At 37.1% G+C, this 72,089-nt stretch overlaps 1 protein-coding gene, 1 long non-coding RNA gene and 2 pseudogenes across 3 annotated transcripts; 2 read left to right on the top strand and 2 right to left on the bottom strand.

Annotated features, from left to right (window-relative positions):
* Nucleotides 1–29,503: 29,503 nt before the first annotated feature.
* LOC145073959 (threonine dehydratase 1 biosynthetic, chloroplastic-like) lies at nucleotides 29,504–31,090 on the bottom strand (annotated as a pseudogene).
* Nucleotides 31,091–31,094: 4 nt separating this feature from the next.
* LOC145075952 (mitogen-activated protein kinase 15-like) lies at nucleotides 31,095–32,927 on the bottom strand (annotated as a pseudogene).
* Nucleotides 32,928–45,477: 12,550 nt separating this feature from the next.
* LOC145073881 (uncharacterized) lies at nucleotides 45,478–46,409 on the top strand. The gene is made up of 2 exons (XR_013691585.1): nucleotides 45,478–45,568; nucleotides 45,648–46,409. It is a non-coding gene; the product is annotated as an uncharacterized LOC145073881 (long non-coding RNA).
* Nucleotides 46,410–50,331: 3,922 nt separating this feature from the next.
* LOC145075118 (uncharacterized) lies at nucleotides 50,332–52,829 on the top strand. Of its 2 annotated transcripts, XM_079021421.1 has the most exons (4): nucleotides 50,332–50,455; nucleotides 50,573–50,838; nucleotides 50,936–51,055; nucleotides 51,906–52,829. In XM_079021421.1, the coding sequence occupies exons 1-4, from the start codon at nucleotides 50,451–50,453 to the stop codon at nucleotides 52,601–52,603; spliced, it is 1,089 nt and encodes a 362-aa protein (XP_078877547.1). In that variant the 5' UTR covers nucleotides 50,332–50,450; the 3' UTR covers nucleotides 52,604–52,829. The 2 variants fall into 2 exon arrangements, with proteins under 2 accessions (XP_078877547.1, XP_078877546.1); XM_079021420.1 differs by lacking the exon at nucleotides 50,332–50,455 and having other exon boundaries at nucleotides 50,478–50,838.
* The last annotated feature ends 19,260 nt before the right edge of the window (nucleotides 52,830–72,089 follow it).

Below are 72,089 nucleotides of genomic sequence, written 5' to 3'. Positions count from 1 at the left end.
TATAACGCGTATCGTTGTGCATGATTTAATGAGTAGTTAGTACAAGCATATAATGTCAAAGTTTATTTGTTCCCTTCTATCCTAAGAGGATTAAAAGCGATATCTTGGGCCCCTCGGTGATTCCATTTTGACTTCTGTGTCGGGCCCGGTCAGAACGAAATTGATGTGTTCAGTTATGTAACATCCCAATAATCAGGGGTAAAAATTTCATTTTTAATATAACTAAAACATTGATAACATTTAATTCAAACAATCAAATCATAGTCAATCAAATCGTTTATCAGAGTTTATCCCAAAATCATTCATTGCGGAAATCATAGGTGTGTGCACTGCGATCAACCCGAGCTCTTCCTTTCCAAAACGATGATACCTGAAACCATAAACAAACCTGTAAGCACGAAGCTTAGTGAGTTTCCCAGAGCATACCATTCACACAAACCACATATCACATATCCTGTAAGCTAAAAAAGCTACACACATATTATATATACTGTTAGCTATAAAAGCTACCATATATCACATAAGCCCTGCATACATAAAACCTGTAATAGTGCCATGGGCTACCCCACATGGTCTTTACCTAGGACTGCCATGGGCTCCCCCACATGGTCTTACATCCAATGCCATGGGCTACCCCACATGGTCTTTACCTAGGACTACCATGGGCTACCCCACATGGTCTTACATCCAATGTCACGGGCTTCCCCCGGGGTCTTCCCTGCAAATACCATATATAACCAAATAGCATATCATGCATCACATAAATATCTACACATAACACGTACATAAACCTGATGTCGTGGCTACCCCTAGGGTCTTATACCATTGTGCCATGGGCTACCCCACATGGTCTTCCATTCAAGTATCACAAAGACAACTAGCATATCACATAATTACCAACATACCACCTAGCATAAAGCTAACTATCATATCACACAACATAAGATGGGCTGGCCTTGGTGCCTTAGACCCATTGGTATGGTGAGAAGACTCACCTGCAACTGTCGGCTGAAGAAATAAGATCATGCTGCTCCAACCATGGACAAGAAACTCCTCCACTGGTCAGCACCAAATAACCGAACTCAATAAATACCAATAATTACCAAAATACCCCTAGAAGTTAACTGGTCAACTCTTGGTTAAAGTCAAAGTCCTTAGTCAAAGTCAAACTTCCTCACTGACTCTACTCGCCGAGTCAACCCGCTGACTTGTCGAGTCTAAGAATCTTCGATTCCCATCCCGCTCAACTCACCGAGTCGTCCCTTGACTCACCGATTCATGACTTAACCAGAAAAGGTTAGGGTTCCATGACCAGACTCGCCGAGTCCAAGAACAGACTCGCCGAGTCCAAGGCAATCTTCAACGGACTCGTCAAGTTGTTCTTCCAACTCGCCGAGTTCATGCACATATTCATACAACTCGTCGTGTACACTCATGTGACTCGCAGAGTATCTCCAGTTCTCAATCCATTAAGAGGCTTTTCAGGCCATGCAGGCGCTCTAATCCATAGATCTACCCTTCTACAAGCTATCCCTCACGTAAAGTTGCAAACTTTATATGATACCAAAGAGATATAAGCCCAAAACACACTAGGGCTTGGGTTTTAGACAAAGGGGCTTTACCAACAACCCAAGAACTGAAGCTTTATGACATTCCAAGCCATCATGAGTCTAGATCTGGAGCAGCAACCCCATATCTAAGTCCCAAACTCGAGATAGGTCTCAAAACAAGCTAAGAGACTCCCAAAACAACGACCAAGGATAAACCAAAAGGAAATAGCTTAAGAAAAGGCTCCTTACCTTAGAGATATGCCCAAAACTGATGTAGATCACAGATCTATACAAGCCCTGATGCTAACTTCCAATTTCTCAAGCTCCTTCCACCAATTTCCTCTTTTAAGCCCCCAAACTCCTCAACAATGAAGCCTCACACGAATTTTGGGGTTTCTGGAACTCAAAGGGAAGGTAAAGAGGGTGAATGAGGAACATAACATTCTTTATATATGGCACAACCCCGGGATTAGGGTTTTTCTCTCTTCAGCACCAACTCGTCGAGTCCAACTACCGAATCGACGGGTTGGTCACTTAACTCGCGACCAAAATTCCACTCCGACTCGGCGAGTCGGAATACCTACTCGTCGAGTCCCCTTCTTTATTTACACTTTACCCCTTAAACTCTTGATTCTGACTTGGGATGTTACATTTCCTTTCTTAGCCTTTCTGATTTCGGGTGTTACAACTCTCCCCCACTTAAACTAAACTTCGTCCTCGAAGTTCACTATGGCTAACTGACCTGCAATCCGCCTCCAACACCTTGCCTGGGAACACCCCCTGCTCATCTGGCAATCATTCCGGTACTCCCCGAGTACCTAGGCTAAACATTCTTGGGGTTTACTTCCTTTTCCTCATGCGTTTCTGGCCTCCCCAAGGCTGCCCTCTATAGCTATCCACTTCCTTTGTCAGTATGAGGAACGTACCCTTCACGATGACCATCACTCCAGCCACTCTCGGTGCCGATCACTATTGTCGGTAATACCGAACTACCTGAGACACTGAACTGCTATATGGTTGCTTCCCAAAATATCTCGAGACCTTCCTGGTCTCCATTAATCTGTCGGTTATCTGCAAAACCAAGTCCCAACTCAACTATGGAGCCCCAAGACTCCTCACTCAATCTTTCCCACGACTTCTGAACGAAATATTTCTCTAGAACTAGTTTCTAGTATTTATCTTGTCATTGTGGCTCTAATAACCTCCTGCTACTACGAAAATGCTTTTCTAAAGAACGACCGGGACCTCCCTGGTCCCGACTTGACTGTCAACTGTCCGAAGCACCGGACACCTTCCCGATTGTTGAGCCAGATACACATGCTCCACATTCCCACATGACCTCCGAAAGACACCTCGTCTGACAATAACCACCCTAGCGATATTTTTTCTCTCGGCTCCTTCACTCCCTTGATCCAACCGATCATGACAGGCTGACAACCTGTCGCTACTGAATCCGACACAAAAATGAATGCCACAAGAACAAATGTGGTCTTACATCATACCCGACCTCCCTCGACCTGTCTTTTCCTGGTTAAACATGTCATGGTCCCATTACTGATAGAACCAATACGAGTCACACTGTGATGGCTTGAGCTACCATCAACTACACCCATTCATTACCCTGGTATCCTACATTTGATGCCCTTGGCATCTTATGCTCCCAATCTCATCTTACTGAAACAAAATCCTATCCTGAACATGCACGAACCCTGATTCAGAATCCTTTCCAAAACAAGTCGACACCTCGCTACTACCTCGAGGTTCATAATACCCCATAACTTCCGACGTCCCCTTTGTGGCCGATAGACAATCACTCTTAGCCGATCCCCGAGACTACCAGTCTCTCGTCTAGTCCAATCACCAGGTTTCCAGGTGATCAAAAACCAAGACTATCTAGCCGTAGCTATACTGCATCACGTGCCACTTATCCACAAGATCCTACAACTCGAGATCCAACCCTTGAATCAACAGTCTCTACCATTTCCATTCTGAAATCCCATACCCATCTAGGCTCGCCCATGAATAATCCATCGAATAATCCCTCCGATCCTGATTCTACCTAAGTTGTGGCTTTCCCATGACTTTGTGAACTGATCTATCGTAAACCCAATCGCTCGAAGAACTCATGAATGCTACGACTACCCTGCAGTCTTACAACACTTCCCATGCCATCCGATTATTAGTGAATGCTACAGCCCCCTGTAGTATGACAACACTCCTACCCTGACTGTCCATTAGTGAACGCTACGGCTCCCCCGTAGTCTTACAACACTTTCACAGTGAATGCTTCGGCTCCCCCGTAGTCTTACAACACTCTTACAGTGAATGCTACGGCTCCCCCGTAGTCTTACAACACTTCCACAGTGAATGCTACGGCTCCCCCGTAGTCTTACAACACTCTCACAGTGAATGCTACGCCTCCCTCGTAGTCTTACAACACTTTCATACCACATGATCGTTGCCCATGGCCCTACTACTCACCCATCAATTAGAACCAAGGTTCTAAATGGCGTGAGGCATGGCGTGGCGGCAAGGTCAAGCCTCAAGGCGCTTTTCAAGGCGTGATGTAAGGCGGCGATTTTGTATTAATTTAAAATTATATTACCACATAAATATAAATTTATATTAAATATAACTACTTTTTAGAAGTGTTAGATCAATAACTAGTAACAAAAATTTAACAAAAACCACAATACTTGTATCTCCGATTAGAAAAGACATAACAAAGAGCAAAAAACCGTGTCTCAAACGAAAAAACATGCGCCATAACACGTCATAACGCTCCATGGCGCACCATATCATGCCTTACCACGCGCCACGCCTAATAGCAACATTATGAGGCTTTTCGTAACGGCGGAGCCACGCCTCACGCCATGGCGCGCCTTTTAGAACACTGATCCGAACGCATCTCACTGTTTAGCACCCACGTAGTCTATCCTACCAAACTGAACTCAATTACCGACTGGAACACTACCTAGTTCCCTTCCCCAAAGCCTGCAATATGACGACAGAAGGACGCGATCCAAATGCCGGGGAGTTTCCCAAACTCCCATCCCACGATATTCGATACTCAGCCGGCTCCTAAGGCCGCCTTTCCTCCCCAAAAGGAAAATGTGAGACGCATCTACGTCTCACACTCGCTTTTCTCCGAGATATCTTAATAATTCTCCCCCACTTAGATTCGACTAAGTCTGCTTGGCACATGAAAATTGAAGGATTCCCACATCCTCTCTCTCGTTCCAATGGTTAATTTGCTGACAGACGGCGCCTAACAAAGCTAGAACACCAAGAATGACCCTTCCCAAAACAACACAACTTCCGAAAACCCGCTAGCATCTCTGAATCCCAACCATATCAACGAATTTAGATGCTTTAAATATTGTTATACTCGGTTCTTGCTGACTGAAGGTCAGATGGTCTAAGCAAATCTTCTGCAACAATCCTCTCTTCCCTTGACAACCTCAGGAGCCTTTCCAACCATGATAGCTCAGGTTACTGGAACCTAGTCATAATTTCCCTCATATAAGCCCTGGAACCGATCCAGGCCATGCCTAAAATGACATGCGCGTACTGAAAATTCTTAGATAACTGGATTCGGTGCCCTCACTGCTCCTCGTTGATCGTCAAGTGGTTGACTTCCTTGTCCCCCATCTGCCTTTAACGACAATATGACAGACTTGCCCCTATGGGCATTCCTTGCTGACGTGGTCAAACCTGCTACACCTGTAGCTACCCAAATCACCAGATAGCCTCCGACAATGACTCAGAGCAATCCTAGTATGTGTGGAATCCACTCTGCAAGATACGTCCATCTGAAAGCTCCTTAAAGATTCCTCGGTGCGCTGGCTGGCACCTGATACTCTTGCTAACTTGAACAATAGCAGAAATCCAACCCGAGGTCTAACTATCACACTCGCCAAGTAATATAAATTACCGGTACTACCGGAAATGACCGAAGATAGTATATCCGCAAACATCTGGAGGACTCCTGACCATCTGCTCCTGAGTTACCTCGACCATCGGGAAAAGATGATGCAACACTTCATCCCGATCCCAATGGCAATCCATTCCCTTGTAACGAGCTCCATCGCATAGTTTTCGCAAGTGTTGCACCGAGTTCGGCCCTGATGGCCTCTCAAAAGCTGATCCAAACTCCTGGATCCCCCTCCCGAGATCCTCCACTATAGGCACCCAGGCTGGTCCCCTTTTCCAAAGGTGACCGTAATCAATCCCTGCTCTCGAACTCTAGAAATCATAACATTTAGGGTCTCGCACCCTGACACACTCACCTGCTCAAGCGTCCACGGTCAATCTGCAATAGATGGAGCAACCTATGCTCCCAACCAATTACAAACTATCCCCAAGACAAAGTCTTTAACTTTGAAAGTGCAATTGATCGCACCATCACTCCTTGCCGCCTGATGCAAGAGATCCAATGCGAACTCCCAATCCTGGCAGTCCTTCTGCTAACTGGCTCTCTATCGGAGCCAGGACCAAACCCTGGTCCTCCCCCTTGCGTGCTCATCCGCATTCTACACTGCAGCTATCCCCACAGTCCACTCGTAACCATGAATTCCTTTCCCACGTTTCTTGGATTCTTCGAGACTTTCCCCGATTCGAGTATCGATCCTGTGCTTTCAGTAGTACGGGCCCAATATTACCTTCCACACCTATCCATACATTCCTCCGGAATCATCCCAAATCCTCCAAGTCACCTACTTCCCTGATGTACTAAATGTCTGCTAGACAGCAGCATAATATCCACCTAAGCACCTCGTAGGTCTCCCCCTAGGCTCCCAATCACACCGAACCGCCTCACTGCTCACTGGAGCATATCCTAGGCTTTCCTAGGTTCCCGACCTCTCCATGCCGTCAGCTGCTGAGGAACTCCTCACGATGCCAATCATCTACTTCCTGGATATCGTCACATCCACTTAGTAGCTGACTCTCATCACTAAAGAGTTCCACAAAGCACAAAGCAAACAGCATTCGTGCAGACGCACTCCTGACACTAATCTCATCCTAGGCTCATCCTAGGGTAATCTCCGACCCACAAACGATCATAGAATATCCGGCCCACATACCACAGCCCAAGTTGTCTACATCCACCCTCGCTGACGGTTGCATTATGCATGCAAATAGTACACAAAACAGGAAACGAGCCACACCAATTATTCTATGGCCATGAGATCCTAACCGTATACAATTTTAAAACATACACGTAGCAGTTACCAATATCAATAATCATTCTCATTCTAGCATGGCATCCAACATCCCAAGGCTACTAACATCACATATCAGGCCAATCTATCGCTGTCTACTCAGCACTAGCATGCAAGTCTAAGAGCTCATATAGCATACAAAGGCATCCCTCCTAGCCCTAACTAGCATGCGATATTCAGATTCATAACCAAATCATAACAGATATCAGATGTGGGTATTCTGGGGAAACTTACTTGAGCTCGGCCGATTGCATGCACCACACCCTTTCTTTTCTTAGAAAACTTTTCCTTGAAAAAATTCTCCTTTTAAAAAAAACTTCCATATCCTCAGTCTGAGTTCAGACACACCTGAAAGTATGTCCGAATCCCTCAAACCAAGGCTCTGATACCAACTTGTAACGTCCCAAAAATCAGGTGTAAAAATTTCATTGTTAATATACCAAAACATTGATACCATTTAATTCAAACAATCCAATTATACTCAATCAAATCGTTTATCAGAGTTTATCCCAAAATCATTCATTGCGGAAATCATAGGTGTGTGCACTGCGATCAACCCGAGCTCTTCCTTTCCAAAATGATGATACCTGAAACCATAAACAATCTTGTAAGCACGAAGCTTAGTGAGTTTCCCAAAGCATATCATTCACACAAACCACATATCACATATCCTGTTAGCTATAAAAGCTACACACATATCATATATACGTGTGTGCACTGCGATCAACCCGAGCTCTTCCTTTCCAAAATGATGATACCTGAAACCATAAACAATCTTGTAAGCACGAAGCTTAGTGAGTTTCCCAAAGCATATCATTCACACAAACCACATATCACATATCCTGTTAGCTATAAAAGCTACACACATATCATATATACTGTTAGCTATAAAACCTACACACATATCATATATACTGTTAGCTATAAAAGCTACCATATATCACATAAGCCTCGCATACATAAAACCTGTAATAGTGCCATGGGCTACCCCACATGGTCTTTACCTAAGACTGCCATGCGCTTCCCCACATGGTCTTACATCCATTGTCATGGGCTATCCCACATGGTCTTTACCTAGGACTGCCATGGGCTACCCCACATGGTCTTACATCCAATGTCACCGGCTTCACCCCGGGTCTTCCCTGCAAATACCATATATAACCAAAAAGCATATCATGCATCACATAATTATCTACACATAACATGTACATAAACCCGTAAGGATGTCGTGGCTACCCCCAGGGTCTTATACCATTGTGTCATGGGCGACCCCACATGGTCTTTAACTAGGACTGCCATGGGCTACCCCACATGGTCTTACATCCAATGTCATGGGCTACCCCTCATGGTCTTCCATGCAAGTATCACAAAGACAAGTAGCATATCACATAATTACCAGCATACCACCTAGCATGAACCTAACTATCATATCACACAACATAAGATCGGCCGACCTTGGTGCCTTAGACCCATTGGTATGGTGAGAAGACTCACCTGCAACTGTCAGCTAAAGAAATAAGATCACGCTGCTCCAACCACTAACACGAACTCCTCCACTGGTCAACACCAAATTACTGAACTCAATAAATACCAATAATTACCAAAATACCCCTAGAAGTCAACTGGTCAACTCTTGGTCAAAGTCAAAGTCCTTAGTCAAATTCAAACTTCCTGACTGACTCTACTCGCCGAGTCAACCCGCTGACTCGTCGAGTCCAAGAATCTTTGAGTCCCATCGTGCTCAACTCACTGAGTCGTCCCTCGACTCATCGATTCACGACTTAACCAGAAAAGGTTAGGGTTCCATGACCAGACTCGCCGAGTCCATGAACAGACTCGCCGAGTCCAAGGCAATCTTCAACAGACTCACCGAGTTGTTCTTCCAACTCGCCGAGTTCATGCACATATTCATACAACTCGTCGAGTACACTCATGTGACTCGTCGAGTATCTTCAGTTCTCAATCCATTCAGAGGCTTTTCAAGCCATGCAGGGGCTCCAATCCATAGATCTACCCTTCTACAAGCTATCCCTATAAGCCCAAAACACACTAGGGCTTGGGTTTTAGACAAAGGGGCTTTACCAACAACCCAAGAACTAAAGCTTTATGACATTCCAAGCCATCATGAGTCTAGATCTGGAGCAGCAACCCCATATCTAACTCCCAAATCCGAGATAGGTCTCAAAACAAGCTAAGAGACTCCAAAAACAACCACCAAGGATAAACCAAAAGGAAATAGCTTAAGATAAGGCTCCTTACCTTAGAGATGTGCCCAAAACTGATGTAGATCATAGATCTATACAAGCCCTGATGCTAACTTCCAATTTCTCAAGCTCCTTCCACCAATTTCCTCTTCTAAGCCCCCAAACTCCTCAACAATGATGCCTCACACAAATTTTGGGGTTTCTGGAACTCAAAGGGAAGGTAAAGAGGCTGAATGAGGAACATAACATTCTTTATATAAGGCACAACCCCGGGATTAGGGGTTTTTCTCTCTTCAACACCAACTCGTCGAGTCCAACTACCGACTGGACGAGTTGGTCACTTAACTCGTGACCAAAATCCCGCTCCGACTCGGCGAGTCGAAATACCTACTCGTCGAGTCCCCTTCTTTATTTACACTTTACCCCCTGAATTCTTGATTCTGACTTGGGATGTTACATTTCCTTTCTTGGCCTTTCTAGTTTCGGGTGTTACACTGTATCTATCTGAAGATTCGGTATGTTGTTGATGGGTTGATTACTTTTCTTCAACAGCATGACTCTGTTACATGGCAAGGAAAATGAGTCCGTGAGCTATTATTGTCGGCCCTAGACATATTCTAATCATTCATGTAAATGTAAATTTTTCGTTTTGTTAAATTGTTCTCGATGGTTTGACCTACATCCCTATGATGTAGTCCTAGTACAATGGTAGAAGTAGGTTCATAGAATGGCCACAAGACGATTGTCATCCAAACTAGACTATCATGGTTTGGTGGATAACATGATCTAACTTTCGAAATGAATTGGAAGTGATCTACGATCTAAGTTACCATAGTTCAATAATTTGGCTAAGGTGAGATTTGGATAAAGTTTTAAAGATAGTAGAATGAAAGTATTTAGGCAAAGGTTCTTCGGGAACCAGCCGACTGTCAATATCTTTGGCATTTAAGATGTAATAAGTTCGGGAAAATTTGACCTTGGAGTAGTTCTTACATCTTATTAGGAGTAGGAAAACTTTGACAGAATAAATTCTAAGTGAAATAGTACTTACCGTACTGGAATAGTTTCATTGAAAAGTGCTACTTAGAGCATAGATAAGAAAACTATTCTTTTAATCAAACTAGAAAGGATCAGTAGAATATCTTCTACTGATGACGGGCATCATTCGGACAAACTCTAAGTTCAGCCAGCTGACGCTCCACCTTAAGCAAGTGTCTTTCGTACACCCTCTGGCGTACTCGGAGTTCTATGGCTTCAACTCTTGTTTCGGCTAGTGCTTGCATCAGTGTTTCATTGTCTCTTCTATGAGCAAGTTCTAGATTGCAAATTCTATCCGTATTGGAATTGGTGTCAGCTTCTAGCTCCATTTTCTGTTGAATGGCTACCACAATTAGATCGACATTTCGAGCTATTCAGCGAACCAAAATGGGAAGAACCCTGTCAACAGGTCCTCCTTCACTTACATTGTTGAAGCTTCGATCTCTGCCGTAGGGTAAGGGTTGACCTTTTTCATGGCTCCACCTACCCAAGTATTCAGCCCACATAGGCATCGGGCCTTGAACTATCAGACGAAGTTCACGATTTGGGGTTTGAGCTTCCCGAGGTAGATTCTCTTCTTCTGGCTCGGGATCGACATTCTCTGGGAGATCTTCTGCTAGGTTATCGTCTAAGGGGATTTATGGTTCTACTTATGATCCTGCATTTAGCCCTCCTCCATTCACTTGGTCCGAATAGTAAGGGTCGTCCGGGAAATGGAATCCAGTCATTTATATCTAAGCGAGAATAATGGTAAGAAGAAATTAGCAATTCTATATTAAAGCGATAAACAAATAAAAGGTTTCTATGAAAGAAACTTACTGCAATTCCTATTAAGTTCGTTCTTTGAATGAATAATGTCTAAGACACTCTTATAGTATTTTACTTTATGTTTTGTTCCATAGAATTCTTTGGACCTAGAATTTGGTAAGTTTTAGGTTTGTTGCAACACCCCAATCGCTCCTAAACACACGCTCACCATATCTTAAATGAATATAGTTGATCAGGCTATATGTTCTGAGATATGATTACATAACTACCCAAGTTTGACGGTTGTGTCGAACAATTAAATACTTTTGTTATGTTCCAGTATGACACTGTTCTATAGTAAGTATGTAGGTATGTAGATATGTATACTTTTAGTTTAAGTATTTTAGTACTTATAAAGTATAAACTCTTAGTCAGAGTATTTTTAGTCCCTATGTGTTTATAGTTTGTATATCTTTTATGGGTTGATATACCTCATTCACTATAAACAATGCTCTGATACCAATCTGTCACACCCCAAAACCAAGAACGGCGGAAACGTTCAGGGGCGGAGGACGTTATGTACAGTATCATAACAATGCAAAGTAGTAAACAAGCAACAACATCATCCATTGCATTAGTAGTATAATTTCATACATGTGTGTTCTTTAAATGTAATAAGACACCAAAACATAAATCAAAATAAAAGACGAGTCTTGAACGATCGGTCTTCTCAAAACCTGGTCATCGTACTTGTCTACTGGTGACCTGAGAATACAAGTTATTTTGAAAGCGTAGATCAGCATTTATGCTGGTGAGTTCATAAGTATTTAATGTCAATGTTTGTATAAATTTGAATGTAAATGTTTGTATAAGTTTAAATGAAAATGTTTGTAAATGTTCAATGTAAATGTTTGTATATGTTTGAAAACCCCTATAAAATCTCATATTTCCTACTAGTAAAAAAAGTAGTCTTCTACCAAGACCCGACTGTTTTGAATGTTTGTTTCTCTATAAAGGTGGTGTTTTTCCCTAGTTTATAACTATCTTAACTCGAAAATAGCTTGCATTAACTATCAAGTGGAACTGTCACTTATGAAAGTAATGGGAAATGTAAGTACTCAGGGGTCTTTTAAATTGACAACCTGATTTACTGATTACCTTAAAACATATCTGTTTTATTAAGGTCATGATGTGATGAATAGTCCCCATGCTATACGTTCTCCCTACAAGAGATTATAGGAACCAAACGTGACTTCAACAACCCAGTTGCTAGTCGTGTATTTCAAATTAAAGTAATATGATCATGTATATCCAATTTGTTTTCACCTTTTTTTTAGAACAATACGTTAGTAATCATTGGTATAATTAGATCCTAAAGTTTCCTTATGTCTAGTATTCTCTGTATGTAATTGTATATGATAGTATTCTCTATATGTACTTGTATATGATAGTATTCTTTGTATGTACTTGTATATGATAGTATTCTCTGTATGTAATTGTATATGATATTATTCTCTATTATAGTAATCTCCTAAACTATACCTATTATAGTTTACTAGTAACTTATGTATATAAATAGATGAAAGTATACCTTTGCTACCCAAAGGTACCGAACTGATTGAATATAACTTTTATGTCTACATAGGTATACATAATATATAACTAATATTTAGATGACATTCGGACAAATAACTGATACCCTAAGGCCACATCCAAACAAGGAAAAGGAAATAAAGCGAGTTATCAGTCCTAAGTCCTTTAAATATTACTTACATAACTATACATATATAGGCATGCATTGGACAATATATATAAGTTTGAAAGAAGTTTTGTAAAACATTTGAAGAGTTTAATAATAAATATTGATGACTTGATGTCAATTTGTAAAGCGATTAAAAGTAGTTTGTTTTGATAACATAGTTTAAATAATTGAAATCCTTTGTTTGAAACACAGTTTGAAGTATATGAAATCTTATTGTTTAAAACACAGTTATAAATCGGATGTGATTGATTATATAACTACATGTTTTCTACTTGTATCCCCCCCCCCATAAAAAAATTTAAAATCATTTAAAAGGATAGATTAAGGGGTATGAACTCACCTGAAGTGAGTGATGCGAATGTAAGATCGGTAAAGGATGCTAAGTGTCAAGTGAAGACTTGAGCACACACGGATCCTATTTAACATATAATGAAACATATATGATTACAATTATTTTAATTACAACTAATTATGTAATGGAACAACCTTAGGGACTAGGAAACACTTGTACTGAATTGTTAAACCACATAGGGTTGCATATAGGGGAGTAGGGCCTCACATTGGAGTTACGACCCATATGGTAATACGCACATGAGTTTACGGCCCATGGGCTTATGGCCCAATGAGTTTACGGCCATAAACTAACTAATACCATTTGGTGTTTAAGGTCCTATAGTTCACTAGGAAGTGTTCTAGACTTAGTTCCAAGGCTTAGGAAGGGGTTGTGACCATTTTGCACCCAAAAATTAGGTTTTACGGCCTTGGGAGATGTCTTGGCCGTAAAAACCTTTCACTTGTGATTTCTTGATGATTTCAAGGTGTTTTACATGTGATCCAAGCATATATATCAAGCTAAGGAAGGAGTACTTACAATATAGAAGCTTGAAAGGGTGATGAAGGTCCAAAAACACTAGTGTGTGTTCTTGGTGTTCTTGGTGTTCTTGAAGGTCTAACTCAAAATGATTGATTTCATGGATGAAATCAATGGATTGTACTAGATAATGAGATGCATCAACAAATCAAAGGACGAAATACTTACAATTTTGGAAGATTGAAATGAATATCTTATGATACTTGAGAGAGAAATGGAAAGTCTTGAACTTAGAATGAGAGAAATGAGGAACAAGGTTGTAAAGTCATGTATTAGGCATGAGTTTACAGCCAAGAGGGGAGTTTACAGCCCAAACTCATAAAGTTTGGCCGTAAACACCTCATATAGGTTTTAAGGTTTGTTTGTTGCACAATGAACCCTAGAAGATACTTCTTGACACGTGATTCTTGATTGTACTAGGCTTAGAACACCCAAACAGACTATAACTAGTGCTAACAGTTAGCAGAAACAAGTGTGACTTTGATTGAATTGAATGGGTGTACAAGATAGAAATTTCGGGTTGTCACAACTATGCACAAAAGTCACAGAGACTTGGCAACAGACATTACAAAGTATTCCAATGGAGATTGACAACAAAACAATTCCAAGGAAGCGAAGTCTCATATTCAAAGTACATAGCTTTGAACATCCTTCTTGCATTAAGTTTTCTAATCTTATACAAATTTAAGGAATAACTTCCACCTATGGAAACATATCCATATTCCCATTTTGACTATAACTTTTGAACAAGAGTTGCCTCTTTTCAGAATATGTCAATATGGGCCATCCATTTTTTTCCAACTACAAGCGACCAATCCTTGGCGAACCTTAGATTGTCTTTAACAGTTGTTTAACCACTTTAGTCATATCTAGTTCTATTCCTTTTTCCCTCTTAATGCCCTAGGCATTTGGAAAATTTTATAATGGATAAATATTATAGCACATGTAATCGATCCTATATCCGAAGCATATTGGACACGATTCATAAAGACGTGATACCTAACCAGTCTTTTGCTACAATATTTCTATTTTTCATGTTCTGATAATTCGAATTATGAAAAGGGATGTCGTAATCATAATCGAATTTGAGAATGCAATTAACACAATCATGACTAAATTTGATTAAAATCTCACAATCTAAGCTTTTAGATTTGAAATGAAGTATAATTTCCTCTCTCTTAATTATAGCAAAACAACTTTTCAAACTCTGCAACTTGCAAGTTGAAACTTTTATTTTCTATAATTAACATAGCTAACTTGCAACATTAATCATAATTGATTATACTCCCACTAGCATAATAATCATTACTTTACTAGCATTAGCACTTATGCTCCCACTAGCTTTGACATGTATTCAGAAATTAGCTGGACTTCTAGAAATCAATACTTCATTTACTTTCTTACCAAAGTTCATATTTCTAACATGAGATGCTTCGATAAAACTTTATCTAGGCTTCTCAAAATCATACACCTTTCCTCAGACAACTTACATGTGTGTCTAAACAATTTTAGAACTAATAACAATAAGTCTCAAATGTTTAGATCTTTTCCATTTCTCGCAATTTGAATTATGAAAAGCGATTCCGTAATTATAATCGAATCTGAGAATGCAAATATCACAACTGCTATCTCCTTAAAATCTACTTAGTTAAAGCGTTTCTTCACCATCATTTTCATAAATCGGGGAGAAACCTTATGACACTTAGATTTTATGGTGTATGTGTTCCTATCCATGTGAATTTGTAAAACCATAATCAAAAGACAAGATTAGTTACAAATCCAAACTCTTATGGACTCAACATGTTTTAATATTAATTTCTTGCCACTTTGTAGCACAAGGGCCTACCATGTCTTCCAAGTTCTTAAGCAGTTTACCCTGACTGATCAATGAAACTTTCATTGATCCAGGTACTTTGCCTTATGCAAACAAATGATAACTCATAGAACTGACATGCATAGTCAACTTTGACTGGAATGTGCATAGAAATAAGTATATGTCAACACGATAGGTTACAAACCTCAAGTCGTGTGCTACAAGTAAACAATAGGTTTTTATTCTTGATTAGTTCTTGAAACTTGTCAAGAACTTTATGAATCCCGCTGTCCTCTTGACATATAAGACTCTCTTGTCAAGAACCATTCATTGACAAACAAATATTCAAGAGTTAGTGCGGATTCTTATCAAGACAAACACTCCATGCAATTGGTCATAGTTGGTCTTTTTCTTATCCAAGACATCACAACTTACCAATTTCAAATGTACAAGAGTAAGAAACATTTTACTCTACATTTGACAAGTTTTTTTAAACCTTTCTTAAGATTATGTCACTCAAATTACAATCTTGGAGTATGACTCTAAGAATTGTTTCGGAACAAAGTATGACTCATCTTTTTGATTTAACCATTTCAACTATTTAAGAATCCTCTTCTTAGCCATACGAGTACACTAAGATGTCCTTAGAGGGTCAATTGTGATATGGTTTTCCATAATCATTAAGATGATCATAAAACACGATTCTAAAGTACTCTCCCGTCTTTTCAGATTGGAGAAACTTTTGTCCTTCTACCTAATTTGATTCTACTCATTCGTTCTGCTATACATTGAAACTTTTCCAATGTTTCAGAATTATGCTTAAACTTGTAAGCATAACCATATTTACTGAACCTTAGTAAATCATAAAGAATAGTCTTTTCATTCTTTTTGGTGGACTTTGACCAATGCACAAGAATGTGTACTCGATCCTTTACTCCTTCACTTAACTCACACACATGTGATCAAGGAATTAGTCTTAATTTGCCAAAGATGAAAATTCCCATTCATCATACAATACAACTTGCATGATTCCAAGTTTCTGTCCAATTGAAACTTTGGTGATGAGAGTCTTTCCTTCTTTGGTAAATTTTGACACTGCCACAATTGAAAAAATCAAATCCATATTGCTAAAGTTAGAAACATACAAACACCAATTTTCACAAATGCTATTGCAAGTAGATATAATAAAATAAAACAAAACAAGTTTTTATGTGGAAATTTTTTTCCTTACAATGCAATTTCAAATGAAAACTATGCTACTACAAGTTTCTAAGCAATCTATCATAACTCCTAAGAAACAAATCAAAGATCCGATCTTCGAACCATGCGATCAAAATCCATCTTCGTGGTCAGATTCAGCATACTCTTACTTTTAAGCTTCCTTCCTTTTGCTTGATCCTACAAAATATCAAAATGCAACCTTGTTACATTATGTATTAAGAATCAACGATTAGGAACTTAATAGAGTTACATAGTATACTTATCTGGAGCAGAACCATACAATCTGATTAAACTTTTCAGGTAGTGAGGGCAGCTTCGCTTCCAATGTCCCTTTCCTTGGCAGTACAAACACACAGGCTCACATGGAACAGTCTTAGAATTTGCCTTTCTCTTATGATCAAAACTTTTGACCACAGCCAATTCCTTTCCTTGAGGAGAAGGAATCTTTTCTGGGATGTCCATGTCAGCTTGGGATGTTGATCTTCCAGTCAGATTTGCTTGACTATTCCACCAAATCATTGTTGATTCAGTAGCAATTAGAAAATATGTGAGATCAATTAGGGTCATATTGTGATCTGTCACATAGTAGTCCTAACGAAATCACTATATGACTCAAGAAGTGACTGAAGAACCCAGTCAATAGCCAACTTCCTTGGGAAGATGACACCCAACATCCCCGGCCTATCAATACGCAGCTTAATGTCCAAGACATGAGTATATACAGGCCTTCCATCTTTGTGTTTACTATTCAATAGGGATTGCGTGATCTTGAACTATTCAAGTCTTAGAGCTTGTGGGTCAGGGATAATAATTGGAGGTGGTGGAGGAAGTGAAGTATGATTTTCACTTCCACTATCCAATCATGGAACATCATCTTCGGAATGAAAGCTTGTTCTAGAAGATTTGGGAAGACCATAGTTGTCTGAGGCAGACATCTACACGGGACAAATTCAAGTTAGTTGATTTAAGTCCTTAATATATCACCCAAATGAAATATTAAGTCTAGGACCCAACACAATAATTTACAATTTGGAAGAGGGATGTCGTAATCCGATTGTAAACTATTTGAAGGTAGGTAAAAGACAATTTACCAATTTCCATCACGAAAAATGAAAAAGAATTCTAGGTTTTAAGTGAATTGAAATTCCTAGATCCTTTGAGATTCATTAAAACTTTCAATGGCATGTTTAAATCTCGATTGTGCCCTTCAAGTTTGTGACTGCGATGCCGAGGATCACAAACAAGGTGTGAATAACCATGCAAATTAGCTTGGTACACTCAATGTTACAATCACCTAATCAATGTGTCGGTTAACCACACACGCTCCATTGATCTATGATTAACATCAAGCTACCCTTTGCCATGCACTGCCAGTACCAGATTAGTGTACTGGTTAACCACACACGCTCCACTAACGACTTAACAAGGTACAAAGTGCAGTTTCATGGGTTAGCACCATATTCAAATTTTCCTAAGTAACTAAGATTGGGAATTTATAAGTTTTTAGTTACTTTATATTTATCATTATACTTTTATTGAATGGAGAATTAGAGTCCTATCCTATCCGTTCTACTAACGACCCTCCACCAGTCACGGAAGCGGTGGGTGAGAATGGACACCCACTAAACTACGATTTTATAGGCAGTAATTTTATAGGCTTCGTGAATGAGGCCTACTAATGGTAAGACTGACTTTACTCTTATACATATATATAAATATTAAACATATAATATTATAATAGTATAATGGTTGAATTTTAAACTTTTAAAATTCTAGGGTTTGGAACTAAATGTGTCAAAAAAAGACTCTACATTTACAAATTCTAAAATTTGAGGGCAAGTTTTGAACTATTCAAAAACCTTTGGAATCCATAACATATGAGTTTAATATAGGCTTTAATGAAAAGACTCTTGGAAATCCATAACTTGAGGACAAGTTATGGAGTTCATAAAAACATTTATGGAAAAAACTCTTCAGGACCATAACCTATGACTTTAATGAAGTCTTTTAAAAGAAAAACTTTTCATTTTCCATAACTTGAGGACAAGTTATGGAGTATATTAAAGGCCATAAAGATCATCAAATAAACTAACAAGCATGTCAAATAAAGTCCATGATCTAGATTAAACTCAAAAATTTCATGTAATTAGTATAATCGTATAGACTAATACAAAACATGAAACTTTGACAATTATCTTATAAATTGGATAAGCATGATCATTACCATATCAAAAACTGGTTTAGAAGTTCAAAAATAGCTTAGGGTAATGATCCTAGTCCAATTCTAGTCAAAAACATCGAAAATCTCCATTCTGGAGCACCAACTCGTAGAGTGCAAGAACAAACTCGACGAGTTGGTCAGAATTGTGCTTGAACTCGGCGTGTCACTCAGTGGACTCAGCTAGGCCACTATCCAGAATAGCAAAAAATCAAATTTTCAAGCTTAAACAACAAGTAGCATCAAGTTTAATTGAAAACAACCCTAGGCTCTGATACCATTGAAGGATTTTGAGCATTCTAACACTCTGATGGTGTACATCCAATCCTAGATGCTTTGGATCTATGTTTTCTCTATTATACACGCATACATTCAATATTCCAAAGCATCATGCTAACTAGCATACAAAGAAGCATAAACAACATGAAATACAAGTTAGATGACATGCGTTTTAGTGTAGTTGGAAGCCTTGAACCTTTAAGACCTTAGCACCAATAGTATGAATGCCTCAAATGGAATCACAACACATCTAGGACAAAGGATAACTTGAGAGAGGAAGTCTTACACTCAAAATCGACTATGGCTCTCCAAATTGTCCTGATGATATGTAACCCAAATGGACCATGTTACTCTCGGGTCAAGTACATACCAATTATAGTTATGAACTTAGACACTAATCCAACAAAAGTCTAGATCAAGTGGGGGATATTGTAATATCCCAAGACTTGGCAAGTATTTTCAAATCCTCTCTTTTATTATTTAATTGCCATTTGTAGTCCCTGGGGTTGGAAGAGTCGAGCCATGTGAAGCCTAAGGACTAAAGTTGCAACTTTGGGATCAGGAAAAGTACACTAAGAGTACATAAGGAACACTGAGCGTACTAGGTGTGCCCTAGTACGTTGGGCATACACTTGTGTATGCTAAGCATACTCACGTCAGATGGAAAACCCTAATATTTAGGGTTTGGGTGATATATAAACGTCCTTCTGAGCTCAAAACCCTCCATCATTTCAGCCTCCATAACTTTGAGCCGTTTTCCCCAAACCCTTACCCTTTTCTTGAGTGTGTGTGAGCTAAAAGTTTGTGTTTTGAGTAGTTGGAGAACAAAGTGTTGCATCAAGAAATTGGAGAAGGAAGTCAAGATTATAGATCTGAGGTTACTTTGTGGTGTAGAAGCTCCAGGAGGTAAAAATCTTCAACCTTTAAGCTTGTATGATATAGATCTTTCCATGCTAGCTTTATGAAACCATTTCCTGTCCCAAAAGTCCCAAGTTGGTGCATGTTATGTTTTGAACGAGATAAGTTGTCCTTTCAGACCCTAGAAAGAGTCCTAAGTGATAAAAATGATTCTGAATGGCTGAAAGTGTCCCATGCATGTAGTAGAAAGGTCTTAACGGGTTAATACCATGTATTAGGAACTTTTTGGATGTCCAAAGTCTTCAAGTTCAAGACTTTATGGTTCTAAGGCACATTTGGTTTATGGATTTGGAGTTTGGGCTTAAGTGCTTAATCCATTAAGCACTTATTAGGGTTTTGGTGAAACCTTGCGTACACCCCACATAATTTATGTATGTACATCATATTGAGTCAACCACCCCGATGGTGTTCAACGCAAAACGGAAGTACGCCAAGTGTACCTAAGGAGTACGCCCTCTGTTAGGCTTTTGACGATTTAGGCTTCGGTATTGGACACCTTTTTGGGCCAGTTTGATATGTGCCTTGCTGGGCTTTCTAAATAAATGTGTTTTGGGCCATTAGTGGTAATAGATCTTAAAATGAGGCCCGATTTGGGAGTTGGGGCCCAATTGGGAAAATTGGGCCAATAATGGACCTTATGTATATGGACTTTTGGATAGTGAATTTGATATTGGGCCTTGGCCCAAATTAGAGGAAATGAAAAATGGACTATGTGGACCCTTAGTCAAGATTGATATCCTATGAGTTGACTTAGTATTTTTTATTTTGGATAGTTCAGGATTTTACGGACACAACGGTTAGAGACTTTCAGTGCAGTTCAACATTACTTGTAAGGTGAGTTGTCCTCAGTATACTAACAGGGTCGAAGGCACCAATACCGACCCTTTTTGGATTTGTATCCGGGTTTATTACATGATATGCTTATTGATTTACATCCTGGTAGTTAGGATGGTGATATGATTAGTGACCTGGTAGGTGGGTATCCTGGTATATAGGATAATGCTCTGTTAGTAACCGATTAGGTTTGTATCCTGGTTATAGGATGTTTTTATGATTAGTGATCTGTCAGATCGATTTGATTGTTATATATGCTAGCGTATGATATTTTTGTGCACATGATTGTTTGATTTGGGGGTTGGGTTGAGGCGGACTTGCTTTGTGCTGAAGGCCAACATACCCTGGGCGAACTGGATAGACTGTAGACCCAGGAGGGCATACTAGTCAGGCTGAAGGCCTGACGAGCGGTCCGGATAGGCTGAAGGCCTTGAGAGGTAGTCCAAAAGTATTGATGGCTCGGAGAGCGGTCCAGATAGACTGACGGCCCTGCGAGGCGGTCCAATTAGGATGATGGCTCATTATGCATGCTGTTTGGATATGATTATGATTGTATGGCGTTGGTATTTTAGGGGAACTCACTCAGCTTCGGGCTTACAATTGTTGATTTTGTTTCTGGTACTTCTGATGATCACGGGAAGGCAAAGGCGTGATCGTACACCTCCTTATGTTTTCATGAGTTGATTTTGTGATACTCTGACACCAAACTATTTTGAAAACAAATTTTGTAATAATTATTGGTTTTGAATGTTTTAAAATGTTTAAATTTGGCATGATTTTATGGGTGTTTCATTGCATTTCCCCGAAGGTTATGTTTCTAATTTGGGGAGGTGTGTTGATTTAACCGGGTGTAGACTGTTCTAAATGAAAAGCCACGATTGTCATGTTTTTATGCAATGATTGATGCCACTTTGTGGCTGATGGTAGAGATAGCTTTATAGCTAATTGATATGCACTATGTGGTAGGGGTAGCTTTATAGCTATTTGATATGTGTTATGTGGTAGAGGTAGCTTTTATAGCTAACATGTTATGTGGTTTGTGTGTGGGGTATGCTCTGGGGAAGTCACTCAGCTTCATGCTTAAAGGTTTATTTAGGGTTTTAGGTACTTCAGATTCCTAGGGTAAGGGTAAGGCGTGATGGCGTGTCGTGCACTCTCTCGCATACACTTTATAGGACACTCCGATGTTTGAAATAAAAGTTGTATTGACTTATCTTTTGAAAACAATTATAACTGGATTTCTTAATGTATGAGAATATTTTGCTTATTCTAAATTTTCTAAAATTTACTTTGAAAATTGGGTCGTTACAATTTGGTATCAGAGTCTTGGTTTGTTGGATTCGGGCACACTCTCGAGTGTGTCAGGACACAAACTAAGGAAATGGTAAAATTGTTTTCAAAAGTAACATAAAAGCATTTCAAAAGGAAATAAAAAGATGAGAGTGCAACGTGCGTGATCAACCAAGCCAAGTAAGTAGTTCCCCAATATGTTAGCCATGTTATATTGATATTTGAGCCTTGTTGATTATATGGAACTTGTTATGTGTATGCTTTTAAAATTGTATACGTTTAGGAGCTTATAGCCTTAGAATGATTGATGTGGCCATATTTCCTGTTCCTTTTTTTATTGTGGTTCTAAGGTAAAATCTTTTATTCCAAAATATATTTGATCCTTTTTCTGTGTACAATTTGCATGTATAAAGCTAACCTGTTATGATTGGGGCCTGAACTCCCTCGTTCCGGGAGTTCAAGGCGTGTCATGCGCAGAAGTTTTTCAGGGCCAGGGACCCCATTTTTAGTCGACGTTGGGTGGCGGATATCGAGAATGCCCAGCACACAAGTTCTTGCCCGGATGCGGCAAATGTGGGATTTGCTTCTTGTATGCTGAGAGATAGGGCCCGAGATTTGGCAGGTGGGAGCAGCCGGTGAGGCTGAGATAATCTGGGCTGAGTTTTTTCGGCGATTCGAATTGGAGTTTTCACCAGCCATTGAGGTGAAACGGCTTGTGAGGGAGTTTCATGACCTTGAGCAGACCACCGAGACTGTGGTGGAGATCACCGCCAAGTTTCGGGAACGAGCTTTGTTGATCCCGCAGTATGCTACCGATGAGGAGATGCGGAGGACGAGGTATCAATCCATGCTGAGGGTTGATATCCGGGAGTTTGTGAGCTTTACAGGGTGCAAAACCCTGAATGAGATTGTAGAGAAGGCCAGGGAACGGGAGATAGAGTTGGACTTTCGCACCAAACGGAAGCCGGAGCAGACGCAGGCAGTGGGGGGTCAGGCTAAGAAGCCTAAGACTTCGGATACTTCCAGTAGGGGTCAGCAGGGTCAGGGCCGGTGTGCCAAGTGTAGTAGGGTGCATGGGGGAGCTTGTCGTATCATAGGCACAGGATGCTATGCATGTGGCCAGCAGGGCTACTTGAGCAGGGACTGCCCCACGAAGGGCTTGATTTTTTTCCACTGCAACCAGACTGGCCATAAGCAGGTCAACTGTCCGAGGTTGCAAGGAAGAGGAGGGGCAGTGACGGCGCCTGCACCCGCCACGTTGAGAATTACCGATGGCCGCCCTACAAAGGTGGATACTCCAACGGTGAAGAGCCGTGCATTTCAGATGACCACTGAGGAGGCTCAGGCAGTGCCAGACGTTGTGGATGGTACGTGTCTATTATTCTTTTCTCTTTATTATTCGTATGTATGATGTGTACGTTATGCTGGTATAAGTACCTTTTTGGTCAATGGTATGTCGGTGCATGTTTTGTTTGATTCGGGTGCTACCCGATCGTTCGTGTCTTTTGCGCTTAGCAAGAAGTTCCGGGATGCGTCGGCTGTAACAATTGGTAAAAATAGGAACGATCGTGCGATGCTATGTTTTGATTACTAAGCAATATGAGTATTTTATCAAGAATGGTTGAAGGAATTTAACCTCTTTTATTTAAATAAGTTATTGTGAAATATAAAACAAGTAACTATTGATAAATTTCGTTATGATGTATGACTACGAACCATCACCGGTTTGTGAAATTAGCATATAACATCATTTAAACGCAACAAACTTAATATTTGTATCAACATGTCTCTAGTTGATAAGTAAGTTAGGTTCTATGTAAAGCGTTTGCTTAATAGATGTGAAGGATCTAAATTTGACAAATATACGAACCAAAGTGACAAAACGTGTTTAACGATATGGTTAACCGGTTAAATGTCACGAAATTATACATTGGTCAATAAATTTTATATTTAAATAAATTAAAATATAAAATGAATTATTATAAGGTATAATTAAAATGTATTTAAGTGTTTTTGAATAAAAAGAATAAAACATAAACATTAAAGTTCAAATACACAAAAACTACATTGTTATTTTATACTAAGTATACATGTATGTATTGTATATATGTATTATTATCTAGTGAATGACTAGTTGTGGGTCATGACTTAAAGTGATTTCATGTAAGTTTTATGATGTCTAAATTAATTAAGATAAGAGAATTGGTGGAAATAAGTGCCAACTTAACTAATAAGTGCTTAATCACTTAAGACATTTTACTAAGAATGCTTCTTAATCCCTCTTCTAGTTTTCGAGATGAATACATTCCCTCTCCTTAACTAGAACTCCTAACTAACTAAATAACTAGTAGTTAGTTAGTTAACTAACCCAATCTCTAAGCAACCACCCAAGCAAGTGGCTAGACAAGATCACATCACTTAAACTTACATCACATCACAAGCTAGTCTAGGTTTTGTCCCCTTATCCTCTTCCACTCTTTCCTCCTTCATATCCACGAAACTTCCTCTTCATTTTACCCTCATTTGACCAGCCAATACTCCAGGAAATTACTCTCAACCTTCATCTCATTTTCAAGCACAAGAATTTCCTTCCAAAGCCATCAAAACCATGAACAAAAGGGCTGCTGTCCCTTTTGTGTTTCAGCCACCATTTCACCCATCCACACCATCCTTTTGCTTGATATTTTTACCACCAAATACCCCTGGAAGTTACATGTTATGATACTCAAAATTATTGATTAAAAACAGTGAGTAAACTACCCTTTTTCTTGCTCTTTTGCTGTGAAATTTTCATGACAGCTACATAGCCAAAAGAGCGGCTGTTTTGGAGCATCAAACCAACAACCAAAAGTTCATCTTCAACCTTCCATTCTTCTAGTATTCACATAAGGTGAGTTCATACCCCTAAATTTTCATGTTTTCTTCAAGTTTTAAGGGGGGGAATATAAGTTAGAACACTAAACATAACTTAAATTTAAATGACAGCTTTCTACAGAAAAGTTGACTCCTGTTCACGGACTGATTTGACCATCATAAACTTAATATCTTTCAAAACTGTACAATATGCAAATAGTTCAATTTTATACCTTTCTAAGGACTACTCGCACGCATTCATATGATTTTTCTACAATTTATGGCGATTTTTATAAAACTGCCTGTCATTTCAGAAGTGATTTCGGACCAGTTTGTGAAGATGTTCATTTTCACACTAGTTTGAGACCACTAAAAATCATAATAAAAATTAGGAACAAAGTATACTCATTTTATAAACTCTCAGAGGTGATGGATTCAGTTTTTGACTTACAATGATTTTTCTATGAGTTTTCTAAAAACGGGGACAGTAAAGGGTAAAACTGTCAAAAGTGGTTTATAGATTTATTAACACCTTCTAACATTTTTGAGCAATGTTTATACATTGAGGAACTTAAAACACAATCATTTAAATATGTTTAATTACCATTTTTACAAAAGTGATAAGTACAAAAAGGTCTTTAGTATCAAACTTAAGGATTATTTCATGCAAAGTTTCTAATAAAAACGTAAGAATATGAACAACAATTACGAAACATACCAAATCATCTTTTAAAATTGATACATATATATATAACCATATACATATATATGTTTTGTTTACAAACTTGTCTTCTACATCGAAAATATACATATATATGTTTTGTTTACAAACTTGTCTTCCACATCAAAAATATACATATATAGTTTACGAAACTCTACTCCATTTGTATCCTGTTGAGCAAAGGGTAAAATATTGTCAAATGCATATCTAAAGATTTCACGTCGTTTTTCATAGCTATCCCAGTCTTAGGGGATGATCATTTAAACGAACATTTTCACACGTAAATCTGTTTTATACTAAGTTTTGTGAAACATCAACTTCACGTACGTTCGAGTACGCATTTCAAGTCCTGTATTATATACGAGAATCCCTTGGATGGGGAGCATGGTGTTTGTGTATAGATCTATACGGGCTTGACAACCCCGCGCCCTGACTGTTAGCTACAATACACCATTTGGGGTGACAAACGTCAGAACATTCCAACGCATGAAGAACGTTGTGTATAGGCAATTCTAGTCAATAGCATGGTTATAAACACATTGATTTACGGGGTTTTACAGACGTATTGGAAATTTTATATGTGCATACATTTTCTAGAAACAAACATTGGTCTTGATAGAAGGCTACATTTATGCTAGTAGAAAATATGGGATTTTCTAAGAACAAACAAACAAAAACAAAACATTTCATTTCATACAAACATTGTCATTTAATACTTATGAAACTCACCAGCTTAAATGCTGATCTACTCTTTCAAAACTACTTTTATGTCCCAGGGATTCAGTAATTACAGGTAACAAACAACGTTTGATGAAGGGACGCTGCAGCGCCAATTTAAATTCATATTTTGGCATCATATTGTAATTGGTTTTTAACATGTACCTTTTAACAATGTAAACTTTCAATTATATATATGATGGTTGTATTGCTTTCTTCACTATGTATTCATTTGTTACGTTACCACATGAAGTCATCCGCCCCCGAACGTTTCCGCCGTTCCGGTTTGCGGGTGTGACAGATTGGTATCAGAGCATTGTTTATAGTGAGGTAAGTATATCAAACCACATAAGATATACAAACTATAAATACATAAGGACTAAAACTCTCTGACTTAACAATTTCAAAACAGGAACATTAGGGGTCCTTTGCTGTTAAGTCTATGTTTGCTAAGTGTATACGTTAAGGTGGTATATACTAAAAGTTTTATAGACTTAGAATTTGTGAATTTCACTTTACTTCCTTTTCCTTGTTTGGATGTGGATATAAGGTAAGATCACTTATTCAACTGACTATTTAATCTTGACTGAATATGACATGTATACACAAGGCAACCATAGAAGGACCAGGAATGGACCGAGATTTCACGAAAAATGTAAGTGCATACAAACATACTAGTAAGGAGTCATATTGGCAACAAAACAAAAAGTAATAAGATAAGTTAAACATTGCGAGTAAGCCTCGGGGTATGTAATCATGTCTGGGATGAATATAGCCTGATCAACTATATTTATCCAAGAGGTGACCAACGTATGCCGAGGAATGGTCGTAGTGGATGACGAGTCTAAAACCTACCAACAAACCATACAAAGAAAACTTTAACATACAAATTTAAAATACTATAGGAGTATTTTGCGTTACAATAGAACCACACACTTAGATTCCTCATATGCTTCTTACCCCTATTCTCGCATAGGCATATCAGCTAGACTTCATCTCCACATAGACCCCTACTATCCTGCCACCGAAGCCAATAGATGGATCAAGAAGGATCCAGAAGAAGATTTCGAAGAGTACCAATAGATGAAATACGAGGAAGAAGATTTTCGAGAAGGGACCAGATGGAGAAAGAAGTTCAGGAGATACCATCAATAAACCTTACCCTATCAAGAGGAGTGTGAGAACCTCCACCTCTCATTTCAGGAAGCAACCCGCAATTAACTACCTAGCCACACATATAGACTGGAGAGGACAACCGATGATCCACAACCGACATAAACTCACTGCACCATACTTCGGGCCATAGCACCCATAGACCGGCAAGCATATCAAGAGAACAATACGGATCACCTACACTCCTTAGAAAAGGAGATAGTCGTTATAGGACAAAGAACCCTTACAGCTACAACCTGGACAGTCATCACAGAACTGAGAATAGAGGAGGCCACTCGCGAAATAAAATCATGCCGACACATGAAGGTAATCAGCATACTGGTGCAACACTAGTTCTATAAATAGACCCTACAACATTTCAAATTGCGGTAACAGCCGCCGTGACAGCAGTCATGGCACACCTCAGCGCTAACAACACAAACAAAAGCAGGAAAGGCGCCGAAAGTTCGAATCGTAATAACAACTAGGGACACCCTGAGTATGTTCCTGCAACGACGCCCCAAATCATGGACCTACCAAAAAGACAACAAACAGTGACATTCCATACCACCACCATCCCTACTACCTCAATGCCGACAAGACCATATGTTGGAAACCTACCAAAATGCACCAAGTGTAGCTTTCATCACAAAGGAAAGTGCAGGGAAATGCACTGCAAGGACTGTAATGAAAAGGGGCATACCACAAATTTCTATAGGGTGTCGGCTCAACAGACCGCCCAGAACACAAAAGCTGGGATGAGTCGGACTTGCTACAGATATGGAAAAGTAGGGCATTTCATAAAGGAGTTCCCGTAGACTAAAAACAAAGGTGTCAGGAGCGTCGGAAGTGTTTTAGCAACAGAGCGTGGGAAAGCAGTAATAGACCCCGCTGAGATTCCGGTACGTTCATTCCCGATAGCACATATGCATGGATAACTATATAATAGCAACGCGGAGAGGAGTATTGTGAGTCAAAGATTTAATCAATTTCTCAACCAAAAACCTCAAATACTTAAACGAAATATTTACAGTAGAATTGGAATAATCAAAAGCACTAGAGACGTGTACATAGGGTGCACTCTAACTCTAAATCAACCAATTCGTTCAAATCATCCTAAAACCGGTCACCATAAAAATTTACGACATTTTCATTTTAACAACGTATTAGTTAGTTTCCTCACCATATCGATATCATATATTACAAAAGGCCATTCACCTAAACCCATCGAGTAATAGAACCCTCGTTGTCTATGGCGACAAACCGGACACAAACCTCGACTCACCTTTTACAACAAGACTCAGAAGTACCAACACAGGAGGTACCACGCCGTCCTAGCCCATGTTGTGGATAAGAAACAAGAAGAGAAAGACATGATGGATGTTGAAAAAGCCCGTAACCTTCTCGATATATTCCCAGAAGATTTCTTGGGAATACCATCCGTACGGCAACCTGAGTTCAAAAATAAACCTAAGTGCAGTAGTTCTGGAAAAGGGTTGTTGTAAATGCCATCTCACCCAAGTTAATCACCCCACTCAAGTAGAGACTATGGACCCATACTAGTGAATCTATGATTACTAAGTGTATATATTGGAGCCCTATATAATTAAGATTCTACGACTTAGGGTTGGTAACACTACTAGAAAAACAGCCTTTTACGACGCTCATTGCGCGTCATAAAACACTCAGATGACGTGCAAATGCGCGTCAAGGAAGGCCCTGTCATAAAGAGAGACAACGCGCTTTTGCGCGTCCTCTATAGACGACGTGCATTTACGACGTGCATTTATGACACGCAATGCGTATCATTAAATCCGCTGTCAAGAAAGGCCATGTCATAAATGAAGATGACACACATTTTTGCGTATCGTAATTTTATATTTTTTTAAAAAAAATTATTTATAGATTTACTAATTTTCAAATTAAATTTCCATTTTATGTCTCTTAATAGAAAATAAAATACCATATACAAAAAATATAATACATTGCACAAAAGTTAATGTCATACAAATAATCATTCCAATAGTAGACAAATATGTGTATATTGTTATTAAGAGGTTTTCCCTAACTATATAACCTAGTTAATTTCAAATTGTATCGAACCTACCAATGAAAAAACAGTTGACTTTTGGTCAACCTTCAACGCATTAAAAGCTGGAATGCTTCATTATCTGTTTCAATTTCATACTCATATCCAAGCTCATTTGCAACACCCCGAAACTCATTTAATTCACTTGAACAAACTTGAATCCCAACCAAAACATTCGCCCGCATTTCTTGCTTTTCACATAATAAAAATGAAAAAAACAAGCATTAGAATCACCATTCACCACACCAACATCAAAACTCAAAAGGGCAAAATCAGAATAAAAAGATATGTTATCGAACCTGTGCTCGGTAATGAAACAAGCTAATATTCCATCGTGGACTAAACTTATGCAAAAATTTCATCAATGTCCCTGGCCTCTCCGGAAAAACAAACCGACATAGTAGCTCATTTTCAACATTCGTTCTCCCACCCATCTGGAAGTCAAGGGTATTTTAGTCTTTTTTATATATATAAAACTCAAATAATCAGATTAGAAATAAAGTATATTGCTATTATTACGTATTACCAGATGGCGTAGATGATCCTTAACCATGTCATTATATGTAAATTCCATGGTTTTTAATTCATATGATTCCATTCTCTCCACCATTGCTTGTAGTTCAAACTTTGTATGCAGCCCAACACTATAACAATTAAAAATCACAAAAAAATTGTCAAAATATAAATTTAAATTTATCCCAAAAAAAAAACGATCTTTAACCTGTATAGAACTAAAGCTTGTTTCTCTCCAGAATCATATCGATACTTGAACTCAGTAATATTCATCGACCCTATCTGCCACCACAATTTTTTTTAAATAAAAAAATGAAATGATATTTCGTTATTTCATTATTTAGTTATTTGGTTATTTAGTTATTTAGTTATGTACCAGTTCACAAAACTGTTTAAAGCTTTCGGGTTCTTCCTGAAGGAAAGTTGCAAGAACAGCCTCCTGTTGCCTACCAACATTAATATCTTTAAGGTTATAAAATCCGCAATATGCTTCAGCTCCAGCAAGTGCTAGAGCCCCTGTTGGTTCTAAAATACTCCTTTTCTCCTCAAACATATCCTACATCACAAATTAAAAAATTCAAAAAATATTAAAAACATCTGAGACTTCAAAAAACATTAAAAAAATTCAAAAAAAAACATTAAAAAGATACTGACTTTTATGGATGCACAAATGGCATCACGGGCGACAAGAACAACTCCATCAATTAACTCTCTGCATAAACGAAAAGTTACAAGGCCAACTTCTTTAACAGCAACACCATCTGCAAAACCTCCAACTTGGTCAAGCATTATGCGTTGACCATGGAGTAATGATAACGCCATTGCATTTGCATCAGCTGGCTCTACACCAATGATTCATACCTACGTAACAAGATTTCACAGAATGAGAATCTTTTTCATTATAATATCATCATAAAAGATTTTTTAGGTTTTACTTTACCTCTGGTGAAACTCTTTTCACATAGGCGGCAATACCTGCAATTAAACCACCACCACCACCTACAGGGATAAAAATGGCGTGAATTGGACCTTGCATTTGTCTCACAATCTCCATTCCAACAATTCCTTGGTGGATCATTGAATGCAACCCTTGAAAGACCAAAGTCACAGATCTTGAGTTTGCTATCCGTATTGGCCAAAATATTTCTGGGTTTTAGATCTCCGTGAAAGACATTTGCTGCAAAAGAAGTAATTCACAATCAGAACACACAAAAATATAACAAGGCATGATTACTTCAAACAATTAAAAAAATACTCATATCATCAGATGATAACAATGTATGACCCGAGTGTATGTATTTCAGTCCTCGAAGAAGCTGATAAAGAAAGAATTGATGGTGTTCTGGTGTTAAGTCATCGTTTGCTTTAATAACCCGATGTAGATCAGATCCCATAAGCTCAAAAACCACATATATGTCTTTGAATTTGCTTCTGGAAGGTGGCAATAAGATGTATTTGATTTCCACAATGTCTGGATGACGAAGGAGCCTAAGGAGCTTAATCTCATGCATGATACTAGCAGCAATAGAAACATGTTCGAGTATATCATTTATCTTTTTGATTGCTACTTTTTGCCAACATGAGTATCATATGCAGAACATACAATACCAGAGCTTCCTTTACAAATAATTTCCAATAATTTGTACCTAATCCCTTCACCAAATTCACTGAAAAAGTTTGCTTCTGTAGGTTCCTGCAACAGACTCCTAGGGTCATTATAATAGATGAAAACTACAAGTTATCTGGAAAATATTTCTTTTATTTTTTTTTTTTTTGATTAATCCCTCATTTTATATACAAAGATACAATGCAAATAGGAAACTAGATAAGGGTAGCATGAGTATTTCGTGTAACCCTATTTCATAAAACTCACAATTTTGTCTTCATTATAAATACTTTTGGATACTTACCAGACTTGTAGTATGTTGCTGAAAACCTTCTTATTTGTGCTTCCTAATACCAACATCAGGATTTGTAGAGATGGAAGTGTTGTTTTCAACTCGACCTCTGGATACCTTTTCAGAACTTTGAATCATCATGGGGCTGAAAAAGATGAACAAATCAAGATTATATAGTAATAATTTTGAGTTCTCTACCACATATATTATATAATTCTAGTTATTATATACCCTCATAGTAGATGACCAAATGAATGTCTCATAAGCATTGTAACAAGTACAAACGAGCATTATTATTTATGAAACAAATTTGTACTAGTTTTAAGAGTGTAAAGAAGATAAGCAAGTATATAAAGACTACTATGGAGTGGCCCTGTGAAAGGGTCCAATTTAGGCATGCCCCATCACCTAGGCTGCAGAAAAAACTTATCAAGAATCAGGCTTCAGAGTAAAACAATGAAACTACAAATAGTTAATAATAAAATGAATGAAAGAAATTTGGATTATGCTAATTACCAATATAACTGATGTAAATGATAGAATGATACCCTGGATATTTTAACAAATATCTCTTTGCAATTCGAATAAACCACTTCCAACATTTTGTGGATATTTCACCTTTTATATCAGAATCAATCTTAAGATCAGGTTCAAAATTCAGATATGTATAGATAGAACACATGAAAAAGAAAAAAAAACAGAGACAAATTATCTTAAATCACAGATCATTAAGGTAAATATGCCCTAGAAGATTAACAACATACGACCATTCGTCTTGAAATGCAACGCCTTGTGAAGCAATCTACATGAAAAAAGGAAAAAGAAAGTAACAGTAAGATTGAAATCAAGCCAGCAGATATAAAATTAGGGTTTCAAATCTTAACCCAACACACAGTCAGTCTTAGTAGTAAGCCACGATTAGCGCACAACGATCATTACACAGATTCATATGTATGTTACCTGAAGCATAAGTTGATCGCAGATATCAACGACTTTGTTGTACGATCTTGACACCATTGCGTCTGTGAGTTGAGAGAAATCCAATGAAAACATATATGAAAGGGGAAATTAAGATGAATAGAATTGAATAGCTAACAATCGATCGACACTACAATCGAGAGGATTTGCAGTTGTCGAACTAGTTAGTGTGAGGATTGATGTGGATGAAATTGGACTACAGATCTGATTGCTTCACCTTTGCGATTTCATAGATGTGTTTTAGGGTTGTCGTAGTTGTCGATCGACGCTACAATCGAGGCCTTCCGATTTGTATTTATGGGTGCAAGCGTTGACTTTGTATTGACCTACTACCGGTGGTCCAGATATTCCTCCGCCAACTGGGATGACGAGACGGACTGTCGTCGCCACAGGCTGATGGCTAAATGCATTAGACTTTACTTCAGGGACTCCATTTGACTAAAATCCTAACCTGAACAAAAAAATTGGAACAGTAATATGAAAAAACCCTAATTCCTTAATTACAAGAGTAAGAAATTAAAGGAGAATGATAAGAGAATGATGTATGTGCTTGTTCTATAGTATGAACGAATCAAAAAATCGATGGCATAACTGGTGGAAAAAGGGAGAAGAGAATGAGCAGGGTTTTTTATTTTTGGGATTTCATTTCCCTCCTTAGGTATACCTAGATGATATATAGATGAAGACGCGCCTTTCATTAAAATATTATAAAACGACAGGCCTAGACAACACACTATTTATAAAAGGTGCCCTCCGTGTTTTTTTTTAACGCAAATTTTAGGGCACGCAAAAATGCGTGACCTCTATTCTTGAATTATAGGAAAAGCTGACATTAATTCTAGAGCACTCATAAATGCGTATCGTGAATCACTGCGTGTCATTGTTTGCGCATCCTTAAAGGGTTGTTTTCTAGTAGTGTAATACCACTTTAAATCCTTTTCCTTGTTTGGATGTAGGCTTAGAATAGAATCACCGATTCGACTGTCTTTTCAATCTTAATTATATACAAGTTATAAACACAAAGAGATGATAGATGAATCAGTTATGAGTCATACCATGAACTCCATGACAAGTTACCCAGGACAGTGGATGGACATGCTACCACTTGAGCGATCGTAGACAAATCAACCAAACCCACACACTTTCTACCGACCAAGGATACAAAGAAAAATATAAAAGCTGACAGGAGCATATCACAAGAAAATTGCGAGACTGCATAGTATACCACTATCTATCATTTTGGATAAGGGACAGGCCATTCGCCTCGTGTTTTCAATAGTCGTTAAAGAAGTCCTTTTTATCACCCTCAAACTAAAAGACAAAGAGGAAGAACCATTCATCGAATCCTTATACAACATCAACTATTACATTAACATCAAAGTCGCGTCATTCGAAGCTCTCTGTAGAAGCAAGTGTAGATCACCTCTTTGATGGGATGATGTGACATCCCCAAAATCATGGCCAGAAAAGACCGATTTGTTTATGCTTTGTTTAAAAATCAGAGTACTTCATTTCATAAAAATGTTGCGGAATTTGTTCCCAGAAAAACATGGTAAATACGTTATTAAAACATTTTCGAGGAAACGTATTTATTTCATTTTAAAACGTTTGGGATGTCATCGTTAATACAGAAAGATAAGCATAAACAGAACTTACAATTATTTACACTAGTGATCTACATCGCTTTAAATCTCTCAGTGTAGTGTCACTTCATATCAACACCTGTGATATAAATAAACTGAGTGGGTCAGGTTGGGAAACCTGGTGAGCACATAGGGTTTTCAACCCACAATAATATAATTATTATTTTTAAACATTAAACAATCAACCCAATTACCCATTCCCGTTATCCTCACATTACATTCCTAAAACATCTAACACAAGGGACCTAGTCAAAGGACTATCATTGGGATGGAGTATACCGGGTGAGCACACAGTTCACACAGTTCGAATAAACACACAGTTCGGTTAAACACACAGTTCGAATAAACACCTACAGGTTGCGAGCCTGCTAGTGTTCCACTGGACTGTCTAGAATAGTCCGTGGTCGTCATCTATACTCTGCTAGATGACTAGATCATCAAGAACAGCTATAACGAGGCCTCTCATTATTTTATTTTGTCACACAGCAACTATTACATCTACCCATGTTTTACCCAACACATTTTGTAGATATAAAATACATATACAGTTTAAATCATTGAAAACATGTATAAAACGTTCATCCAGCATAGATAGCAAGTATACAGATAATATACACACACAGCACGTAAAATACTTCATATCTATGTGTAAGCTGAAAGTAACTATGCACTCACCTGATTAGGTGGTGACTCAGCACTCGGACAGCGCTTCGATACTCTCAAAACGATATTCCTTCGATAAAACCTAGTATCGATACCACTAGGGTTTAGTTTAATGATAACCGCGACAAATTAATTAGTCTGACTATTATTAAGCATTAATAACACTCAATAATAGCCCAAATAATTATTTTAAGGACCTAATAACATTCCTATAATTATTTGAAAGCTAAATAAAAAATTGCGTAAGCGTAGCACACTTACAGCGAATTTTATCGAAAACCGGAACTTAATTGGAGCAGCGTTTCGAAACCGAAAAACTCATTTTTCTCGGGACTCCGGGAGCCTCGAGGCTTCCCTAGGGTGCTAAGGGGTTTTTCTAGGGTTTAGGGGGGGGGGGGGGGGTTGGAACTCTATTGAGAGAAAGAAACTAGAGAGAGAAGTTATTTTTGGTGTGAGAAATCGGCTGGCCTCGCAGGGTTCTTATAGGCGCGAGCCTCCTCGGAACGCTGGGCGTACCCTCGGTGGTACGCTGCACGTAGGGGCAAGTGTCTCGCTTCGGGTGGGACGACGTGGGCATTCTTCGGACCGCACAAGAGAGGAGAACGTTGGGCGTTCCGAGCTGCGTACGCGGGGCGTATGCGAGGGCTACGTGTCCGAATCCGAAGACCAGGCCGTGATCCGCAAGCTACGGCCCTGATCGAGCCACGTCATCACTTATTGCACCACCTTCGCAAATTCGAGTTACTACTTCAAAAATTCATAACTTTCGCGTACGACCTCCATTTTCAACATTCTTTATATGCACACGAAGGCGGGAACGTACTCTACAACATTCGTAGACTCCGTCAGCTAATTTTGGCTCGATTTTAAATTTTAAATTATTAACGGGCCGGGACACGATTGGTCCGTTAAATCCTCATAACTTCTTCATCCGACATCCGTTTTCGCCCATCTTTTTCTCGTTACGCTACTCTCAACGAGATCTTTGATTCTTGTTTAGGTCATGCCGGCTAAAAATCGCTCAATCTAATATCCGAATTTCGGGATGTACACTGCTAATCCGAAACTTCGAAAAATCATAACTTCTTCATACGAACTCAGATTTGGGCGTTCTTTTTATCGATGTTCTTAGTTTAACATATTCTACAACTTTTGTTTAGATCGCTAAGGCTAAATCTCGCTCTATCGTAATTTCGCTATTTACGTTTTCCGGTATCGTGCCGGTTCTGTCGTGAAACTTTGACGGGTCATAACTTCTTCGTTATAACTCGGATTTCGGCGTTCTTTATATGCACGGAAACCTTGTGACATACTCTACAATTTGGTTAAGATTATTTATTCTAAATAATCTTTTGTCGAAAAGTCGTTTTCGACCCCTATTGCCTCTAATTTGACTAGCCCGGATTTGCGGGCGTTACAGATGAGGTAGGTGACACACAAATAGCTAACAGGCAAGTTCCTAACAACACTCTCACCAGCCCCTAGATTATACGAGAAACTACAAAGAAGATTGTTCAAACCCGTGAACGATTGAAGGCATCCCAGGATCGAAAGAAGAGCTTGTCTGATGAGACTCTTGTTATTCCACTGGATGAAATTGAAATCAACGGGAGTCTAAACTTCATCGAAGAACCGGTGGAAATCATGGATCAGGAGGTCAAAAGGACAAAACAAAGTCGCATGCCTATAGTGAAGGCTCGTTGGAACGCCAAGCGAGGACCGAAATTCACTAAGGAATGTGAGGATAAAAAAAAACACCCCCAATTGTTTAGTGATATCCCGTCTACAAGTTGAATTTCGGGGAAAAATTCTTTTAACGGGGGGAGAATGTAACAATTGGTAAAAATAGGAACGATCGTGCGATGCTATGTTTTGATTATTAAGCAACATGAGTATTTTATCAAGAATGGTTGAAGGAATTTAACCTCTTTTATTTAAAAAGGTTATTGTGAAATATAAAACAAGTAACTATTGATAAATTTCGTTATGATGTATGACTACGAACCATCACCGGTTTGTGAAATTAGCATATAACATCATTTAAACGCAACAAACTTAATTTTTGTATCAACATGTCTCTAGTTGATAAGTAAGTTAGGTTCTATGTAAAACGTTTGCTTAATAGATGTGAAGGATCTAAATTTGACAAATATACGAACCAAAGTGACAAAACGTGTTTAACGATATGGTTAACCGGTTAAATGTCATGAAATTATACATTGGTCAATAAATTTTATATTTAAATAAATTAAAATATAAAATGAATTATTATAAGGTATAATTAAAATGTATTTAAGTGTTTTTGAATAAAAAGAATAAAACATCAACATTAAAGTTCAAATACACAAAAACTACATTGTTATTTTATACTAAGTATACATGTATGTATTGTATATATGTATTATTATCTATTGAATGACTAGTCATGGGTCATGACTTAAAGTGATTTCATGTAAGTTTTATGATGTCTAAATTAATTAAGATACGAGAATTGGTGGAGATAACTGCCAACTTAACTAATAAGTGCTTAATCACTTAAGACATTTTACTAAGAATGCTTCTTAATCTCTCTTCTAGTTTTCGAGATTAATACATTCCCTCTCCTTAACTAGAACTCCTAACTAACTAAATAACTAGTAGTTAGTTAGTTAACTAACCCAATCTCTAAACAACCACCCAAGCAAGTGGCTAGACAAGATCACATCACTTAAACTTACATCCCATCACAAGCTAGTCTAGGTTTTGTCCCCTTATCCTCTTCCACTCTTTCCTCCTTCATATCCACGAAACTTCCTCTTCATTTTACCCTCATTTGACCAGCCAATACTCCAGGGAATTACTCTCAACCTTCATCTCATTTTCAAGCATAAGAATTTCCTTCCAAAGCCATCAAAACCATGAACTAAAGGGCTGTTGTCCCTTTTGTGTTTCAGCCACCATTTCACCCATCCACACCATCCTTTTGCTTGATATTTTTACCACCAAATACCCCTGGAAGTTACATGTTATGATACTCAAAATTATTGATGCAAAACAGTGAGTAAAATACCCCTGGAAGTTACATGTTATGATACTCAAAATTATTGACTCAAAATTTTCATGACAGCAACATAGCCAAAAGAGTGGCTGTTTTGGAGCATCAAACCAACAACCAAAAGTTCATCTTCAACCTTCCATTCTTTAAGTATTCACATAAGGTGAGTTCATACCCCTACATTTTCATGTTTTCTTCAAGTTTTAAGGGGGGGAATATAAGTTAGAACACTAAACATAACTTAAATTTAAATGACAGCTTTCTACAGAAAAGTTGAGTCCTGTTCACGGACTGTTTTGACCATCATAAAATTAATATCTTTCAAAACTGTACAATATGAAAATAGTTCAATTTTATACCTTTCTAAGGACTACTCGCACGCATTCATATGATTTTTCTACAATTTATGGCGATTTTTATAAAACTGTCTGTCATTTCAGAAGTGATTTCGGACCAGTTTGTGAAGATGTTCATTTTCACACTAGTTTGAGACCACTAAAAATCATAATAAAAATTAGGAACAAAGTATACTCATTTTATAAACCCTCAGAGGTGACGGATTCAGTTTTTGACTTACGATGATTTTTCTATGAGTTTTCTAAAAACAGGGACAGTAAAGGGTAAAACTGTCAAAAGTGGTTTATAGATTTATTAACACCTTCTAACATTTTTGAGCAATGTTTATACATTGAGGAACTTAAAACACAATCATTTAAATATGTTTAATTACCATTTTTACAAAAGTGATAAGTACAAAAAGGTCTTTAGTATCAAACTTAAGGATTATTTCATGCAAAGTTTCTAATAAAAACGTAAGAATATGAACAACAATTACGAAACATACCAAATCATCTTTTAAAATTGATACATATATATATAACCATATACATATATATGTTTTGTTTACAAACTTTTCTTCTACATCGAAAATATACATATATATGTTTTGTTTACAAACTTGTCTTCTACATCAAAAATATACATATATAGTTTACGAAACTCTACTCCATTTGTATCCTGTTGAGCAAAGGGTAAAATATTGTCAAATGCATATCTAAAGATTTCACGTCGTTTTTCATAGCTATCCCAGTCTTAGGGGATGATCATTTAAACGAACATTTTCACACGTAAATCAGTTTTATACTAAGTTTTGTGACACATCAACTTCACGTACGTTCGAGTATGCATTTCAAGTCCTGTATTATATACCAGAATCCCTTGGAAGGGGAGCATGGTGTTTGTGTATAGATCTATACGGGCTTGACAACCCCGCGCCCTGACTGTTAGCTACAGTACACCATTTGGGGTGACAAACGTCAGAACATTTCAACGCCTGAAGAACGTTGTGTATAGGCAATTCTAGTCAATAGCATGGTTATAAAACTCACATGGAGTATTAAAAACACATTGATTTACAGGGTTTTTTCAGACGTATTGGAAATTTTATATGTGCATACATTTTCTAGAAACAAACATTGGTCTTGATAGAAGGCTACATTTATGCTAGTAGAAAATATGGGATTTTCTAGGAACAAACAAACAAAAACAAAACATTTCATTTCATACAAACATTGTCATTTAATACTTATGAAACTCACCAGTTTAAATGTTGATCTACTCTTTCAAAACTACTTTTATGTCCCAGGGATTCAGTAATTACGGGTAACAAATAGCGTTTGAAGAAGGGACGCTGCAGCGCCAGTTTAAATTCATATTTTGGCATCATATTGTAATTGGTTTTTAACATGTACCTTTTAACAATGTAAACTTTCAATTATATATATGATGGTTGTATTGCTTTTTTCACTATGTATTCATTTGTTACGTTACCACATGAAGTCATCCGCCCCCGAATGTTTCCGCCGTTCCGGTTTGGGGGTGTGACACCGGCAACCTAGGTTTCCCACTCAAGGTAGTGATTGCCGATGACCACATTACGAGTGCCACGAGAGTGATGTTAGGTTGAGTGGCTAGATTCATTGGCATTGTTAGGATTCAAGAAGTGCTAGATGGTTTTTAGGAGTCATGTTGTTTGGAAGGGTTATTCGTGGTGCCTTAGCTCTGTTAGGCACCAGCCGTCATCAGACCGTCAATTGGATGGGAGAGGGTTTGGGAATCCTTCAATTCTTGTGTGTCGATCGGATCTAGTTGAATCTAAGTGGGGGAGAATAATTTAGTTATCCAAGATGGAAGCGAGTGTGAGACAAGGATACGTTTCACATCCCCATTGGGGGAGGAAAGGTGGCCTTAGGGGCCGACTGAATGTAGGATATCGAGGGATGGGAGTTCAGGAAACTCCCTAACATTGGAATCGCATCTTTTTGACGCCATATAGCAGGATTTGGAGGAGGGAACCAGATAGAATTCCAGTCAGTATTTGATTTCAGCTGGGAGGATAGATCACGTGGGTGCTCAACGCTGAGATGCGTTCGGATTCATTCAGATGACTAAGACCAGTTCGCAAGGTCATAGAGAATCCACAACTTAGGTGGAATCAGAGTTGGAGATGATTATTCAATCGGATATTTGTGGGCGAGCTCAGATGGTTATGGGAATTCAGAATCGAATTGGTAGAGACTGTTGAGGCAAGGATTGGGACGTCGAGTTGTAGGATCTTGTGGATAAGCGATACATGACGCGGGAGGGCTACGCCTGGGTAGTCTTGATATTTGATCTCTTGGGAACCTGGTGGACCGGGTGCAAGACTAGTAATCTTGAGGATTGGCTAAGGGTATCTATTTACTAGTTAGGTAAGGGTAATGGGATGTTATGATGCATAATGGATCTCGAGGTAGTGGCGGAGTATCGGCCCGTTTCGGAGAGGACTCCGAATCAGGGTTCTTAAAGATTCAGTACAGGATTTTGATTCTGTGAGATGGGAAAACAGGAGCGTAAGGATGCCAAGGTCATCACATGCAATATACTAGGTAAAGACAAGTCAAAGGAGGTCGGGTATGATGTAAGACTATATTTGTTCTGGTAGCATTCATCTTGCGTCGGGTTCAGTGGCGACGGGTTGTCAGCCTATCATGATCAGATGGATGAAAGATGGAACGGGTCGAGATAAGAGGTATCGTTGGGGCAGTTATTATCAGACGAGGTGTCCTTTGGAGGGTCCCCGCTGTTTTTTCAAGAAAGCAACCATGTGACACCAAGGAGAGTAGGGGCGAATTCAGTGATTTGGAATCTGTGTGCGGAATTACAGATTATTTGGTAGTCACAGTTGATCGGTGACTATTGTTCTTTAAGAAGCCTCAAGGTATTACGAGTGGGAAGTATTCTATCTAGGCCGGTCTCTTTTGGAATCAGTTCAAGGATGATCCGATGTGGGCAGTCTGTCAGGGAGACAGACCATCATGAGGCTTGAGGTTACAGATGGAGCAAATGCGATCGGGTTGCAAGGAAATCGTTTATCTTCGGAATCTAGAACCTTACGAGGGTTGGTTTTGATTTCCTTTGGAAGACGAGGGTATTCTCAGGTTGGTGGCCATGGCGCCCAAGTAGTCTGGTATGTCGGGAACGGCGATGCATGACTTCGATGACATAGTCTAGTTTAAGTGGGGGAGAGTTGTAACACACTGTTTGAAAGTATTCGGTTGGGGTCTCGGAAACCAAAGAGTAGGGGCAATTCGGTCTTTTATGGTCCTGGGATTTATCCGGGAGGTTTTACGCTTGGAGGTGTCGAAGGGAGCATAGGGCTTCACGCTACCTTTTCGTGGATATAAAGTTCATCGGAAACGGACTTAGAACGAAGGATTTATGACTCTTTGAAGTTATTGGAAAAAAGGGCCCCTAATGGAAATAAATGATAAGGAAAGAGCATGCATGCAAAGTGGAAGGCGCGTGGGTATGCCCAATGTAAGCTGGGTTACGCTCAGCGTATAAAAGGAAATGGCAGCGGGTGTTGTTGGCGTACGCCTAGCGTACAGGATGTACGCCTAACATACATCCAGTGTCTAAAAACCCTAATTTTAGGCCCAACCTCAGTGATAACCTAGAACGCCTCATCCCCTTATTCTTGTGTGGTTTTAACCTTAAAAAGCTCATTTTGGTGGTGTAAGCTTGGAAGAGGAAAATAAGAAGTTGGCAAGGAAGAACTTGGGAAGTTGGAGCTCATAGATCTGGGATAGCATCATCCTTTGGGACTTTTTGGAGGTATAAAGTCCATAACTTTACCTAAGAATGCTTAGATCTAGTGTAGTTTGGTTTTAGAGTCAGTTTGGTCCTAAGAATGGACCTTTATGGTGAAATCTCGTTTGTGAGCGTAAGGTTGCCACCATCAGAGCTAAAAGGGTCTCATAAGCAGTAAAGTCTCCATCTTGAATGTCTTAATGGGTTCATGCATGAGATCTAGCCCTTTTCATGGAAGTAGAACATCATTTTTGGAGTTTGGGCTTGTTTAGGCCAAGTAAAGTCACCAAGTCAGTGACTTTATGGATTAAGACGTGGAAAGGACCAGGATCTGTGATTGTAGCTTCTGAAGTGAAGTATTAAGCATTTAATGAGAAATGGACTTAACAGGAGGTTTACGCTGAGTGTACGTGAAGGTACGTCCAGCGTACGTACCACTTAGTCTGTATGCTTAGCATACGTGGATGTATGCCCCACGTACTCTGTCAGTTGGGCCTTGTGCTTTTGGGCCACGGTTTGGGCCATGCTTTGGGTCTTTGGGCCTTAGTAGGCCAGCAATAGTTAGATAATTTAGGCCAAGAATATGTTTGGGCTTAGGGCCCATTAGAGGGTTTGGGCCTAATTGAGAAAATTGGGCCATTAGTGGACCACTAGTGGGCTTGGAAAGCCTACCTAGTGTTGGGTTTTGTTTTGAGATTTAGGCTTAGTTTTGAATCATACTGGGATAGGGGTAAAATGGGCATTTTACCCCATGCATGGATTAAGGATTATGGTATGGGACCCAGTTGGTAATTGGGTATATTGATCGATATTGATAGTTCATGAAGTGGGCGGGGCAGCAGCTAAGGATTTCTTCAAGAAGCTTCTGCATTCGAGGTGAGTTTCCTCACCATACCAATGGGTCTAAGGCACCAAGGTCGATCCGTTTTATGATAGTTGGTATACTTGTTGTGTAGAGGTGTGTGGCTTTGTTATGCATTTATATGTGGTAGAGATAGCTTCTACAGCTAGTGGTAGAGACAGCCTTCAGGGCTAATGGTAGAGATAGCCTTTATGGCTAAGGGTAGAGATAGCATTTGTGGCTGATGGTAGAGATGGCTTTATATCTAATTGATATGCATTAACTGGTAGGGGTAGCTTTATAGCTATTTGATATGTGTTATGTGGTAGAGGTAGCTTTTATAGCTAACATGTTATGTGGTTTGTGTGTGGGGTATGCTTTGGGGAACTCACTAAGCTTCGCGCTTACATGTTTGTTTATGGTGTCAGGTACTTCAGATTCCAAGGGCAAGGGCAATGCGTGATGGCGTGGCGTGCACTCTCTCGCATACACTTTATGGGACACTTTGATGTTTGAAATAAAAGTTGTATTGACTTATGTTTTGAAAACAATTATAACTGGATTTCTTAATGTATGAGAATATTTTTGCTTATTCTAAATTTTCAAAATTTTACTTTGAAAATTGGGTCGTTACATGTTTGCTAGATTTGAAACAAAAAGTTATCATATATGAAGCAAAAAGTACTAGATCTGAAGCAAAAAGTACCAAATTTAAACTAAAAAAGTCCATAAATCAATTAAGTGCTTTTAAAAGGTTTCCTATAAAAATCTATGTCGTTTTTCCTGAATACCTCTAATAGATAGATTCAACTTTGTTTTATTGCTTGCATAACATGTGTTTGATGAAATGACTGCAATGGTTTTACTTATTGAATCAAAAATGTGAAAAATAAATCTTGTCCTCATAAATCATATATGATTAAATACATATAATCATATGTTTTACTAGTTTCACAACACTTGTTTGATTAAATGTATGTAAATATTTGGCTTATTCTGTTTTAGCGTTTTCAGGTGAAAAACATGATAACAAGGTTTAATCACATGAACTTAAGTACATATAATCGCATGCGATTAAATACATAAGAAATATTATTGAATAGAAAACATGAAAATGAATATCGCCCACATAAATCATATTAAATACATATAATCATATTTTATTAAATACATGAGAACACATGCCGAATCAAGAACACGAAAATGAATCTTGTCTAATAATTCGCATGTGATTCAATACACGAGAAAAACTATTGAATCAATAATGGAAAAACGAATCATGTCCCTATAAATCATAGGTAATTAGATGTGTATAATCACATTTGATTAAATCCACGAGAAGAACATTTGAACCGATTACGCGAAAACAATTTTTGTCTACATAAATCATATGTGATTAAATAATCATTTTTATAATATAAACTAAAATTGATTTCATCATCCACAACATGAGTTCATGCTATTTTATCATGGAAACATAGGTTTTCAGTCAAGTGCTTGATGATTGCCAATCCCATAGATGAATTTGTAATTTTTGGTATATGACCATTTTACCCTTTGCGTTAAGTTCTTATTAAATGTTAGATTTTTTTTTGACAATAATTAGGTCTTCAAAGTACTTTGTGATGTAGTAGTTTGGGTAATGGTACCACTTATTACATGGTGTGTTTTGTTTTCCTTTAATTTTATTTGATTAATGGTTAAATATGTTTCTTATTTCAGCAATAGCTATTGATTTTAACATTTTTAATATATTTGCTAAACTTATTCATGTATAATTATTATTTTTTCAAAACAAAGTTAAACAAACTAGAGTAAATTATACGAATGGTCCTTATAGTTTAGGGTAATTTACACGTTTAGTCACTAACTTATTTTTTTAACTCAGAAGGTCCCTATTGTTTGTTTTTGTTACACGTTTGGTCCCTGTCTTACCTAAATAGACTATTTTTTCTTTGATTTTCTTAATTTATTTAAATAAACACACCCCTAACCTCACCCTCTCACTTTACCTTACCTACCCCACCGTTTTCCCTATTTAAATAATAGTCTTTTTAGGTAAGACAAGGACCAAACGCGTAACAAAAACAAATAATAGGGACCAAACTCGTAACAAAAGCAAATAATAGGGACCTTCCGAGTTAAAAAATTAAGTTAGAGACTAAACATGCAAATCACCCCAAACCATAAGGACCATCCGAGTAATTTACTTAACAAACTATGACCACAAATAGAACTGATCGTTTTGACCAATAATTGACTGAATTGTAATTTTCTTTTGTTAAATCCAACTGTGTTTTGATGTAATGAGCTGTAAATTTGAATGACTATAAACTATCATATGCCTATGTTCATCCAGAAAAGTCAGGTAAAATCCTCATATCATTTCTCTTAGTGTGATTTGCACCTTCAATAATTTATTTTACATTTTTTTTTATCTATGGCAGTTCTAGAACTTCTTCTGGGAAGGAAGGTGAGATTGAAGGTAAGGCAAAGCTGTTACAACTGTATTGGATTCATATTTTGTGATTTTTCATTTGATAACTTGATTTATCGTAGGCTGTTCACCGGCTGGATAGGTTACTCTTATTTTTCTAGTATGATTGGTTGCATTGACTTTTTCTCATTCATTAATTTGCTACAAATAATTGAATGGATACCAAAGAATCAATTTGAAAGCTCTTTAGTGATGTGGTATTTCGTGTTTCTTCAAATGACACAATTTGGGTAGCCATCCCACACAAATCTTGATTTATGTTCTATGTTATCATTATTTTTCTTGAATAGGTTTGTTTATTATATATTATTATTTAAATAATCTACCCAGTCCAGTCGTAGTAGAATAATTCTAGCAAACTTTGCTAATAAGGGCAGTTTGCTTGGACCAGATATTAAGCTTGCTGATGCCATGATTAGAACTTGTGTTTTGGATAACGGTGGTGTTGTTGGGCTTCAAAGACAAATCATTAGAGATAACATATTGTATTATGTTTTAATTATTATTTACAACCCTTTTAATTAATGTTTTTTAGCTAATTTGTGAGAATGATGTCGATTTTGTATAAAAGTATTGGAAAATTATTAACCTGGTTTGAGGTTAGCCCAAAAAGTAGTGAATCCCTTTGCAAACGCTATGCTTCAGAATCTTCACTAATTATAAAGAAAAAAAAAAAAAAAAAAAAAAAAAAAAAAAAAAAAAAAAGAGTAAACACATTGTTGTTGATTGTTGATAAATAAATATATATGCGTGGACTCACTTCCTTTTGGTCGTGTGGAAGGCTTCTTGGAAGCTACGCTTCTAAAGTATTGTGTTTCCCTAAGATAAGATATAGTATATAGCTGTTCATACTTAATAGTCGACACGGTTTCCTGGCCACACCTTAATCTAATTAAACTTTTTTTTAGTTAAAATAGCAAGATAATATTGTGTTATTAAATTTAGACATTATTTTCGCAATAATAATTTTTTCTTGTCTCTTTTATAACTCCCCGATAATTTCTTTCTCGTGGCTTAATTTTGCTTGTATACATATATTTTAGGGGTGATTCTATTCATATATTCCATTAATAAAATATTCACTTCATTTCATTTTTTTATTACACTAAATTACTTATTATACATGCTTGATTTAACGTTTTTGTTAAATTAAGAAGATGTATAATAATTAAACAGTGTGTATAAATAATAGCAACCATATTTTAAAGCAAGATACACCAACTCTTTCCAGGTCATTGTTTGTTCATGCAAATTGTCAAAACTGGATGACAAATAATGCACCTTTGTAAAATAATGAATAACGTAAAGGTCTTTAGCATTTTCGTTTTTTTGTTTAATTTTCGGTTTTTTTGTTTCATTTAATATAATTATAATGAATAAATTAAAATGGCCAAGAAAAACCATGAAATAATATTTCAGATATACTATTGACTATTTAGCGTTATGTTTAATTCCAGATAAAACATGGACTTGCGTATTAAGTTGTAGGGAACTTGTAAGGAATTAATTAATGCATAGACTAATGGCGTGTTCGGCAATGAGCGTTTAAGAGCTTCTAGCTTGTAGCGTTTAACAAAACGCTCCATTTTGAACTGAAAGCCTCGTTCGGCATTACAAGCTTCTAGCGTTTAGTTTAAACAAAATATTCCAATTCCAAATGCTACTTTATGTAATGTTTAATAAAACGCTACAAACTACCAGCTAATTTTACCGAACATACCCTAAATAAATAAATAAATAAATAAATAAATATATATATATATATATATATATATATATATATATATAGTGGTTCAAATGAGAACCACAAAAGATTAAAACCTAATAACCAACATTTAATAAGTAATATGTATTGTGAATATTACTAACTATATTAAAATCTTAATTTTGGTTTGTTTGTTAAGATAAGGGCAAAATCGTATTTTTTTTAGCCTAATATTTTCATTCATACAATCATTTTATATTTTTAACCTAAAATTTATGTAAAATAAAAATTTATACAGTCCATTTACAGTTTAATAGACAAAATTCACAACTTAATACAATTTATTTTATGCCAATTAACAAATTTAAATAAGTAAAACCCAAACTCTACCACTACCACCATCTGCACACGTTGCCACCAACCACCTATGCCAACATTGCAACCATCTTTTCTTGAAAATTAGATATGCATATAAAGTAATGCAATGAGAGGGTAAATACTACATTCATAATTTAATAAACCTATTAATTCACTCATATTGAATTTAATACAAAAAAAAAAATTAAAAAAAACTAATGCATTCTTATGTACTTATACAACACAAAAAATAAATGTATTCTAATATTAATACAAAAGTTCATTCATAAATCATTTATATGTTAACACAAATTTTATATATAAAAAAATCACAGTAAGTTGCAGTCAATTCACAAATTAATATAATCAATTACCGTTTAATACATAAAATTCAGAGGTTAATATAGTAAATTAACAATTTGATACACTGAAATGTCATATTCTTAACTTAAAACTTATATTTACACTTTCAGATATCAGTTCACAAGTTAATATAATCAATTACCGTTTAATACAAAAAGTCACAACTTAATATATTAAATTAACAATTTAAAACAATGAAATGTCATATTCTTAACTTAAAACATACATTTATATTTTCATATATGAAGGTTAGTGTTTTTTTTTCAAAGTTAAATTTACACAATATTCTAAATTTAACTTTTTGTATAATCTATTTAAATTTAGAAAAAATCATATATGTGTATAATGATTATTTCTTCTTATATTTCAGAAGCAAACACAAAATTCATAACAAACTCGCAGCATAGTATAATCAATTCACAACTTAATATAGTCAATTCACAACTTAATATAGTCAATTCACAGTTTAATACGTAAAATTATTTATTCACATAAATATTATCAACTTAAAAATTACATTTATACGTTCATATATATAGACATTTCTATGTATTAAATTGTGAATTTATTATATTAAGTCATGAATAAAATTTACAACTTAATACACAAAATTCACAGTTTAATATGATATATTTATAGCTCATTTACAAGTATAATCTCATATGTTACTGTATTAAACAAACTATCCACAATTTAATATATACATAAATTATCTTATCTTTCAGAACCAAACATCAAAAGAAAAACATATACGATTTATTGAATAAAAAAAATCAAATCAAGATATAAAAAAAAAAAAATCAGAATTCACAGTTTAGTTCAATATTAGAGACATTAATTCACAACATAATTCAATATTCCAGATACTAACTCACAATTTAGTGAATAAACAAAATATATAATCACATTTTAATAACTTATATATTCACAAATTAATATATAAAAAAACACATATTCATAGTTTAATAACTTACCGAATTTCGTTGAAGCATTTCATCAAACACGTTGTTTTCACCATATACGTCATATCCATAATCACCATAAAACAGAAGATCTGAACAAATATACAAAGAGTCGTTATACTAACAATTTATTCATTGTTTAACTCTAAAAAAACTTTACCAGTAACATTCACAACTAAATTTACAACTCAATAATTTATCCAATTTCATTAAGGCATTTCATCAAGCACCTAGTGTGCATCTTTTCTTTCTTTCTTTTTTTTTTTTTTTTGCAGTATTTTTTTATGTAAACACCATCATCAGATACAATACAGATACACCACACATATAAACACCAAATCTAACATGAAATAACACATTTACATCATTCACAACTTAAAACGTACCTTTTTCATGAGCATATCATCAAACATCTTCAAAACTCTTGTTTCCAGATATGAGAGTGCTTCCTAGCTCCAGATCTAGAGAAGATTGGCTAAAAAAAAATAAATATGGAGGTGTTCGGTCATCTGGAGGCAACAAATAACTTCATTCTCCATCAGATCTAGTGTTCCTGCAAAGCATATCAAATAAGCTTTCTAGTGCTCTGTCAGATCTAGGTGGTTGTTTGACGCTGGAGGTGCTGGAGGGTGATTTAACGTCGGTGGTAATGCTCTTTCTCCATATCTGAAACATTTTTGCAATTTAGAGATAGAATGGAACTGAAGGAGGCCAAGTTGTTGGTGGTAGATTGAGGCCGTTAACAGAGAATCGGAGTAATGAACGAGAAGAGGCAGTGACAACATATCCAGATCTGAAAGTGGCGCTTCCAGATCTGAAATTTGTGCGACAGATGTATGTTTCTCGCAGGTAATCGGAAGCTGCAGAGAGGAAGGGAGGTAGAGGAGGTGGAGTTGGCGTCGATGATGGAGGCGGCAGTGGGCGCCGTGGCGGTGGTAGAGCAGCCATGGTGGCGGAACTGGACCGTCGGCAGTGGTGGTCGTGGTATTTATCACAGGTGATTGAAATAGATGAGATAATTCCTTTTGTTTTAGTAAAACGAAAGTAATGCATCAGGTATTATGAAATAAGAAAAATAGCCTTAATAATAATGGTTTTTAGGGTTCTTAATCTTTTGTGGTTCTCATTTGAACATATATATATATATATATATATATATATATATATATATATATATATATATATATATATATATATATATATATATATATATATATATATATATATAAAGAAAAATGAGCATATTTCAAAGAACTACTTTTGTAGTTTATGACTTTAGCCTCCTTATAAGTTATAACTCAACAACTCCGAACCATCATTCTGTCATAATACCAATCTCCGTCTCAATCTCCGGTAAATACGTACCATGAGGTAATTGTTAAGTTTTATAACTTATTACTAGAAATTATAAACATCTATCTATCATGTATCCGTTTCTAACATCTATGTATATGGCGTGTTTGATTCGATGGCAATGATTTTAAATAGCCTTCGGAGGCCCGAAAGGACTTTTATTTTTGAGATTGTTAGCTTCCAGAATTGTTATGGCTACGAGCAGAAGATTTCAGGTGCAGTCGGTAATGATTTTGTGAAAATCGACCAGAAGGATGGGCATGTCACTGTGTCAACTCGCCTTCTTCCCGAAAGTGTGAGACTTGCACTTGAGGAGAAGACAAGAAGAAAAGTCGTCCTTTTATATGAACTCATCCCTCCTCATAATCCAAGATCATCCTTACAGCCTTCTTCGCACCATGGTATTATGTGCATGCTTTGATTGTTTCATTTTTTGACTTTAGATATTGTAATTTTTTTTTCTGAATAATTAACTACTAAACGGTGTAAATACACAAGGCCACCAACATAGATCTTTGGCTTCTACATCAAACCATGTAGCAACACACAGTAAGAGTCAAACGATCAAGATGACTATCAGATATCAAAATCAAGGGACTGTGGTTGATGCACGACCAGGTAATTTATTTACCAAGATGTCTTTTGGTTTCACTTGAGGCAAATTAACCTACGTTAGAAATGATTAATTATCGAAAAGTAGCTAGCCTAACTAAATTAATAGCATTATTAAGTTGTAATACTTTAATGTAAGAATGGTAATATATGTTATGTGTTTATGATCATGATATATATTTTTTGATAATATTGAGTCTTGAAAGAGACTATAAATCCTAAATTAATCGATGATGACAGGGATTTGCTAATACTGCTCAAATTAATAGCATTAGTTGTAATACTTTAATGTAAGAGGATTAGTTAACTAGAAGATTTATAAAATAAATAAACAAATATATAAATAAATAAAAGATAACGTTATCTTTTTCTTGGGTTCAAGTAACTTATTAATTACCAAAGGGCCTTTTTGGCCTAATAGTAAATAAGTCTCTTAAATAAAAGATCATAAGTTTAAGTCTCATCAGTATAGACATATGTTTTCTTTATGATTAGGAATAACATAATTTGCGGTTTAAAAAAAAAAGTAAGTTATTAATTAACTTGATCTTTAATTTATATGTTAATAATATGTTAATCATGTGATGATACGCGCATGACCTAGTCATCGTTAATTACTCATACATTATCATGTAGTACCATATATATAAGACTTCTATATTACTAGAGTATTGAAAATTATAAAATTGAACTTATCAGTGAAAAACCTATCAATCATGGTAAAAAATAGTTAACAACTTAATCTTGTATATTTGTTAATTAGTTAAAACTTGAAACTTTTCATTAAAAAGTTGCATGCACGCTATTACTTGTTGAAGAAGTAAGTTTTGAGTGGAATTGATGTAATTCATTGAAGGTGAAGGGCAAAACGCAACAAATTCACTAAGACGATATGGTAAAATTTATCACGAGCATAATTTGACATTAACAAAGGGCAACATATCATCATACAAATGCAGTGGATGCAAAGAACTGGGAATTGGCGATAGATACAAATGCAACCATTGTTCGTATATTCTCCATCCAGACTGCATGTATTATACAAGAATAACTACACACAAGTTTTTAGATGGATCCACCTTTAAATTCCATCAAACACGTTTTGATAGCAAGGATAGATATTGTGACGCATGTGGATCAGACATTGAAGGGTTCTTTTATCACTGTGAGAAAACAAGCAAAGATCTGCACCCTTGTTGTCTTAAGCTTACAGAAACGGTTGATGTTGGTGAGACCAAGTTTATGCTTCGTAGGAAACTGACAATTGAATGCTTTTACTGCTCCTCAAAGAAGAAAGATCACAAAGACAATTGTTGGTGTTATTCATTAGAGAGCCAAGACATGCAGGTTCATGTGTCATGCATGAAAGATGCCCTTCAAAATTGTTTGAAAGGCGAAAGGAACAATAACATGAGCACCATGGTCGTTGTAAGGCAAAGAAAACAAACAAGTGAAGGTTTGAAATGGGTGCAAAGGCTTCTGAAGGTTGCTGTTTGTGTGCTTTCTGGGAATCCATTCCCTCTCTTGGAGGTTGCCCTTGAAGTATTTGAGTAGTATATATTGTTGGAATCCTAAGTCGAGTAGGATTTGGAGACCAACCTAGCTTTTAGGAAATCATAAACAAGTCGGTTTCTAGTTTCCTAATTGTGTTCTAATTCTACAAGTCGGTAGTTTAAGGAGTATATATATATGTATAGATATCGAGGCATGATATTATGCAGAAAAACATAATTGGTTTTTGAGTTTTTTTTCCAATTAATCAAAGAGGTGTTTCATTAAACTGTTTTTGCAATTTTGTTTTACAAACTTGAATTGGTATCAGAGCCAAGGAACCGAAGGCTGTGAGATCGATTTTGTTACCAGGTCAACATGTCGGATGGAGAAGATGGTGCACAACCTCCTCCGGTGAGAGTGAAGGAGGTTGGGACAACCACAGTCGCATGTCGATGCTTACTTCCACTAATTACACTGGGCACTGAGGATGAAAGTAGTCCTCAGAACTCACAAAGTTTGGACATCGATTGATCCAGGAACAGACGATAATGATGAAAAAAATTACCTGGATTGTTGTACCAAGCAATACCAGAATCGTTGATTATGCAAACTAGAGATCAGGATTCGGCCAAGAAGTTGTGGGATGCGATTAGAACACGTAATATGGGCGCTGATAGAGTCAAAGAAGCAAGATTACAAACCTTAATGTCGGAATTCGATCGTATGAGGATGACAGAGTCAGAGACAATTGACACCTTCGCGGGAAAATTTTTTGGGATCGTGTCTACATCATCGGCATTAGGAGAAACGATTGAGGAATCAAAATTGATGAAGAAATTCCTCAATCATTACCCAGAAACTTCATTCACATTGTTGCATCTCTTGAACAGGTACTGGATTTAAAATCGGTGGGGTTTGAAGATGTAGTGGGTGGATTGAAGGCATATGAAGAAAGAACAAAGTAAGAGGATGCCGATAAGAATGATCAATCGAATGTGCTATTTGTAAAATCGACCAGAGATGGAGGTGGGTCATCGTCAGGAAGTGCTGGCACGTCGAGGTTACACAGTGGAGCGAAAGGAAGGTTGAAAGGGGTAGGTGGATCCGGTGGATATAATCAAAACAATGGATCCGGATTTGGGTCAGCTGGATCGAGTGGGCCCAAAACAAATCATAGTCCACAAGGAAATAAATACAATAACTCATCACAAGCCCAAGGTGGGGAGCCCAATTCTAATTCTGATTGCAAAAAATGTAATTGTTGTTGTGACAAGAATCAGAAAAATAGGGAAAAAGACCGATCTAAGGTGATTTGTTTTCGGTGTGACAAACCGGGTCACTTTGCTTCTGAATGTCCGGAACGACTCCAAAAATTACAAGAAGGTGATTTTTCGGAACGTGACGATAGCGACGAATCCGTTTTCTAAAAAACGAAACGGCGTTGAAGAATTCTCTAGAAGGACTTAGAGATTCGGGGGTGATTGTTGGAATCCTAAGTTGAGTAGGACTTGGAGACCAACGTAGTTTTTAGGAAATCATAAACAAGTCGGTTTCTAGTTTCCTAATTGTGATCTAATTCTACAAGTCGGTAGTTTTAGGAGTATATATATGTATAGATATCGAGGCATGATATTATTCAGAAAAACATAATTGGTTTTTGAGTTATTTTTCCAATTAATCAAAGAGGTGTTTCATTAAACTGTTTTTGCAATTTTGTTTTACAAACTTGATATATCCTCCTCCGTTTTGTACATTATTCTTCTGAAGTTCACTTTTTGAGGAGACGTGATTGCTTTTTAGTCCTTTGAGTGAAATCAATACATTTGTGTATTATAATTTAACTATTAATACAAAGTGTTAATACAAACAAGCTAAAATAATCCACGTTAGTCATGGTATCATTATAACGCATTTGCACAATATAAGCGCTACAAATACCATCATAACACAGTTGATAAACACCAAAACAATTGAAGACCTGCTTAAAGGACTTGTCAGTTCGTCCTCTCGAACCACTTACTTTGAGTTAATTAGTGGACTTTATTATTCCAATACGAGTAAAGTTGTAGTCAAATTCATCACAACTTAGACCATCTCCAATGCATTGAACTGATATGAGTTTAATAGATTGACACATGTAACATTCCACTCAATATACAACTTTACCCATTAAACTCTACGCTCCATTAAACTCTATACAATTTAATGAATTGTCACATCATTTATCATTTTCTTTTTATTTAGAGAAAATTGCAAAAATCGTCCATGTGGTATGCATTTTTTTGGGGTTTCAGTCCAAACCTCGACTTTTTTGGATTCATGGTCCTTTTGGACTAGTTTGTACGTAGAAATGGTCCTCCAACTTAACTTCCGTTAAGTTATTGTTGTTAACCCCCTCGTGTGCATCTCACATGAGGGTATATTTGTCTTTTCACATATAAAGGACCATTTTGCACCTAAAAAATATAACCCTTTTTTACAAAAATATAAAAATTAATACCTATTTATTTATTTTAATAATTAAACATTAAAAAGGTCTCTCTCTCTCTCTCTCTCTCTCTCTCTCTCTCTCTCTCTCTCTCTCTCTCTCTCTCTCTCTCTCTCTCTCTCTCTCTCTCTCTCTCTCTCCTTTTCTTCTTCCCAAGCACCATTGTTGAAGAAGCATCACCCAAAATCCCCTGTCGAGCATCAAACAAACAAACACACCCTTGGATGGTTGTTTTCGGTGAGATCAAGAGGAGCTACGACCCTCTCGATGACTGCAATCGATGTACAACACCTCCGCAGCCCTCCTACAGTCGAAAAGCACAACCCCAAACACCCCACCTTAATCGTTGTTGCTCCAGCTGCTCTTATTCCCTTCTGAATCGTTGCCATCGATGAAGAGAAAGAAACCACAATGAGACTCGACGGGGAACAGCCTCGCCACCTCCTTCGGTTATTCATCGCATCTTCCCCCTTTCGCACCTTTTCTTACCGAAGTTGTTGTCGAGGCACCCCACCCATCTTCTTTCTTCTTGTTTCTCACCTGCACACACGATCACAAAAACACCTCTTCAGGTGGTGACAAAGACGAAGATTTTCAAAACAAAATCAGAGCTGATAACCCTCCCATTTCTTCTCTGTTTACCTAGGTTCCATAAGTTCAAATACAACCCACCATCGCAGGTTTGGTTTTTTGTATTTTAGGTGGAGAGAGAGAGAAAGAGAGAGAGAGAGAGAGAGAGAGAGAGAGAGAGAGAGACCTTTTTTATTTTTTAATTATTAAAATAAATAAATAGGTATTAATTTTTATATTTCTTTAAAAAGGGATATATTTTTAGGTGCAAAAATGGTCATTTATATGTGAACAGACAAATATACCCTCATGTGAGATGCACATGAGGGGGTTAACAACAATAACTTAACGGAAGTTAAGTCGGGAGACTATTTCTACGTACATACTAGTCCAAAAGGACTATGAATCCAAAAAAAATCGAGGTTTGGACTGAAACCCAAAAAAATACATACCACAATTACCATTTTTGCAATTTTGTCTTTTATTTATTGTTATTAGCATGAAAATAAAATTCAAAACTACAATTAAAATTAACATTAATTAAAAATTTAAAATAAAAATAATTATATATATATATATATGTGTGTGTGTGTGTGTGGAGAGAGAGAGTATAGAGTTCAATGGGGATTGAACTCCCAACTCTATTGAATACTAGTCATTTTCCCACAATGGGGATTTTGAGTTTAATGAGATTAAACTTCCCATTAAACCATCCATTAAACTCCCATTGAAGATGGCATTACTATCAAGCATCAAGGTCAACAATGGGGATTTTGAGTTTAATGAGATTAAACTCCCCATTAAACCATCCATTAAACTCCCATTGAAGATGGCATTACTATCAAGCATCAAGGTCAACAAAGAGTGTGCCGTAAACATTTTGATACAATATTTTTGAACAACATAGACTTTATCAAAAAAAAAAAAAAAAAAAAGGCTAGCAACATGGTAGACAAAAATGTCAAGAAGGCTACATTAAAACAAGTTAACAACACAAGCAACAAATGAGATTAAATTAAATACTGGACAGAGAGATTTTGGACCTATATTTTATATGCAAAAATGAATTAAGCTTTTTAGAGTTCAATCAATGAATTATCGCATTATCATTATATTCTCTATACTACTCTATCAAATTTCCATACAATGTCATTCAAAAGACCTCATACACGGTGCCGGGGAATCCTAAAGTTGACCAAGGATAGAGTATTTTTTTTTCTCGATTAATAATTTTTTTCTATTTGATTTTCCATGTATGTATTTAAATTTGGGGAAAAAAACTATTTATAGTTTTTATGCAAAGTGCGAATATTTTTATATTTTATAAAATCCTTAAACTAATGTTGGTAAAACTGAAATTTTGAGTTTTTCTTTGACAAAACTACAAAAATGGTCCTCGAGGTATGCATTTTTTCTGAGGTTTATTGCAAACCTCGATCTTTTTGTTTTCGTGGTTCTTTTTGCTTGTGGAATTAATCAATGTTAAACTTGAAAAGTCTATACACCCTTTTAAATTGTTTTTTAATTTTCTTAAACATTTTTCCCTTTTATTTAAATTTTAAAAGTAAAAAAAATAAAGAGAGGCTCTCTCTCTCTCTCTCTCTCTCTCTCTCTCTCTCTCTCTCTCTCTCTCTCTCTCTCTCTCTCTCTCTCTCTCTCTCTCTCTCTCTCTCTCGTAAGGAAGACTAGATTGTGCAACTGGATCAACTTATTCTTCTCTACCAAAACACATCTATAACATCTGTAACATTCATTCAGATTAGCGATGAGCATAGGCGGATACCCGCCTCATTTGGCAAGAACCAGAACTGGAACCGGAACCGGCGGTTCCTAGAAAGTTAGAACCGGCGGTTTCGGTTCCGAGAGCGGGTAACCCGTTTACAGTAACTTTTTTAACTTTCGTTGATAAAACCGCAACTTAGTTCGATCCAAATCGAATCAATTCGGACCAAAGAAAGACAGAATCGGACCAATATATTCTAAACCAGTCTTAGTAAAACACACACACACACACACACACACATATATATATATATATATATATATATATATATATATATATAAATATATACCGGTTTCAGCGGGTACCAAGCGGGTAGCGGTTCCGAAAAAATGAGAATTGGAACCGGAACCGCTTAAGGTTAGGGCTGGGAATTCTCGACACGACACGCGACACGACCCGCGACACGACACGAAATAAATGGGTTTGGGTTGAATTTTTCAACCCGCCAACCCGTATATTAAACGGGTCATATATGGGTTTCTCAAAAAATAAACGGGTTCACCCGCCAACCCGTTTATATTCTTAATAATAAAACTATTTTATTTTTAAATGTATTTATGTATCAAATATTAATATTTAATAAGTATTATATAATATATACCATTGATTCATAGACCATTTGACTGTTTTGACATATTGACTCGTGGTGGATGGTCTAAGGTCGTAAGTCGTAACCTATAAAGATAAGTCTGTAACATGTTTCTATGAATGTTTTTAATTTTCATTTGGATGTTTAAGACTTAAATGTCTAAAATTCGGACCCATGAACCCAAATTTGACCCACGAACCCGCCAACGTGTGAACCCGTATAAATAAATGGGTTGGCGGGTCATATAGGGGTTTATGTTCCAAACCCGCCAACCCGTGACCTGTATATTTAAATGGGTCGTCTTTGGGTTGGCATATTTTGACCCGCCAACCCGCGACACGCCAACCCGAACACGACACGATTGCCAGGCCTACTTAAGGCAGTTCCATAACTTTAGGAATCGGAACCGGAACCGCTTAAGGCAGTTACAGTTCTAGAACCAGCAGTTCCAAGGCGGTTCCTAGATTGTGCAACTAGATCAGCTTATTCTTCTCTATCAAAACACATCTGTAACATTCATTCAGATTAGGGATGAGCATAGACGGATACCCGCCTCATTTGGCAAGAACTAGAACCGGAACCGGAACCGGCGGTTCCTAGAAAGTTAGAACCGGCGGTTACGTTTCCGAGAGCGGGTAACCCGTTTACAGTAACTTTATTAACTTTCGTCGATAAAACCGCAACTTAGTTCGATCCAAATCGAATCAATTCGGACCAAAGAATGACAGAATCAAACCAATATATTCTAAATCGGTCTTAGTAACACACACATATTTATATGAAATACTGATATATATATATATATATATATATATATATATATAGATATATATATATATATATACCGGTTTACCCAGCAGGTAGCGGTTCCGAAAAAATGAGAATTGGAACCGGAACTGCTTAAGGCTAGGGCTGGCAATTCTCGACACGACACGTGACGCAACCCGCGACACGACACGAAATAAATGGGTTTTAGTTGAGTTGTTCAACCCGCTAACCCGCCAACCCGCCAACCCGTATATTAAATGGGTCATATATTGGTTTCTCAAAAAATAAACTGGTTGACCCGCCAACCCGTTTATATCCTTCATAATAAAATTACTTTATTTTTAAATGTATTTATGTATCAAATATTAATATTTAATAAGTATTATATATTATATACCATTGAATCATAGACCATTTGACTGTTTTGACATATTGACTCGTGGTGGATGGTCTAAGGTCATAAGACGTAACCTATAAGGCTAAGTCTGTAACATGTTTCTATGAATGTTTTTAATTTTCATTTGGATGTTTAAGACTTAAATGTCTAAAATTCGGACCCATGAACCCAAATTTGACCCACGAACCCGCCAATGTGTGAACCCGTATAAATAAATGGGTTGGCGGGTCATATATGGGTTTATGTTCCAAACCCGCCAACCCGTGAACCGCGAACCTGTGACCTGTATATTTAAATGGGTCGTCTTTGGGTTGGCATATTTTGACCCGCCAACCCGCGACACACCAACCCGAACACGACACGATTGTCAGACCTACTTAAGGCGGTTCCATAACTTTAGGAACCGGAACGGGAACCGCTTAAGTCAGTTACAGTTCCAGAACCGGGAGTTCAAGGCAGTTCTAGTTCCAAAAACAGGTACCCGGTTCTGATGCTCATCCCTAATTTAGATCATGAACATATATGAATTTAAAACCCCCCTTCTTCCCTTTATTTATTTAAAGGTTTGAATGATGCATAACCAAAAAACGATGGAGAATAAGAGATTTTCAGTTCTAAAGACGGAAAAACACCTCGCTTAATCATCTTCTTCCATGTTCTTCATCTACAACTCAAATTCCACACATACTTGTAGAAAACGATTTGTTACTGATGATATCGAATTACACATTCAAAAGCTTCATTGTGTGTGTCTTGGGGTCGATGTTAGCTGTCATAGAACCTCAACAAGATGTATTTTAGAGACGAACTAAGTGGCAGTGGTGGCTAGGGCTATTTTCAGTGAAACAGTGATGGTTCTTGATAACTTAGGCTCTGAGCTGCTTGGGAGCTTGCTGGAGATGGCTTCAACTATGGAGGAAGAAGCTCAGAATTCATTACAGAAAGAGAGGTTGAATCTCAGAATCTTATCAATTTAAATATAAATCAAATGCTAGTTCATAAATCTCTGTGTGAATTGGAAAGAGGAAATCAAAAACCAAATAGCAAAAATGATGAAGAAAAAACATGAAAGAGGAAATTTAAGAGATACAGACCTTCGCTGGAACTGGGTTACTATCTATTCGACCTTGATTTCTTTTTTGATTTCTTTGAGCTCGTCGGAGAAAATGAAGGAGATATGGATAATGTGCTTAAGAAATGTATATGAATGTTGATTGATTTTGATTTTGATTAGCAGGTTCCATGATATCAATTTCCTAAGGGTCGATTTGCATGTTTCATGAAATTAAAACCCTGAAGGTTGATTTGCAGGTTTCACCCTTTCAAAATGCGATGTCAAGGATGGAGTTAAGGAAGCGAAGAAAAGGGGGAAGACCGAAAAAAGGGTAGTTTCACAGTAGGTTTAATTTATTTCTATGATCATTACTGATATTGATTTTCTATGCTTGTGGAATTAATCATTGTTAAACTTGAAAAGACTATATAACCTTTTAATTTGTTTTTTGATTTTCTTAAACATTTTTCCCTTTTATTTAAATTTTAAAAGTAAAAACAAATAAAGAGGGGCTCTATCTCTCTCTCTCTCTCTCTCTCTCTCTCTCGTAAGGAAGACTAGATTGTGCAACTAGATCAGCTTATTCTTCTCTATCAAAACACATCTATAACATTCATTCAGATTAGGGATGAGCATAGACGGATACCCGCCTCATTTGACAAGAACTAGAACTAGAACTAGAACCGGAACCGGCGGTTCCAAGAAAGTTAGAACGGGTGGTTCCGTTTCCGAGAGCGGGTAACCCGTTTACAGTAACTTTATTAACTTTCGTCGATAAAACCGCAACTTAGTTCGATCCAAATCGAATCAATTCGGACCAAAGAATGACAGAATCGGACCAATATATTCTAAACCGGTCTTAGTAACACACACATATTTATATGAAATACTGATATATATATATATATATATATATATATATATATATATACCGGTTTATCCAGCAGGAAGCGGTTCCAAAAAAATGAGAATTGGAACCGGAACCGCTTAAGGCTAGGGCTGGCAATTCTCAACACGACACGTGACACGACCCGTGACACGACACGAAATAAATGGGTTTGCGTTGAGTTTTTGAACCCGCCACCACGGATATTAAACGGGTCATATATGGGTTTCTCAAAAAATAAACGGGTTGACCCGCCAACCCGTTTATATTCTTAATAATAAAATTATTTTATTTTTAAATGTATTTATGTATCAAATATTAATATTTAATAAGTGTTATATAATATATACCATTCATTCATAGACCATTTGACTGTTTTGACATATTGACTCGTGGTGGATGGTCTAAGGTCGTAAGTATGTAACATGTTTCTATGAATGTTTTTAATTTTCATTTGGATGTTTAAGACTTAAATGTCTAAACTTCGGACCCATGAACCCAAACTTGACCCACGAACCCGCCAACGTGTGAACCCGTATAAATAAATGGGTTGGCGGGTCATATATGGGTTTATGTTCCGAACCCGCCAACCCGTGACCTGTATATTTAAATGGGTCGTCTTTGGGTTGGCATATTTTGACCCGCCAACCCGCGACACACCAACCCGAACACGACACGATTGTCAGACCTACTTAAGGCGGTTCCATAACTTTAGTAACCGGAACGGGAACCGCTTAAGTCAGTTACAAGTCCAGAACCGGGAGTTTCAAGGCAGTTCCAGTTCCAAAAACAGGTACCCGGTTCTGATGCTCATCCCTAATTTAGATCATGAAAAGATATGAATTTAAAACCCCCCTTCTTCCCTTTATTTATTTGAAGGTTTGAATGATGCATAACCAAAAAACGATGGAGAATAAGAGATTTTCAGTTCTAAAGACGGAAAAACACCTCGCTTAGTCATCTTCTTCCATGTTCTTCATCTACAACTCAAATTCCACACATACTTGTAGAAAACGATTTGTTACTGATGATATCGAATTACACATTGAAAAGGTTCATTGTGTGTGTCTTGGGGTCGATGTTAGCTGTCATAGAACCTCGACTAGATTTATTTTAGAGACGAACTAAGTGGCAGTGGTGGCTAGGGTTATTTTCAATGAAACAATGATGGTTCTTGATAAATTAGGCTCTGAGCTGCTTGGGAGCTTGCTGGAGATGGCTTCAACTATGGAGGAAGAAGCTCAGAATTCATTACAAAAAGAGAGGTTGAATCTCAGAATCTTATCAATTTAAATCTAAATCAAATGCTAGTTCATAAATCTTTGTGTGAATGGGAAAGAGGAAATCAAAAACCAAATAGCAAAAATGATGAAGAAAAAACATGAAAGAGGAAATTTGAGAGATACAGACCTTCGCTGGAACTGGGTTACTATCTATTCGACCTTGATTTCTTTTTTCATTTCTTTGAGCTCGTCGGAGAAAATGAAGGAGATATGGATAATGTGCTTAAGAAGTGTATATGAATGTTGATTGATTTTGATTTTGATTAGCAGGTTCCATGATATTAATTTCCTAAGGGTCGATTTGCATGTTTCATGAAATCAAAACCCTGAAGGTTGATTTGCAGGTTTCACCCTTTCAAAATGCGATGTCAAGGATGGAGTTAAGGAAGCGAAGAAAAGGGGGAAGACCGAAAAAAGGGTAGTTTCACAGTAGGTTTAATTTATTTCTATGATCATTACTGATATTGATTTTCTATGCTTGTGGAATTAATCATTGTTAAACTTGAAAAGACTATATAACCTTTTAATTTGTTTTTTGATTTTCTTAAACATTTTTCCCTTTTATTTAAATTTTAAAAGTAAAAACAAATAAAGAGGGGCTCTATCTCTCTCTCTCTCTCTCTCTCGTAAGGAAGACTAGATTGTGCAACTAGATCAGCTTATTCTTCTCTATCAAAACACATCTGTAACATTCATTCAGATTAGGGATGAGCATAGACGGATACCCGCCTCATTTGACAAGAACTAGAACTAGAACCGGAACCGGCGGTTCCAAGAAAGTTAGAAAGGGTGGTTCCGTTTCCGAGAGCGGGTAACCCGTTTACAGTAACTTTATTAACTTTCGTCGATAAAACCGCAACTTAGTTCGATCCAAATCGAATCAATTCGGACCAAAGAATGACAGAATCGGACCAATATATTCTAAACCGGTCTTAGTAACACACACATATTTATATGAAATACTTATATATATATATATATATATATATATATATATATATATATATATATATATACCCAGCAGGTAGCGGTTCCGAAAAAATGAGAATTGGAACCGGAACTGCTTAAGGCTAGGGCTGGCAATTCTCGACACGACACGTGACACAACCCGCGACACGACACCAAATAAATGGGTTTTAGTTGAGTTGTTCAACCTGCTAACCCGCCAACCCGTCAACCCGTATATTAAATGGGTCATATATATAGGTTTCTCAAAAAATAAACTGGTTGACCCGCCAACCCGTTTATATTCTTAATAATAAAATTACTTTATTTTTAAATGTATTTATGTATCAAATATTAATATTTATTAAGTATTATATAATATATACCATTGAATCATAGACCATTTGACTGTTTTGACATATTGACTCGTGGTGGATGGTCTAAGGTCGTAAGACGTAACCTATAAGGCTAAGTCTGTAACATGTTTCTAATAATGTTTTTAATTTTCATTTGGATGTTTAAGACTTAAATGTCTAAAATTCGGACCCATGAACCCAAATTTGACCCACGAACCCGTATAAATAAATGGGTTGGCGGGTCATATATGGGTTTATGTTCCAAACCCGCCAACCCGTGAACCGCGAACCTGTGACCTGTATATTTAAATGGGTCGTCTTTGGGTTGGCATATTTTGACCTGCCAACCCGCGACACACCAACCCGAACACGACACGATTGTCAGACCTACTTAAGGCGGTTCCATAACTTTAGGAACCGGAACGGGAACCGCTTAAGTCAGTTACAGTTCCAGAACCGGGAGTTTCAAGGCAGTTCCGGTTCCAAAAACAGGTACCCGGTTCTGATGCTCATCCCTAATTTAGACCAAGAAAAGATATGAATTTAAAACCCCCCTTCTTCCCTTTATTTATTTGAAGGTTTGAATGATGCATAACCAAAAAACGATGGAGAATAAGAAATTTTCAGTTCTAAAGACGGAAAAACACCTCGCTTAATCATCTTCTTCCATGTTCTTCATCTACAACTCAAATTCCACACATACTTGTAGAAAACGATTTGTTACTGATGATATCGAATTACACATTCAAAAGCTTCATTGTGTGTGTCTTGGGGTCGATGTTAGCTGTCATAGAACCTCGACTAGATGTATTTTAGAGACGAACTAAGTGGCAGTGGTGGCTAGGGTTATTTTCAGTGAAACAATGATGGTTCTTGATAACTTAGGCTCTGAGCTGCTTGGGAGCTTGCTGGAGATGGCTTCAACTATGGAGGAAGAAGCTCAGAATTCATTACAAAAAGAGAGGTTGAATCTTAGAATCTGATCAATTTAAATCTAAATCAAATGCTAGTTCATAAATCTCTGTGTGAATGGGAAAGAGGAAATCAAAAACCAAATAGCAAAAATGATGAAGAAAAAACATGAAAGAGGAAATTTGAGAGATACAGACCTTCGCTGGAACTGGGTTACTATCTATTCGACCTTGATTTCTTTTTTGATTTCTTTGAGCTCGTCGGAGAAAATGAAGGAGATATGGATAATGTGCTTAAGAAGTGTATATGAATGTTGATTGATTTTGATTTTGATTAGCAGGTTCCATGATATCAATTTCCTAAGGGTCGATTTGCATGTTTCATGAAATCAAAACCCTGAAGGTTGATTTGCAGGTTTCACCCTTTCAAAATGCGATGTCAAGGATGGAGTTAAGGAAGCGAAGGAAAGGGGGAAGACCAAAAAAATGATAGTTTCACAGTAGGTTTAATTTATTTCTATGATCATTACTGATATTGATTTTCTATGCTTGTGGAATTAATCATTGTTAAACTTGAAAAGACTATATAACCTTTTAATTTGTTTTTTGATTTTCTTAAACATTTTTCCCTTTTATTTAAATTTTAAAAGTAAAAACAAATAAAGAGGGGCTCTCTCTCTCTCTCTCTCTCTCTCTCTCTCGTAAGGAAGACTAGATTGTGCAACTAGATCAGCTTATTCTTCTCTATCAAAACACATCTGTAACATTCATTCAGATTAGGGATGAGCATAGACGGATACCCGCCTCATTTGACAAGAACTAGAACTAGAACCGGAACCGGCGGTTCCTAGAAAGTTAGAACCGGCGGTTCCGTTTCCGAGAGCGGGTAACCCGTTTGCAGTAACTTTATTAACTTTCGTCGATAAAACCGCAACTTAGTTCGATCCAAATCGAATCAATTCGGACCAAAGAATGACAGAATCGGACCAATATATTCTAAACCGGTCTTAGTAACACACACATATTTATATGAAATACTGATATATATATATATATATATATATATATATATATATATATATATATATATATATATATATATATATATATATACCGGTTTATCCAGCAGGAAGCGGTTCCAAAAAAATGAGAATTGGAACCGGAACCGCTTAAGGCTAGGGCTGGCAATTATCGACACGACACGTGACACGACCCGTGACACGACACGAAATAAATGGGTTTGCGTTGAGTTTTTGAACACGCCACCCCGTATATTAAACGGGTTATATATGGGTTTCTCAAAAAATAAACGGGTTGACCCGCCAACCCGTTTATATTCTTAATAATAAAATTATTTTATTTTTAAATGTATTTATGTATCAAATATTAATATTTAATAAGTATTATATAATATATACCATTGATTCATAGACCATTTGACTGTTTTGACATATTGACTCGTGGTGGATGGTCTAAGGTCGTAATTATGTAACATGTTTCTATGAATGTTTTTAATTTTCATTTAGATGTTTAAGACTTAAATGTCTAAACTTCGGACCCATGAACCCAAACTTGACCCACGAACCCGCCAACGTGTGAACCCGTATAAACAAATGGGTTGGCGGGTCATATATGGGTTTATGTTCCGAACCCGCCAACCCGTGACCTGTATATTTAAATGGGTCGTCTTTGGGTTGGCATATTTTGACCCGCCAATCAGCCAACCCGCGACACACCAACCCGAACACGACACGATTGTCAGACCTACTTAAGGCGGTTCCATAACTTTAGGAACCGGAACGGGAACCGCTTAAGTCAGTTACAGTTCCAGAACCGGGAGTTTCAAGGCAGTTCCAGTTCCAAAAACAGGTACCCGGTTCTGATGCTCATCCCTAATTTAGACCAAGAAAAGATATGAATTTAAAACCCCCCTTCTTCCCTTTATTTATTTGAAGGTTTGAATGATGCATAACCAAAAAACGATGGAGAATAAGAAATTTTCAGTTCTAAAGACGGAAAAACACCTCGCTTAATCATCTTCTTCCATGTTCTTCATCTACAACTCAAATTCCACACATACTTGTAGAAAACGATTTGTTACTGATGATATCGAATTACACATTGAAAAGCTTCATTGTGTGTGTCTTGGGGTCGATGTTAGTTGTCATAGAACCTCGACTAGATGTATTTTAGAGACGAACTAAGTGGCAGTGGTGGCTAGGGTTATTTTCAGTGAAACAATGATGGTTCTTGATAACTTAGGCTCTGAGCTGCTTGGGAGCTTGCTGGAGATGGCTTCAACTATGGAGGAAGAAGCTCAGAATTCATTACAAAAAGAGAGGTTGAATCTTAGAATCTGATCAATTTAAATCTAAATCAAATGCTAGTTCATAAATCTCTGTGTGAATGGGAAAGAGGAAATCAAAAACCAAATAGCAAAAATGATGAAGAAAAAACATGAAAGAGGAAATTTGAGAAATACAGACCTTCGCTGGAACTGGGTTACTATCTATTCGACCTTGATTTCTTTTTTGATTTCTTTGAGCTCGTCGGAGAAAATGAAGGAGATATGGATAATGTGCTTAAGAAGTGTATATGAATGTTGATTGATTTTGATTTTGATTAGCAGGTTCCATGATATTAATTTCCTAAGGGTCGATTTGCATGTTTCATGAAATCAAAACCCTGAAGGTTGATTTGCAGGTTTCACCCTTTCAAAATGCGATGTCAAGGATGGAGTTAAGGAAGCGAAGAAAAGGGGGAAGACCAAAAAAAGGGTAGTTTCACAGTAGGTTTAATTTATTTCTATGATCATTACTGATATTGATTTTCTATGCTTGTGGAATTAATCATTGTTAAACTTGAAAAGACTATATAACCTTTTAATTTGTTTTTTAATTTTCTTAAACATTTTTCCCTTTTATTTAAATTTTAAAAGTAAAAACAAATAAAGAGGGGCTCTCTCTCTCTCTCTCTCTCTCTCTCTCTCTCTCTCTCTCTCTCTCTCTCTCTCTCTCTCTCGTAAGGAAGACTAGATTGTGCAACTAGATCAGCTTATTCTTCTCTATCAAAACACATCTGTAACATTCATTCAGATTAGGGATGAGCATAGACGGATACCCGCCTCATTTGAGAAGAACTAGAACTAGAACCGGAACCGGCGGTTCCTAGAAAGTTAGAACCGGCAGTTCCGTTTCCGAGAGCGGGTAACCCGTTTACAGTAACTTTATTAACTTTCGTCGATAAAACCGCAACTTAGTTCGATCCAAATCGAATCAATTCGGACCAAAGAATGACAGAATCGGACCAATATATTCTAAACCGGTCTTAGTAACACACACATATTTATATGAAATACTGATATATATATATATATATATATATATATATATATATATATATATATATATATATATATATATATATACCGGTTTATCCTGCAGGAAGCGGTTCCAAAAAAATGAGAATTGGAACCGGAACCGCTTAAGGCTAGGGCTGGCAATTATCGACACGACACGTGACACAACCCGTGACACGACACGAAATAAATGGGTTTGCGTTGAGTTTTTGAACACGCCACCCCGTATATTAAACGGGTTATATATGGGTTTCTCAAAAAATAAACGGGTTGACCCGCCAACCCGTTTATATTCTTAATAATAAAATTATTTTATTTTTAAATGTATTTATGTATCAAATATTAATATTTAATAAGTATTATATAATATATACCATTGATTCATAGACCATTTGACTGTTTTGACATATTGACTCGTGGTGGATGGTCTAAGGTCGTAATTATGTAACATGTTTCTATGAATGTTTTTAATTTTCATTTAGATGTTTAAGACTTAAATGTCTAAACGTCGGACCCATGAACCCAAACTTGACCCACGAACCCGCCAACGTGTGAACCCGTATAAATAAATGGGTTGGCGGGTCATATATGGGTTTATGTTCCGAACCCGCCAACCTGTGACCTGTATATTTAAATGGGTCGTCTTAGGGTTGGCATATTTTGACCCGCCAATCAGCCAACCCGCGACACACCAACCCGAACACGACACGATTGTCAGACCTACTTAAGGCGGTTCCATAACTTTAGGAACCGGAACGGGAACCGCTTAAGTCAGTTACAGTTCCAGAACCGGGAGTTTCAAGGCAGTTCCAGTTCCAAAAACAGGTACCCGGTTCTGATGCTCATCCCTAATTTAGATCTTGAAAATATATGAATTTAAAACCCCCCTTCTTCCCTTTATTTATTTAAAGGTTTGAATGATGCATAACCAAAAAACGATGGAGAATAAGAGATTTTCAGTTCTAAAGACGGAAAAACACCTCGCTTAATCATCTTCTTCCATGTTCTTCATCTACAACTCAAATTCCACACATACTTGTAGAAAACGATTTGTTACTGATGATATCGAATTACACATTCAAAAGCTTCATTGTGTGTGTCTTGGGGTCGATGTTAGCTGTCATAGAACCTCGACTAGATTTATTTTAGAGACGAACTAAGTGGCAGTGGTGGCTAGGGTTATTTTCAGTGAAACAATGATGGTTCTTGATAACTTAGGCTCTGAGCTGCTTGGGAGCTTGCTGGAGATGGCTTCAACTATGGAGGAAGAAGCTCAGAATTCATTACAAAAAGAGAGGTTGAATCTTAGAATCTGATCAATTTAAATCTAAATCAAATGCTAGTTCATAAATCTCTGTGTGAATGGGAAAGAGGAAATCAAAAACCAAATAGCAAAAATGATGAAGAAAAAACATGAAAGAGGAAATTTGAGAGATACAGACCTTCGCTGGAACTGGGTTACTATCTATTCGACCTTGATTTCTTTTTTGATTTCTTTGAGCTCGTCGGAGAAAATGAAGGAGATATGGATAATGTGCTTAAGAAGTGTATATGAATGTTGATTGATTTTGATTTTGATTAGCAGGTTCCATGATATTAATTTCCTAAGGGTCGATTTGCATGTTTCATGAAATCAAAACCCTGAAGGTTGATTTGCAGGTTTCACCCTTTCAAAATGCGATGTCAAGGATGGAGTTAAGGAAGCGAAGAAAAGGGGGAAGACCGAAAAAAGGGTAGTTTCACAGTAGGTTTAATTTATTTCTATGATCATTACTGATATTGATTTTCTATGCTTGTTGAATTAATCATTGTTAAACTTGAAAAGACTATATAACCTTTTAATTTGTTTTTTGATTTTCTTAAACATTTTTCCCTTTTATTTAAATTTTAAAAGTAAAAACAAATAAAGAGGGGCTCTCTCTCTCTCTCTCTCTCTCTCTCGTAAGGAAGACTAGATTGTGCAACTAGATCAGCTTATTCTTCTCTATCAAAACACATCTGTAACATTCATTCAGATTAGGGAAGAGCATAGACGGATACCCGCCTCATTTGACAAGAACTAGAACTAGAACCGGAACCGGCGGTTCCTAGAAAGTTAGAACCGGCGTTTCCGTTTCCGAGAGGGGGTAACCCGTTTACAGTAACTTTATTAACTTTCGTCGATAAAACCGCAACTTAGTTCGATCCAAATCGAATCAATTCGGACCAAAGAATGACAGAATCGGACCAATATATTCTAAACCGGTCTTAGTAACACACACATATTTATATGAAATACTGATATATATATATATATATATATATATATATATATATATATATATATATATATATATATATATATATATATACCGGTTTATCCAGCAGGAAGCGGTTCCAAAAAAATGAGAATTGGAACCGGAACCGCTTAAGGCTAGGGCTGGCAATTCTCGACACGACACGTGACACGACCCGTGACACGACACGAAATAAATGGGTTTGCGTTCAGTTTTTGAACCCGCCACCCCGTATATTAAACGGGTCATATATGGGTTTCTCAAAAAATAAACGGGTTGACCCGCCAACCCGTTTATATTCTTAATAATAAAATTATTTTATTTTTAAATGTATTTATGTATCAAATATTAATATTTAATAAGTATTATATAATATATACCATTGATTCATAGACCATTTGACTGTTTTGACATATTGACTCGTGGTGGATGGTCTAAGGTCGTAAGTATGTAACATGTTTCTATGAATGTTTTTAATTTTCATTTGGATGTTTAAGACTTAAATGTCTAAACTTCGGACCCATGAACCCAAATTTGACCCACGAACCCCCCAACGTGTGAACCCGTATAAATAAATGGGTTGGCGGGTCATATATGGGTTTATGTTCCGAACCCGCCAACCCGTGACCTGTATATTTAAATGGGTCGTCTTTGGGTTGGCATATTTTGACCCGCCAATCAGCCAACCCGCGACACACCAACCCGAACACGACACGATTGTCAGACCTACTTAAGGCGGTTCCATAACTTTAGGAACCGGAACGGGAACCGCTTAAGTCAATTATAGTTCCAAAACCGGGAGTTTCAAGGCAGTTCCAGTTCCAAAAACAGGTACCTGGTTCTGATGCTCAGCCCTAATTTAGATCATGAAAAGATATGAATTTAAAACCCCCCTTCTTCCCTTTATTTATTTGAAGGTTTGAATGATGCATAACCAAAAAACGATGGAGAATAAGAAATTTTCAGTTCTAAAGACGGAAAAACACCTCGCTTAATCATCTTCTTCTATGTTCTTCATCTACAACTCAAATTCCACACATACTTGTAGAAAACGATTTGTTACTGATGATATCGAATTACACATTGAAAAGGTTCATTGTGTGTGTCTTGGGGTCGATGTTAGCTGTCATGGAACCTCGACTAGATGTATTTTTGAGACGAACTAAGTGGCAGTGGTGGCTAGGGTTATTTTCAGTGAAACAATGATGGTTCTTGATAACTTAGGCTCTGAGCTGCTTGGGAGCTTGCTGGAGATGGCTTCAACTATGGAGGAAGAAGCTCAGAATTCATTACAAAAAGAGAGGTTGAATCTCAGAATCTTATCAATTTAAATCTAAATCAAATGCTAGTTCATAAATCTTTGTGTGAATGGGAAAGAGGAAATCAAAAACCAAATAGCAAAAATGATGAAGAAAAAACATGAAAGAGGAAATTTGAGAGATACAGACCTTCGCTGGAACTGGATTACTATCTATTCGACCTTGATTTCTTTTTTGATTTCTTTGAGCTCGTCGGAGAAAATGAAGGAGATATGGATAATGTGCTTAAGAAGTGTATATGAATGTTGATTGATTTTGATTTTGATTAGCAGGTTCCATGATATTAATTTCCTAAGGGTCGATTTGCATGTTTCATGAAATCAAAACCCTGAAGGTTGATTTGCAGGTTTCACCCTTTCAAAATGCGATGTCAAGGATGGAGTTAAGGAAGCGAAGAAAAGGGGAAAGACCGAAAAAAGGGTAGTTTCACAGTAGGTTTAATTTATTTCTATGATCATTACTGATATTGATTTTCTATGCTTGTGGAATTGATCATTGTTAAACTTGAAAAGACTATATAACCTTTTAATTTGTTTTTTGATTTTCTTAAACATTTTTCCCTT

The sequence above is a fragment of the Lactuca serriola genome, chromosome 9, assembly GCF_051521515.1.
Source record: "Lactuca serriola cultivar US96UC23 chromosome 9, Lser_US96UC23_V15, whole genome shotgun sequence".
In the NCBI taxonomy this organism is placed as follows: Eukaryota; Viridiplantae; Streptophyta; class Magnoliopsida; order Asterales; family Asteraceae; genus Lactuca; species Lactuca serriola.
Note: the sequence above shows the minus strand (reverse complement) of the source record. Positions and strands in the feature narration are given on the sequence as shown.

What these genes read in the sequence shown, in the direction of transcription:
- LOC145075118 (XM_079021420.1), top strand. Translation starts at nt 50,553, where the DNA reads ATGGCAATGATTTTAAATAGCCTTCGGAGGCCCGAAAGGACTTTTATT. An exon ending in ACAGCCTTCTTCGCACCATG is followed by an intron (nt 50,839 to 50,935) that starts GTATTATGTGCA and finishes TAAATACACAAG; the next exon opens with GCCACCAACATAGATCTTTG. An exon ending in TGTGGTTGATGCACGACCAG is followed by an intron (nt 51,056 to 51,905) that starts GTAATTTATTTA and finishes AATTCATTGAAG; the next exon opens with GTGAAGGGCAAAACGCAACA.